This window comes from Chanos chanos, chromosome 2, assembly GCF_902362185.1.
Source record: "Chanos chanos chromosome 2, fChaCha1.1, whole genome shotgun sequence".
NCBI lineage: Eukaryota > Metazoa > Chordata > Actinopteri > Gonorynchiformes > Chanidae > Chanos > Chanos chanos.
The window spans coordinates 59,424,739-59,496,571 of NC_044496.1; the positions used below are offsets into that span (position 1 = coordinate 59,424,739).

A 71,833-nucleotide genomic window follows, 5' to 3' on the forward strand; every position below is an offset into this window, starting at 1 on the left:
TGTCTCACCATATGTTGTATAAAAAAACACTGAAGTGGTTGATAACAAGGTCACACATAAATTTCATTGAAGTTTTAGTATTCAGTTCCAGAACGCTCCATTTTACTGTCATTGAACATCTTGTGTCATTCACACATACTGTAAATAGTTCATATTATATGAGTCAATACACAAACGGCACATTCCAGTGGCTGAACAGACAGGGTTAGGGTTAGGGTTAGGGTCAGGGTCAGGGTCAGGGATGTAACTCATTCACTCCAGCATTTATCAACACAGTTAGTAACACTGGTCAAATGCTGCAAGGCACACGATCAGCGCACTCGGAGTTCAACCTGAGCTTCCCAATGCCTCACAGTAGGGCCAGGCTTAATATCAGTGAAAAATACTGAAAACAGAAAACTCATCAGTCTTCATTCTTTACTTTAAAAAACGGCATCACACAAACAACACTATGGAAATTCAGTGTTTTGTTTTTTCCATTACTAAATTGAATTTAAAAATACAACAAAATGTAGTAGTACAGTAGCATGTGAATAATTGTTAAACATCAAAAGATTAAATAATAGAGATTTGAGTATGATTCTCCACATTAGGCAAGTTGAATCAGATCATATGTAGTCTACTTTTTACGATTACACTGTTTAGACTTTATCTTGTAAGATGCAGTTCAATAAATATTGTATAAATTCATAGTTACAGCCATAGGACACTTCTGTATCAACACATGATCAACAGATAACCCCAGGTCTTCTCCTGTTCATCCATAAAATATTCTGAGTATTTCTGCTATCAGCAATGTTAAATTGACTTCAGTGCACATATTCTGAGACATAAACAATTACATACAAAATTCTAAGACTGATTTCAATGTGCTTATTACTGTTTAGTGATTTAAATATAAAATAAAATGAATTCAACCTGAAAAATTCTAAACATCCATGTCTGAGATGAAGGTATTTAAGATGTCTCACTTCCTCCCGCGTCATGATGATGTCATGATTCTGTGTGACAGTGAACAAGACGGTACATACTGTATGCAGTGACCTGTTCAGACACACAGAACCAGGCTGTATTTGGGATCAAGTCTGAATGAACACAGATGTTTTAAACACCTCCGGAATACTTTCATAACGTTGACCTGAGCACAAGTGAATGCTTATTAGAGAAACTTTATAATAGATATAACATTATACAGTGTTACAGATGACAGCAGGTGTCATGATAAAACTGGACACAGTTTAAATGAACAAATGGCTACTGTTAGAGTAGACCTGTTCACAGACAATGGGATCAAGTGGCCCAGTACAGCAAGCTCAGAGGAGATATAATAGTGTACTGCCATTTCATCAAAATTAAAAATGATCTTGTCAACAATAAATAAATACCCTGCTCAGAGGATTCGATTCAGTGTTTCTTCATGCTGAAGGTCAGGGTTTGGTTCAGTGTTTCTTAATGCTGAAGTTCAGGGTTTGGTTCCGTGTTCCTTTATGATGAAGTCCAGGGTTTGGTTCAGTGTTTCTTAATGCTGAAGTTCAGGGTTTGGTTCTATGTTTCTTAATGCTGAAATTCAGGGTTTGTTTCCGTGTTTATGCTGAAGTTCAGGGTTTGGTTCCATGTTTCTTAATGATGAAGTTCAAGGGTTTGGTTCAGTGTTTCTTTATGCTGAGGTTCAGGGTTTGGTTCTGTGGTTTCTTAATGCTGAAGTTCAGGATTTGGTTCTGTGTTTATGATGAATTTTCTGGGTTGTGAATGATTCCCTGATGTGACACATGATTCGACTGCCAACACAGAGAGCTCTAAACGCCCATCAGTCTCACAGTGCACCACAGACCTCGAAATTCTCCAAATTCTCAATGACAGTTGTAAACTGCAACTAACAGCAGAAATAGCACATTTTTGATCTGAAGCATCCGGTAGTGTGAATGAAACAGTAAAGAAGGGTTTGTGTTAGTCCGTGGTGGATGCAGGGGTAAGAGGAACAGTATTTGATGTTGAAAGTTTTTCCATTCCAGGCAGAGGAGGCTCCATATCCACCCATTTCACAACAGGACAAAGTTTTTTGGACTAAAACAGTGTTTTACGGAAACAATATCCAACAGTGATGTCCATCTAATACATTCCAGTCTTCTTTCTGTCTATTTCTGCTGTTTTTTGACATTATTATGGTGTGCTGACCTGTGGAAGTTTTTTTTTTTTTTTCCATAATGGAGCTTGGCTTCTTTAAAAGAATGGAGTTCATACAGATCGGACTGAATGGAATTCATATGGATCTAACGGAATGGAATTCATATGGATCTGATTGAATGGAATTCATATGGATCTAACTGAATGGAATTCATATGGATCTGATTGAATGTAGTCTTCACATGGAGTGTCCTTCAGTTAAGGAACCCTGGTGGGGAGAGTTTGTGGCAGGGCTGTTTTGGCTTAGAGCTGCTCAGAACAAACAGAGACACAGGAGGAGAACAGAGAGGGGGAGAGGAGGGGTGGACAACAAAGAGAACAGTGTTATTACTGTTCTGTTACAAAACAAATAAAAACAGAAATACAAGAAAGTAAATGAAGTCTGTGTATGTCCCATCTACTCTACGGCAAAACCAATATCAACCGAAATAATTGATATTTTTATGCCAAGAAACTGAGAAGATGCCATGACATCTGGAGGGCAACAATTACCAATGGAACCTCCGATAGCATTTACTGTTCATCTGTCTTCCAGTAGCATTTACCGTCTGTCTGAGCACTGAATGTCAGCATATGCATTCATGTCCAAAGGTGTATTTAGCACAGCAACTGACTGTGCATTAATGAGACTCTGAAACCCTTAGTCTGAAAAGCATGACAGGATCTTCACAGCCAAAAGATGACACTTGTCATTCAGACACATCAACCGTGGCTTGAGAAAAAAGTTTAGCAAACCGACTGGTGTCCATCCTTTAAAGGGCAAAACTTACAAGAGGCCTTTCTAGTAGCAGTTGTCATGGCATCTTGTGGAAAATTTAAGTCTAATAGAACTCTAATAAATATACCTTTATCATTCTCATACCATGTCCATATAAAATGGCCCTCTTTCTCAAGATGATATCTATAAATGAATCTGCAAATTCAAGAAAATACTTCACCGTATGTCAGTGAAGTACAGTGGATTTCAAATATGTGTAAACACGATATCAAAAGCCACTCTTTAATTCTCATTAAACACTCTCTAAAATACAATGTCCATACGCATCACTAATCAGACACAGCACATAAACAGATGGCAATTACAAGTATAAAAACTGTAAAACTGTGAAGAACAGTGTTGTCCTGAATTATTACATGGCAATAGTGTTGTCCTGAATTATTACATGGCAATAGTGTTTTCCTAATTTATAACATGTCAATAAGGTAACATGCACATCTGTCCTGCCTTTTCATTGATGTTTACAAAACGCTGTTTAAAAAACCACAAACACCAATTCACACTACAGGGGTTTTAAAAGTGTTGCCCATCCGCTTAACTATGTAAATTTTAGTCGAAGGCACGCAGATATGTAAGAGCCAGTGTAATTGGTAATGGTGGCTTGTGTGTTTTCTGTGTGTGTTATTTCTGTATTGTGAAGGAAAGTCACAGAGACTGTGCCGGTACTACATTATGACTAAAACACAACTGCAGTTCTATCAGACTCTGTCTTTAAATGGCTTAACAAATATAATAGCAGCATCGACTTATAGTTTTTAAGTGATGCTACAAAATTCCCATGAAGACAGGCAGCAGTTTTCCCACAATTCAGTTAAAACTCTTGGCTTTGGAGTCATCCTCCCACAGATAGTAAAGGGAGGAAGAGGTAACCTTGAATTCTCACGGAGCCTAAACACCAATGATAAGACAGAACTGAGGTGTGAATAATAAAAAGTTGAAATCACCTGGTATCGCTTTGTTCCCTCACCTTTCTGTTTGGTGACTTTACGAACGGTCATGGCAGCTTGTCGTTTCTGATACTCTGAAATTTCAAAACCTGGAATATGGGTTAAAATAAATTCAGATTACAGCGAATATGAAATCACTAGACCATTATCCATGGATTATTTTCCTATCTGTCAAAACACATACTGTGAAATACAGCCCAGGTCAAGCCTGGTTCATCTGCTTTACCTATTTTCTCATCTTCTTGCACCATTTTGCGCTCCTCATGAAAAGCCCTGAGCCAGCGTATCTTCTCCTCCAGTTTCTTAGCCAGGAAGATGTGAATCTCCTCAGTGTCCTTGTTGTGCAGCTTAAAGGCATTTTTAACACTGATGTTAAAGTCATCGTCCCGTCCATCGACGGCATCCAGCACTTCATACCTGTCCATGTCAATGCGACCTTTGTAGTAGAGGATGTCACGCCGGATTAGGTCCTAGCAATTCAGAGAGACAAGCTGTGTCAGCAGACAGGAGCAGTAACCTTCAGCGCTGACAGTCAGCCGCAGGCTGTCTCCCTCCTTTCCTCCTCCAGCTGTGAGACACAATACAGGCTGAAGGGGATCTAGCCCTCAGGCAGCCCGAAAAGACGGAGTCTCTTTGGGAGATTCTCATACAGCTGCAGCCTTAAGCGCTAGTCAGACTCAGCCCTGCCTCTCTCTCTCGGCTGTTCTTACGTAACTCCCTGCATCTGCTCAGGGAGAGAAACTGTGGACTGCTGGAGCAGCCTTTGATGTTCAGAAATGGATTTAAGTATGTGGTGCGATAACAGAGTGTGCTTGATATTTTTCCTTTGATTTATTTAGATAGTGTGAGAAAGCAATTAAAACCTCACCTGTGGCTTTTCTGTTGCTTCTGTAGCTTGTGAGGGAGGCTCACTTAATGAGCAATGCATTTATCTTGTGGCATTCATACCAGCTCCACAACGACAACACGCGTGTGCACTGTCTCATAAATGTGCCTGTACGATGCAGCTCTGGTACTAGCCTGAATATTCATTGCTCTGCATATGTCAGTCCGAACATATGAAAGTGTGAGGTTATTTAACTCTAATTCTGTGATGGGTGTCCAGCAAACAGTCATCTCTGTCAGTGTCACTCATTAAATGATATTCACAAGTCTTTGTGAACCCAAAGACTGCCGAGGCTGTTATTTGTGCTGATTTATCAGGGTTGGCTGTTAAAGGAAACTGAAAGGTATAAAGGTCTGTCCTAATAAAACAATGAATAAGAGAACAAAGCTCATAGACTCTGTGATTAAACATGTCCTTAAGAGAAGCCAAAGACATAGCACTACCTATTAATATTGAGGGGAGACATGCTTTCCTTGAGGAAGAAATATGAATTTACAGAAGAGGCTGTATTTTTGCTGAATGTTTTTTTCTGCCCTGCGTGTGCCCACAAACTAAGGAAGGGAAAGTAATTAGAGCAAGATAACCAGGACATAACCTGTGTTGTCTTCATATGTTATCCTTTTTTGGTTTTCACATTTTTTTGTTGTTGAACAGTGGAAGATTTGGAAGATCAGTCATTACCTTTTTACACAGGACAAGCTGATGGTCAAACAGGAAGAAGACTCTCTGCTGACTGCGGCCGTAAGGCTGGTAAATCCAGGACATCTCTCCCGTGTAGATCAGCTCAGAGCTCCGGTCCAGAATGTCTTCACCCTACACACACAAACTTCCTCTAAGACATCACACTATCAAATTACTCATCTCCTGCCCTTTAAACTGGACAACTCACTTTGACAATGAATCAAATAGAAGAGTTGGTTCCATGTGTCATCTAGCATTTGAACCACAAGTCAATGCATTTAACTGTGTTCTTCAGTTATAAAAGTAACTGTGTCATACTATGGCACTATAGTACTATCTGAATAGTTAGGAAATAAACTCACATGTTAATTATAGAAATAAATAAATAAATAAATAAATAGGACACTGGACATGAGAAGACCATTTGCAAAAAGAATGGTACATTGTTCTTATCTTTACTTCACTACTGTAAATATTTGAATGTTTCTGAAAACCTAGAGGCACTGCATCTAAGTTAAAAACAAAAAGAGAGCTGGATGATGGGTAAATCTTTGCTGTGACAACCACATGACTGTCTTGTGTATACTGATGGGGATGGTTTTGGCTGGGCTGGTACTCTCTGTGAGGTCTGAAGCATTGATCTGGCATGTCGGCACTGTTACTGACTGTGTGTTAATGAGACTCTGAAACGCTGAGTCTGAAAGGCATGACAAGATCTTTACAGCCAAGAGATGACACTTGTAATTCTGACACATCCACCATGGCTTGAGAAAAAAAGTTTAATTACACCAGTGATGTATCCCTCTGATTGGTTAGTATGCAGAGGTAAAAAAAAAAAAGAGAGAGAGAAGGGCCTACACAGTCATCACTCACAACAGTGTGTGACATGTCGCTAGACAAGTGATCAAATGAAATCCATATTCCTGCTACTGCCTATGATGTCACAGAAACTGACTGTAAAACACATTCATCATATTTTACATATAAATATGAATATGATGAAAGTGTTTAAAATAAAAGTTCAAAAGTATGAGGCTATTTTTCTCAATCTGAGTTTGATCCATTGGCACAGCAGGACTGACAGCAGTGGGAGCACCTTTTTTCCTTTATAGATAGCCTATCTATCTGTGTTTTTGCAGTTATCTTGTGAAATGCTACTGCTTTTCCTGGCGTTCTGACCAATCTGAATAATATTTATAACTGCTGGATAACCTAAAATTTATCTAATACTATTCGACAAGAAGTCCTCTCAAATTTCCCTCCCATTTCTTCACTGAAACTGTCACTGTGACTAGGGTTGGAGTTTTATCAATTCTGGTTCTCATTCCAATTCTGCTTACCGATTCCAGCTCTTATCGATTCCCTGTTTTGATTCCAAAATGGTAAAAGGAAGAGGTCAAATGTTTAGATAACAAAAATATCACACAATTAAATTGTAATCAGATGTAAATCAACTCCAGCAAGAAGAACATGAGAGTGCTACAGGCGCTGGCTGATGACACGAGCTCGGAGACCACAGGACATCAATCACTGTACAGTCTTTCAGATCGACCCTGTGCTGTCTTAAACATTGGGTCAAATCTGATGTGTACGATGGAGTATTAAGGCCACATTGAGGGAAAAAAATTGAGAATAAAGCCATAATATTACAAGAATAAAGTTGTATTTTTACAAGAGAAAGTCACAATATTACGAGAAAAAGTCAAAATATTACGAGGATAAAGTTGTAATTTTAGATTACATGTTAACTTCATAAGATGCCCCACAGTCCTCATTTTAATGCAGGTGGTAGGCTGCTCTTCTGATATTTCCCCTAAACTTTATTCTTGTGATATTACACCTATTTCTTGAAATATTATGACTTTATTCTCATTAAATTACAACTTTATTCTCATAATATTATGACTTTTTTCTCAATTACAACTTTATTCTCGTAATATGTCTTTATTCTCGAAATCTCAGAATTATTTTTCCTCAATGTGGCCCTAATACTCTGGCATACTTTAGACCATCTACCGCAGTCCATCTCTCACAGTGTTGTGACGTTACCATACATGCTAGCTTGTATCTAAAGAAATGGACACGCTGTTGCATTGATGTATGATGTAGTCACGTAGACAGCTCCTGGCAGATAGCTGCGCATGTCCTTGTAGATATGTAGCCTTTGTTTGCAATAATAAACGGTTAGCGCATTTAGGTACTGGTAAGCAAGACCGAAATTCAGGTTTTTTTTACGGGTATCCGGTACTTGGCATTTTGGATTTGGTTCTAATTTGGAACCGAGTTTTGGCTCCCAACCCAACTGAGCCCATACTAATCCAATACCTCCAACACCTATTTTTCATTCCAGCACTGAGTCCACTCAAAGGTACCTTCTGGTCCAGAAATGAGACCTCTAATAGCTCTTTTCCACCAGGATAGTGCCGATGCCAGTGCCGGTGCTGGTGTGGAGCCAGTTCTGCCTTGGTGCCTTTTGAGAACCAGCCCACGTTTCAACAGGTTTGAGAACTGAATGTTACGTAGCAAAAGTCTGAGGGGGAAAATCATGGTGGACAGAATACATCGGCTTTGCTCACTTTTTATGAATGTACTTTTATGCTAGGCTTCCACACAGCCAAACAGCAAGCCTGTCTACCATAGTCTGTTTGCCCCGACCGGAGCCACTGAGAGTTTTTCTACCGCTCTGGCCCCAACTATGTTCATGTAACATGTAAACAACTCGTGTTGATGTAGACACAAATGGCTGCCCATAAATCTTTTAATCATATACATGTTTTCAGGCTACATATAGCCTCCGCCATCTTGGTCAGACTTTTTTTGTTACTCCCACCTCTCTAGAGCAGTGTTTCTCAATCCTGCTCCTGGGGGACCCCTGCTCTGAACATTTTCCATCTTTCCCTGCTCTGCCTACCTGACTGAACTCATCAGTGGCACTTTTCATTGGCTGAGCACACCTGATTTAATCAAGAGCACGTTAATCATACTAATCAGATATGTTTGGAGCAAGGATAGATAGAAGATATACAGAGCAAGGGTCTTCCAGGAGCAGGATTGAGAAACACAGCTCTAGAGAATGTCACATACCAAACACATCACACGCTGAACTGATTGGTTCTCATGTGGTTCTCATTTGCATATGTCAGTAGTTCCAACTTTTGGACCAGCAATTTTGGGGAGCTGTATTTTTTCATTGGAAATGCATGGCCCCGGTTCTAGATTAGGCACTGGCACTGTGTTGATGTCCTCCCAAACTCACCTCCCAGTCCAACACTGATGCCTGCCACTGGGCAATCTTGTCTATGTTCTCCAGTCTCCTCTTGCGTTCGTTAATTTGCTGGGTGACGTTCTTCATGACAGCCAGGGCTGCAGCCACGTAGCGGTAGTCACTGAGGAAAAGACAACTCAAAGAATGAGTCAATGACTCTCTCAGGCACAGGCTGTTCAACTCCACCAAACAAGCATGGCATTTTACAAACTGGCCTTTTTTTCCTTTTTACAGTAATGTTACACGTATGTTTAATTTGTGGGAAGTATAATATTCAACCATTCAACTGTGTTGTAAGACAGATGTTCCCTAATGTTCCCTAATCTCTGCAGTGTATGCTCCAGTAAACTAAACAGAGAGGTCTACGTCACCTTGCTAATGACAGCAGTGAAAATCTCAGGAATGAATGAGGATGTACCGTAGTCAGGCACCATGCATCTGCTGCCAAACAATGAGTCAAATCCAGTGAGTCAAACCCAGAGCCAAGATCAGGCCTCAGAGTCAAACCCAGAGCCAAGATCAGGCCTCAGAGTCAAACCCAGAGCCAAGATCAGGCCTCAGTACTTCACTAACTGCTGATTATCTCATTCTTTGGCACTAGCATCTTTTCAGCTCTGAATAGCCTATTTGTAAATAGTCTAGCCCTGGATCAAAAGCTGGACACTGAAACTCTTCGTCAGCCTTTGGCTTTCAGTGATAGCTGCTCCTCTTCAATTCTTCAGCTGTTCAGTGCAGAGACTCTGAGGAGCAGTCACAGGCCAGGTCAGTGGTTCACTGTGTGTCATCACAGTAGCATCAGATCTCTCTGATGGCTTTTACATGACAAATGTGACATAGAAAAACAAATGTTGCAAAGCTGAAGTTGATCTTCATTACATTCTACTTTAAATATATATATTTAAAAAAAAGAACAAAAAAACCTGATGTCATATATTCCAAAATCTGGTACCGTGTAGTATTTTTAGTACTGGTAAAACAACTTCTCACACTAGAGAAACTGATTTTTGATCCCTAAGAGATTGGTGACAATTTACACAATATTTAGTGGCTACTAGTCACGTTAATTTTTTTAGATGTTTAGAAGTTTTAAAATATATTCCTATTACAGGAAATGGTGAGGAAAATTAAACTGGTTATAAATATAGAGTATCTATAAAGTAACAAAAAGTATGGGTATAGGTCAATCAAGGCCACTGGTATAATCTTACCGGCCAGTCACTTAATCTCACCCAAACAAACAATCTGATTTCTGAATCAGTTGTTCTGACAACTCCTCTATGAGCTATACACACAGCAAGGCCAAACCAAAGTGTGTTCATAAATAACTGCTTTTGCAAGTTCATTTGCTACTTCATCACAAAGACCTTAATTTAGCTTTTGATCAGACTTAATACACAGAGCCAGACATAGATTCACTAGAAAGCATTCTTTCTCTGGCACTAGACAAGGCTGACTTCTGCAGGCTCGCCGTATCAGGAATGAAATCAGAGAAAGCAGAGTGAGAACCTTATCACATCTGTGTCAGCCTGTTCCTCTTTCTCAAGGTTTTCTCATTGCTCTGGAAAACAACATATGTAACGACTATATCTCACACGTATAGTTCACAGTCAAAGAGAGGCAGCTGGGATCAGAAGAGGGCCAGGGAAAGAGATAGGAACTGTACCTGTGATCCTGAGCAGTGTACTTGAGGAGTTCAGCTAATTGAAGTGGGTACTTGCAGATCTTCTGCACAGGTGTGAGCAGGAAGCCATCAATAGCAATGTCTATCATTTGCTGCAGGAGACGACAGGCCTCAAAAAAGTGCTGGTAGCGCCCATCCTTCATCAGCTTAGACAACTCCATGCATGCGTCCAAATGATTGTTACAGTACTCTGAGTATATCCAGAAGCCGTCTTGCTGTAGGGCATGTAAAGCAGACAGACAGGTATCAGAGCTGAGCCAAGTGCTGTTGTTGTCATGATCTTTTCTAAATGCAAAACCAGACACATGAATACATGAACTTGACACCACGATGGAGGTTCCAGTAGCTCTTCTAACACTACAGAACCCAAAGCAGGTATGACCACATCTAACTCACTTTCCAACCATCAGCATCAACCCCAGTGGCTTTTACTGACAACCTTCAATGCTTTATTCATGCATATATTCATCTGTGTGTTTCCCTTAAGGTTCTGAACCGGTCAGTATGAATGAATAACTCACATGTTCCAGGAAACACGGGCCTATCTCACTGAGATGAGGCTCTTCTGTGTTGTATTGCTTCTCCAGATCACGCACAAAACCCATGTGAAACCTGTAGATGTCCTCAATGTTCCCAAAGATCACCTTCAGCTGGTCATCGCTGAACATGTCAATTCTCTTCCTGCACTGCCTTAAGTAACCCTGAAAGGTGTAGATCAGAGCGCATGGTGACATACTGAACCCAAGCTCTGAGTCAGATTAAGTTCAGGCATGTTGTTTATAAACAAGTTCAAGCATGTTGTTTATAAACAAGTTCAAGCATGTTGTTTATAAACAAGTTCAAGCATGTTGTTTATAAACAAGTTCAAGCATGTTGTTTGTGAACAGCCATCCTGAGGCTTTATTAGCCTCTCATTCTGGGTAAAAAGGTAAAAGGGTAAACATCAGAGAAAGGTGTTCCATGGAAAACATGATCAACTGTAGAGAAATGCATACATTAGTCCATAACACACAGTAGCTGCCAGTAAAAAGAAAACTATTAATGAAGCTGTAATCAAGGAAAATACAGATACTCAAACACAGAAAGTATCTGTACAGCAGAAGGGATAAAACTCCTTTCTCTGTCCATCTGCAGCCTCTGAATCAGAATGAAGTGGGTGGGTCTGATTGAAGTGGGTGGGTCTGATTGAAGTGGGTGGGTCTGAATGAAGTGGGCAGGTCTGAATGAAGTGGGCGGGTCTGAATGAAGTGGGCGGGTCTGAATGAAGTGGGTGGGCCTGAGCTTTTTTGTGGAAGTTTCTAATCTGAGACTGGGGGATGTCTGTGTGAAAACCTGCAAGGTGGTTGTGATACAATAACATTTCATACTATAGAACACATGAGTCCACATCCAAACTCAGACTCACCAAATTAAAACATAGTAATATCCACAAGCTCTGGGCCTGATGCTGGATTGTGACAGTTATGGCTGATAATGTTTATTCTGAGCCTGTACTACAGACACATGACCCAGAGACAGTGACATTGGCATGGAATTGTGTAAAACACTCTAGGGAATATCCCCACTGAATGGTGATCAGCAAGCCAAAAAAGCATTACAATAGTCAGCATGAGTAATATTGATCCTGCAGCTGAAACCGATAATAAAGTGGGACCCGATTACCCACCTGCATTCAGTCATCTAAAGCTTTTGGTGTGAACCAGACTTAGACACTTTTTTACTTAAGGCAAAGACAAGGATATAAGCAAGTCAGGAAGAACAGCCACCAGAAGGGACTGAGAGAAGAAGGTGACGAAGGCAGGAATGTTCTCACTCCCTTTACATTTGTGGATAAAAAAAAAGAGATTAAAAAATCCTACTGGACTGGATTCACAATGAGAAGAACAAAAGCTACAAGGAGTACACTCGCAACCAAATCTAGAACAACGAAGCTCATTAACAGTGTAGATAGATGACAATATCTTAAATGAGTTTCTGTCACCCTTAGAAGAACAGGGAGTTGAAGGTCTGATGCTCTCCCCTCACTGAGGCCGTATCACTGTTCTGATAAAACTACTGAAACTACTGAAGTCTGTAATCCAGCACTCACTGAAAGCTGTCTCTCGCCACTTATTACAATGCTTTATATTCATTCATTTCAAACTCTGTAATTTGTGTAATTTGATTAACTTTGGAAGAGAGAAAGGCAGAAGAGAATGTGCAAAATGCCTCTTATAAGTAGAAGCAAGGCCAGAGACAGAGCTTTAACTCTGTACTGTCAACATTAAACTGCAATTAGTTCATGAGATCCATAATGAATGTATATGTATGCATGCAACGCATGTGTGTGTGTGTGTGTGTGAATGTGTGTATGTATGCATATGTGTGTGTACATATGTATGTGTGTGTGTGTGTGTGTGTGTGAACATTACCTCACATATGTCCTTCAGATGTTTGATGTAGTGACGCTCTGTACTCATAATCTCATTGATAACATTTGCTCTCATCTGATCTCGGTTCTGAAGTGGCTGGCCAAGGCAAAGGCAGTCACTGGCAGGATCCAGGTGACCATTCTGGACCTCGCTGGTGCCCTCTGCTGGTTCCACTGGCCCATCTTCCTGATTCACCCACAGCTGGGAGGAGCAGAGAGGAGTATGCACATCACACCCCTAACTGAGTGTACAGAGTCAGAGTAACTGAACATCACACCCCTGACTGAGTGTACAGAGTAAGAGTAACTGAACATCACACCCCTGACTGAGTGTACAGACTCAGTCACAGCTCTACTGAAGGAAACGTTTTCATTCTCTCTTTCAGTGGCATCAACAAGCCAAACGAACTGAACTTCTGATTTCGGAGAACAAGCTGAACAGTTTAGCCCAGTTGTTACTCTAATAACACAGACATGAACAGGAGAGCAAAAAGGTTCACAGGCACAGCTGCAACCACAACACAGTAACAAAGAACAGATTTCAATTCCATCACTTGACTAAGGAAAACAAAAACAAAAACAAAAAAAACTCATTTCCCATAGTTCTGCAGTTTTGAGGCTGTACCCCAACAAACTCACACAGCCCACATCCCAAAAAATATGGCCACATACTAAAACAAAACAAACAAATCCAGCTTACGTCCCAACCAACACACACACACACACACACACACAGACTACAACCAAGACGCATATTCACAGCCTGACAGAGAAAGAACATACTGAATCACATTTTACCATTGCATAATGTATTTGGCAGACAACAATAACATCAATATTGTAACAAAGTTCTAATTCTGCTAAAAGGCAAACAGAAAATGAGATGTGGCCTCACCAGACAAGCAAAGAGAGAAAAGTAGAAAAACAATGTGCATCATATGCAGCAGCCTCTACAAATTAAAAAAAAAAAAAAACCTCTTAAAGCATGAGCAGAAAGCCTGCACGTCAGACAGGTAAGCCTTACAATGCACCGCATCAAAAATGACACACACATGACTGAAGAGGCGTTTCCACTCTTTATCTGGATGTGTATGTTTTGAACAGCGTAGTTTAAATGAGGAAAAACTGGACAAGACAAGAGCTGTGATGCAGCGACGCTGATGGACTTGGCAGCGCTGGATGAAGCTGCATGAACCACAGAACGCACCTTCGCCTTTGTGTTTTGGGACCATGGAGTTGCTATAGGGTTGATATAGAAAACCTGCTTTGTTTGGGGCTGAGGAGGGGGGGGGTCCACCTTTGGAAAAAATGACAGAGATACACTATGACTGAAAATCTTCAGAGTCTTTAAAAGGCGGAGATGGATTGGAGGGGTGGATGGGGGGGGGGGGGTGTTTAGCTGCAGTCTTCATCTCGTACAGAACAGAGCGAATATCTGCTCCTCTTCACATTTACAATGAAAACAAGCAACGATATCTCACTGCTAGAGGAGACACCCCTGATGACGGTGTATGCTAGATCAATCACACTGAAGATCAGTCACACTGAAGATCAGTCACACTGAAGATCAATCACACTGAAGATCAGTCACACTGAAAATCAATCACACTGAAGATCAATCACACTGAAGATCAATCACACTGAAGATCAATCACACTGAAGATCAGTCACACTGAAGATCAATCACACTGAAGATCAATCACACTGAAGATCAATCACACTGAAGATCAATCACACTGAAGATCAGTCACATTGAAGATCAGTCACACTGAAGATCAGTCACACTGAAAATCAATCACACTGAAAATCAATCACACTGAAGATCAATCATACTGAAGATCAGTCACACTGAAGATCAATCACACTGAAGATCAATCACACTGAAGATCAGTCACACTGAAAATCAATCACACTGAAGATCAATCACACTGAAGATCAGTCACACTGAAAATCAATCACACTGAAGATCAATCATACTGAAGATCAATCACACTGAAGATCAATCACACTGAAGATCAGTCACACTGAAGATCAATCACACTGAAGATCAATCACACTGAAGATCAATCACACTGAAGGTCAATCACACTGAAGATCAGTCACACTGAAAATCAGTCACACTGAAGATCAATCACACTGAAGATCAATCACACTGAAGGTCAATCACACTGAAGATCAGTCACACTGAAGATCAATCACACTGAAGATCAATCACACTGAAGATCAATCACTTGGGGGATTGTGTCAGTGATGCCGTGGGAACTGACAGACTCACCCTGACAAAGCTGGCGGGAAACCATCCCTCTTCATCATCCATCTGGCCCCACCACCAGTCCTTATTAGAGGCGTCGAGAACTTTGATGACATCACCAGCTTTAAATGCCAGCTCCCGGTCTGCCATGGTCACATGGTCCCACACTGCCTCTGCATTAACTACTGAACCCCCACTAATCAACTGTGGATCAGATGAGTAAAAGATGTCAAATTAAGTCCACATTTATTATCACAATTACAGAACATCTCTCAATATGAAAACAAAGATGTAAGAGTATTGAGGAAATAAAAAACATACTAACTATACAACATAAATTCTGTGTTGTATCTAAATGTATGTATGTATGTATGTATAAATGTATATTATATCTAAATGTATGTATGTATAAATGTATATTATATCTAAATGTATGTATGTATAAATGTATATTATATATAAATGTATGTCACAGCAGAGAGATGCTGTAACCATTACAGGTTTTGCACACGTGCCTTAAAGAGCATCAAAGACTGAAATTCAACACAATGCAGATGACAATGACATCGACAACGACAGTAGCAAAGAACACGTGTGTGTGTGTGTGTGTGTGTGTGTGTGTGTGTGTATGTGCGTGTGTATGTGCGTGCGGGCACGTGTGTGTATGTGTGTGTATCCAAGAACAAAAAGCCATAAAGAAACTAGAAAATAATCTGTAATAAAACTACGGCTGATCACTGCATACAACTCAAAGGACCCAAAGTCATCTGTCTGTGAATGGGAAAGAAAAGGGCTGCTTTTCAGACCTGGCTCGGTGTTAGCATCTAAGTGTTAGCATCTAAGTGTTAGCATCTCACCCCCAGCACAGAACACAAACCACATCAACGGATGAGAAATCAACTGAAACTCAATGAAACAGAGAGGAAAAATAGAGAACTGTTGTTTGACATTCTTTCAGGCAGTAAGGCAATAAATCTCAGCCCATGGTTGTTGGTTAGCAGGCTTAGCAGTCATCCAATCCCAGAGCCATATTTGTATTCTTGGAGGGCAGTCTCTGGAGTAAGAGCTATTCTCATTAAGACTGAGGAGATGGTTTCAGCCAGTGTTTCTCCTCCACAACCAGCTCTATCAAACTGACAAATACCCAATTCACCTTGAAACTCTCTCCAGTAACCTCGGCAGCCAGCAGACTTTGGTATTCTTGACATGGAGCACTTTGGTTTTAATATGAGAAAAGCACGAAAATGCAGTAAAATAACTTCTTGTATTTGTGTCCAGTTGTTGTTTTTTGTCTTAAGCTGTTTATTTTTTAGTCCACTTTACTAGAGCCAAATTATGTGTAAATGTTACGTGTTTTCTCAGTCAGAGGGTGCAGTGCCTCTACAATGGCAAACTTTGATCACTGTGCATCAAACAGTAGAAGCCTGGAATCTGCTAAATGAATAACTGTAGAAGGTAAATATAGAGCACAGTATTACACATGAGAGTACATGATGAAGCCAGACGTGCTTGTGATCAACACCTTCAGAGAGGCATATTTTCCACACTGGTCTGTCACTCTGACATGAAGAGTATTCTCTAACAAACAAAAACATAAAACACAAATACAGACTGCTGGGGAGATGTGAAGGTTGGCTCTACTCCTCCTGTTGTCACATAGTCAGCATGGCTGTGAAACCACTTCAGCCTGAATGAGCTCGCAAGAATAAAGGCAGCTGCACTACTGAGTAAGGGTAAAAGTGAGATGTCCGCGTTCTCCAGCGGTGACAATACTGAATGCAGCTAAGAGCCTCCCATGTCAATCATTGTAAAAAAAAAAAAAAAAAAGAACCTTAACTACAGGCCCACACTCAAGCAGCAGTGAACGGCACCACTAAGACAAGATAACGGTTTTTGCAATGACATATGAAGTCACATCATTTCAAAACCACTGCTCATATATTATGATTTTGTTCATATGTTATTCATAAACTAAACTCACTTAAATCATACAGAGACAATACCACAGAGATACCGCGGTCTCCAGGGGAATCATATCAACAGGGACATAGAGAGCACGTGAGTTATCATCATTATATTACAGACACCACTGACGCTGGCTTCCACTACCACACACCAGGATTTCTCTGAACATGTGTGAATAAATTATTGTTACATAATCAGCACTAGCCTATGCTCTCAAATCTTACAGCCGAGGCAGCTTGAAACGCCTGTCTTTAGCAACACTGTCATAATGTATTTACAACATTCACATCCAGAGAGAGAGGAGGAGGAGAAACAAGAGGAGGAAGAGATAAAGGAGGACAGAGGAGAACAAATCATTTCTTTACCAGACTGACCGCTACTCCTCAGGAGAAGACAACGTAGCCATAAGGAGGAATTATTAAGGGTGGCATTTTCTCATCTCAGAACAATATGAGTTACAATATCACACTTAAACCCAGGCTATGCATATCCTCCCTAGTTCACTGAATCAAGGTTTCAATAATGAAATGCAAGACAAATGCAATGCAGCCTCTGAAAATGCTTGCTCTGTTATAAGTTTTTACAAGGAAGAATCTTACCATACTTGTAGCGTTCACATGCATTGGAGAAAAACAGGCTCAAATATGCATGGTGACTGAAAAAAAATTACAAGAATGAAAATGAGATCCAATCCATCAGCGAGTCTTCAACAGTGAAAAGTGAACACTGTCCATGTGCTTCCTACCACATCGTTCTCTCAGCCTTCCAGAAGCTGACTAAAGCCTCTGTCGATGTCTGGAAAAAGCTATTATGTAACATACTGATGTCCCAAGACCGAGGGCCAATCAAAGTTCTCCGGCTTCAAACAAGACACATAGCCACCTCACACATACAAACACACACACAGAAGGTCAAATTTCACAGAAAAAGCTCAGATTAGGCGATGATGAGAGATTCATGTGATGCTGGTACGAGATCAAAATCATAGCACTTGACCTTTTCCTGTCATACTTTACCAAGCCTTCCACCACAAACACTGCTTATTTTCGCTAAGCCTTCCACCATACAAACACTGCTTATTTTCACCAAGCCTTCCACCATAAACACTGCTTATTTTCACCAAATCTTCCACCATATAAACACTGCTTATTTTCACCAAGCCTTCCACCATACAAACACTGCTTATTTTCACCAAGCCTTCCACCATACAAACACTGCTTATTTTCACCAAGCCTTCCACCATACAAACACTGCTTATTTTCACCAAATCTTCCACCATATAAACACTGCTTATTTTCACCAAGCCTTCCACCATATAAACACTGCTTATTTTCACTAAGCCTTCCACCATATAAACACTGCTTATTTTCACCAAGCCTTCCACCATAAACACTGCTTATTTTCACTAAGCCTTCCACCATACAAACACTGTTTATTTTCACTAAGTCTTCCACCATATAAACACTGCTTATTTTCACTAAGTCTTCCACCATAAACACTGTTTATTTTCACTAAGCCTTCCACCATATAAACACTGCTTATTTTCACCAAGCCTTCCACCATACAAACACTGCTTATTTTCACTAAGCCTTCCACCACAAACACTGTTTATTTTCACTAAGCCTTCCACCATATAAACACTGCTTATTTTCACCAAGCCTTCCACCATAAACACTGCTTATTTTCACTAAGCCTTCCACCATAAACACTGTTTATTTTCACTAAGCCTTCCACCATATAAACACTGTTTATTTTCACCAAGCCTTCCACCATAAACACTGCTTATTTTCACGAAATCTTCCACCATATAAACACTGTTTATTTTCACCAAGCCTTCCACCATAAACACTGCTTATTTTCACTAAGCCTTCCACCACAAACACTGCTTATTTTCACCAAGCCTTCCACCATATAAACACTGCTTATTTTCACCAAGCCTTCCACCATATAAACACTGCTTATTTTCACCAAGCCTTCCACCATATAAACACTATTTATTTTCACCAAGCCTTCCACCACAAACACTGTTTATTGTCACTAAGTCTTCCACCATAAACACTGCTTATTTTCACTAAGCCTTCCACCACAAACACTGTTTATTTTCACTAAGCCTTCCACCATATAAACACTGCTTATTTTCACCAAGCCTTCCACCACAAACACTGTTTATTTTCACTAAGCCTTCCACCCCAAACACTGCTTATTTTCAACTAAGCCTTCCACCATAAACACTGCTTATTTTCACTAAGTCTTCCACCATAAACACTGCTTATTTTCACTAAGCCTTCCACCATACAAACACTGTTTATTTTCACCACGCCTTCCACCATAAACACTGCTTATTTTCACTAAGTCTTCCACCATAAACACTGTTTATTTTCACTAAGCCTTCCACCACAAACAATGTTTATTTTCACTAAGCCTTCCACCATATAAACACTGCTTATTTTCACCAAGCCTTCCACCATAAACACTGCTTATTTTCACCAAGCCTCCCACCATAAACACTGCTTATTTTCACCAAGCCTTCCACCATACAAACACTGCTTATTTTCACTAAGCCTTCCACCATACAAACACTGCTTATTTTCACCAAGCCTTCCACCATAAACACTGCTTATTTTCACCAAATCTTCCACCATATAAACACTGCTTATTTTCACCAAGCCTTCCACCATATAAACACTGTTTATTTTCACCAAGCCTTCCACCATAAACACTGCTTATTTTCACTAAGCCTTCCACCATAAACACTGCTTATTTTCACCAAGCCTTCCACCATACAAACACTGCTTATTTTCACCAAGCCTTCCACCATAAACACTGCTTATTTTCACCAAATCTTCCACCATATAAACACTGCTTATTTTCACCAAATCTTCCACCATACAAACACTGTTTATTTTCACTAAGCCTTCCACCATAAACACTGCTTATTTTCACCAAGCCTTCCACCATATAAACACTGCTTATTTTCACCAAGCCTTCCACCATATAAACACTGCTTATTTTCACTAAGCCTTCCACCATATAAACACTGCTTATTTTCACCAAATCTTCCACCATACAAACACTGTTTATTTTCACTAAGCCTTCCACCATAAACACTGCTTATTTTCACCAAGCCTTCCACCATATAAACACTGCTTATTTTCACCAAGCCTTCCACCATATAAACACTGCTTATTTTCACTAAGCCTTCCACCATATAAACACTGCTTATTTTCACCAAGCCTTCCACCATAAACACTGCTTATTTTCACCAAGCCTTCCACCATATAAACACTGTTTATTTTCACCAAGCCTTCCACCATAAACACTGCTTATTTTCACTAAGCCTTCCACCATAAACACTGCTTATTTTCACCAAGCCTTCCACCATACAAACACTGCTTATTTTCACCAAGCCTTCCACCATAAACACTGCTTATTTTCACCAAATCTTCCACCATATAAACACTGCTTATTTTCACCAAATCTTCCACCATACAAACACTGTTTATTTTCACTAAGCCTTCCACCATAAACACTGCTTATTTTCACCAAGCCTTCCACCATATAAACACTGCTTATTTTCACCAAGCCTTCCACCATATAAACACTGCTTATTTTCACTAAGCCTTCCACCATATAAACACTGCTTATTTTCACCAAATCTTCCACCATACAAACACTGTTTATTTTCACTAAGCCTTCCACCATAAACACTGCTTATTTTCATCAAGCCTTCCACCATACCAACACTGCTTATTTTCACCAAGCCTTCCACCATACAAACACTGCTTATTTTCACCAAATCTTCCACCATAAACACTGCTTATTTTCACGAAATCTTCCACCATATAAACACTGCTTATTTTCACCAAGCCTTCCACCATATAAACACTGCTTATTTTCACTAAGCCTTCCACCATATAAACACTGCTTATTTTCACTAAGCCTTCCACCATAAACACTGCTTATTTTCACCAAGCCTTCCACCATAAAAACACTGTTTATTTTCATCAAGCCTTCCACCATAAACACTGCTTATTTTCACCAAACCTTCCACCATAAACACTGTTTATTTCCACCATAAACACTGCTTATTTTCACCAAGCCTACACGTATTCAAACTGAGCTTCTGTTCACAGTGTGTGACCTGCTGTAAACACTGGCACATGCCTAACTGAATGTGAGAGCCTGTCTGTGATTTACTCCACAGCATCAGCACAGTAGAAAATGTAGAATCTCTTTCACCAAACCACAAACCAGACACATCTGGCTTCACTAAGAATTCCTTTGGCTGTCAACTCTCAGATCTTTCCCCCTGAATCTTTTTCTTTAACACAAGACTGAAAGACAGAGACTAACATTACTCTTATGTCCTTTCAGAATACAGTTCATCTAGACAGAAACTGCTTATTGTAAATATCTGATTTCTCTGCAGGTGCCCCTAACGTTCTGAGTCACAGTAATCTATTGTTAACATCATTATCACATGTGTCCGTGGCAGCGCACTGTGGACAGTGGGTGAACAATTTCACTCATGTGTGTTGCACTCTTCTGCCTCTGTTAAAATGAACATGACAGGTTAAGATAGCACAGGAGACTTATCAACAGGTTACATGTATAATGACTGTAATAACTGCATTTCTCATGCCATTGCTGGCATTTCGCACTGGCCTACTTAGGAAAATGCCTGGATATACATGACTAAGTGGATGGAACTGAGGGTTGAGGAGAATTTAGTCACAGCAGACTACACCATTATTTGCCTTCCAGGTGATATAGATTCTCTTCTTTTGTATCGTAAATGCAACGAACTATAAATTTCTTAGAAATCTTGATTTTAAAAATTGTAGGCTTAGGAGAAGGAGATGGAGAGCGCGGACCAGTTCGGCGAGAGCACAAAACGTCGTCAAATACAAAACAATCAACAAGCACAACTATAATCTCCACAGACAGCGAGTTCGAGTACACGTTTATTTTGGAGAGAAGATACGATAAATGTATTTAGGGAGCTGTATAATGTAGCACCGTGATTTATGTCTGTGCTGCCGTGCTGTAGCGGGCTTCCCCTGATCAGAATGTAGCTTATGCACAGTTGCGCCCTCACTTCCTCTGAAACTGTCCGGTGTATCAGCATGCGAGCAAGGAAACGTTGGCACGTAAAAAAAAATCTATTGATGACAACCCAAGAAAAACACTAAAATAACATTCACAATCAACAGTACAGCCATCACAATAAATACCACCACTGGTCGTACGTCCAAGGGCATGGTGCAATGCAGAAGGCTGTATAACTGAGGATGTTGAGCTGTAATGTTCTCTAATAACCCGTTCTCTGTGACATTGTCCATGCATCCACCATTACACTTTAACACGAGGAAAAAAAAAACAAAACAAGGATAGCATTTCTTATTAGTGTCTCCTCGTCTTATTTTAGCTTATGTTAAAAGGCAGGCGAACAGGAGAATCATCCTCACCATCATCATCTTCATCATCATCTGTCACTGGGCTACCGTTAATCTTCGTCGAGTAAACACCCGCCGGTGTTCACTAGTGTGCTGCTTCAATAGCCGAGTGATTCATTTCAATTAGAAACGACAAATGTGCTAGTCTAGATGAGAAGCGAGGCGCGGCGGTTGCTGCGCACCCTCGAAATGTACGGAGTACAGAGGAGCGGTCGAGACGGTTCCCTGCATGCTAATAACCGTTTATCAGTAAGACGGTGAGGACCACTGACGAGGGACTGTCATGATAAGGGGGGCTGTCAGTGGCTTCCAGCTAACAGACAATAAAGACTACTCAGCAGCGCATGATATATGAAAAAACGAAATGCCCGTCAGTACGCGCCTAACATGACATAAAAAAAAAAATATATATATATATATGGGATTTAAGCTAAATTTTAAAGCCAAGACGACGGAATTTTGCACTAATTTGTTTCTTTTTAAAAGTTTCACCTGCACTCTCATTCCTTTCCATCTAAAGACATGGTGTAGGCATGCGCTCAAGGGGTTCCAGTAATTCAGCTGACGTTCGATTTCACGCCTTTATTTCAGATCAGCAACGAGGCATAAACTGGTTATGTGTACACAGACAGACAGGACAGATTTGACAGGAAACGTAAACTTCTGCATTTTCACTACCGAAACACGGCACACTGTCTGTAGCTATAAAGTTTGAGCGGATAATCCATGAAATGGCAGTTTCTCTAAAGTGTTTTAGCATATCAGTTCAAATATGGCACACCTATATTTTTTCCCAAAACAAAAACAATGACTAATGAAATGTATAGTATCAGAGATATATTCGAATTCTAGTCTGGATCACTATTCTAGCTCAAGCATCTCAGTGATATATGGCAGCAGATGTTCCACACGAATCGAAGTTGTAATCCCAAAGGAATGGGGAGGGAAACCAGATATTTTCTAAAGGCTCTTCGGATTCAAAATTAAACTCAGAGTAAAATCTTCCAATATAATATGAGCTCTACTTAATAAACTAGTTCCCGAAAATAAACATTAAATTCACCTGACCCGGACATATAAAGCAGACGGTCTGAAACGACGTCTTGACGCTAGACAGCTGTTCCGTAACCATCACGTTATGCTCTCCGCTCTGCGACCCCACCTCCCTTCTGACATTTAGACAACAAAGGTCACATCTGAAATTATAAATTTACAAAGACCAACAAATGAAATCCTCTGTGCACACACCACCTCAGATGACTCTGTTGTAGTGTCTTAAAGCATGAAGAAAAAAAATCAGTAAAATTTGGGTTTCTGTCCTTTACTACCCCCCCCCCCCCCCCCCCCCCCCAACACACACACACCACCCCCGTGTCGGAACTATGTGTCAGCCACAGATCCCATATAGCAGACTGGAACTATTGCCAAACTTTATTAAATTCTAAGGCAAAGTGAGGGCTGAAATTAATTAGATGAATTCAGTTTTACTGGAGATAATTATGGAATATATATGTTGTGAGCTGGTATATGTAGGTTGGTGTATGTGAGCTGGTGTATATGGGTTGGTATAAGTGGGTTGGTGTATGTGAGCTGGTGTATATGGGTTGGTATAAGTGGGTTGGTGTATGTGAGCTGGTGTATATGGGTTGGTATAAGTGGGTTGGTGTATGTGAGCTGGTGTATATGGGTTGGTATAAGTGGGTCAGTGTATGTCAGCTGGTGTATATGGGTTGGTATAAGTGGGTCAGTGTATGTGAGCTGGTGTATATGGGTTGGTACAAGTGGGTTGGTGTATGTGAGCTGGTGTATATGGGTTGGTATAAGTGGGTTGGTGTATGTGAGCTGGTGTATATGGGTTGGTGTATGTGAGCTGGAGTATATGGGCTGGTATAAGTGGGTTGGTGTATGTGAGCTGGTGTATATGGGTTGGTGTATGTGAGCTGGAGTATATGGGCTGGTATAAGTGGGTTGGTGTATGTGAGCTGGTGTATATGGGTTGGTATAAGTGGGTTGGTGTATGTGAGCTGGTGTATATGGGTTGGTATAAGTGGGTTGGTGTGTGTGAGCTGGTGTATATGGGTTGGTATAAGTGGGTTGGTGTATGTGAGCTGGTGTATATGGGTTGGTATAAGTGGGTTGGTGTATGTGAGCTGGTGTATATGGGTTGGTATAAGTGGGTTGGTGTATGTGAGCTGGTGTATATGGGTTGGTATAAGTGGGTCAGTGTATGTGAGCTGGTGTATATGGGTTGGTATAAGTGGGTCAGTGTATGTGAGCTGGTGTATATGGGCTGACATAAGTGGGTCAGTGTATGTGAGCTGGTGTATATGGGTTGGTATAAGTGGGTTGGTGTATGTGAGCTGGTGTATATGGGTTGGTATAAGTGGGTTGATGTATGTGAGCTGGTGTATATGGGTTGGTATAAGTGGGTTGGTGTATGTGAGCTGGTGTATATGGGTTGGTATAAGTGGGTTAGTATAAGTGGGTTGGTGTATATGGGTTGGTATAAGTGGGTTGGTGTATGTGAGCTGGTGTATATGGGTTGGTATAAGTGGGTTGGTGTATGTGAGCTGGTGTATATGGGTTGGTATAAGTGGGTTGGTGTATGTGAGCTGGTGTATATGGGTTGGTATAAGTGGGTTGGTGTATGTGAGCTGGTGTATATGGGTTGGTATAAGTGGGTTGGTGTATGTGAGCTGGTGTATATGGGTTTGTATAAGTGGGTTGGTGTATGTGAGCTGGTGTATATGGGTTGGTATAAGTGGGTTGGTGTATGTGAGCTGGTGTATATGGGTTGGTATAAGTGGGTTGGTGTATGTGAGCTGGTGTATATGGGTTGGTATAAGTGGGTTGGTGTATGTGAGCTGGTGTATATGGGTTGGTATAAGTGGGTTGGTGTATGTGAGCTGGTGTATATGGGTTGGTATAAGTGGGTTGGTGTATGTGAGCTGGAGTATATGGGTTGGTATAAGTGGGTTGGTGTATGTGAGCTGGTGTATATGGGTTGGTATAAGTGGGTCGGTGTATGTGAGCTGGTGTACATGGGTTGGTATAAGTGGGTTGGTGTATGTGAGCTGGTGTATATGGGTTGGCATAAGTGGGTTGGTATAAGTGGGTCGGTGTATGTGAGCTGGTGTACATGGGTTGGTATAAGTGGGTTGGTGTATATGGGCTGGTATAAGTGGGTTGGTGTATGTGAGCTGGTGTATATGGGTTGGTATAAGTGGGTTGGTGTATGTGAGCTGGTGTATATGGGTTGGTATAAGTGGGTTGGTGTATGTGAGCTGGTGTATATGGGTTGGTATAAGTGGGTTGGTGTATGTGAGCTGGTGTATATGGGTTGGTATAAGTGGGTTGGTGTATGTGAGCTGGTGTATATGGGTTGGTATAAGTGGGTTGATGTATGTCAGCTGGAGTATATGGGTTGGTATAAGTGGGTCAGTGTATGTGAGCTGGTGTATATGGGTTGGTATAAGTGGGTTGGTGTATGTGAGCTGGTGTATATGGGTTGGTATAAGTGGGTTGGTGTATGTGAGCTGGAGTATATGGGCTGGTATAAGTGGGTTGGTGTATGTGAGCTGGAGTATATGGGTTGGTATAAGTGGGTTGGTGTATGTGAGCTGGAGTATATGGGTTGGTATAAGTGGGTCAGTGTATGTGAGCTGGTGTATATGGGTTGGTATAAGTGGGTTGGTGTATGTGAGCTGGTGTATATGGGTTGGTGTATGTGAGCTGGTGTATATGGGTTGGTATAAGTGGGTTGGTGTATATGGGTTGGTATAAGTGGGTTGGTATAAGTGGGTCAGTGTATGTGAGCTGGTGTATATGGGTTGGTATAAGTGGGTTGGTGTATGTGAGCTGGTGTATATGGGTTGGTATAAGTGGGTTGGTGTGTGTGAGCTGGTGTATATGGGTTGGTATAAGTGGGTTGGTGTATGTGAGCTGGTGTATATGGGTTGGTATAAGTGGGTTGGTGTATGTGAGCTGGTGTATATGGGTTGGTATAAGTGGGTTGGTGTATGTGAGCTGGTGTATATGGGTTGGTATAAGTGGGTTGGTGTATGTGAGCTGGTGTATATGGGTTGGTATAAGTGGGTTGGTGTGTGTGAGCTGGTGTATATGGGTTGGTATAAGTGGGTCAGTGTATGTGAGCTGGTGTATATGGGTTGGTATAAGTGGGTTGGTGTATGTCAGCTGGAGTATATGGGTTGGTATAAGTGGGTTGGTGTATGTGAGCTGGTGTATATGGGTTGGTGTATGTGAGCTGGAGTATATGGGCTGGTATAAGTGGGTTGGTGTATGTGAGCTGGTGTATATGGGTTGGTGTATGTGAGCTGGTGTATATGGGTTGGTATAAGTGGGTTGGTATAAGTGGGTCAGTGTATGTGAGCTGGTGTATATGGGTTGGTATAAGTGGGTTGGTGTGTGTGAGCTGGTGTATATGGGTTGGTATAAGTGGGTTGGTGTATGTGAGCTGGTGTATATGGGTTGGTATAAGTGGGTTGGTGTATGTGAGCTGGTGTATATGGGTTGGTATAAGTGGGTTGGTGTATGTGAGCTGGTGTATATGGGTTGGTATAAGTGGGTTGGTGTATGTGAGCTGGTGTATATGGGTTGGTATAAGTGGGTCAGTGTATGTGAGCTGGTGTATATGGGCTGACATAAGTGGGTCAGTGTATGTGAGCTGGTGTATATGGGTTGGTATAAGTGGGTTGGTGTATGTGAGCTGGTGTATATGGGTTGGTATAAGTGGGTTGATGTATGTGAGCTGGTGTATATGGGTTGGTATAAGTGGGTTGGTGTATGTGAGCTGGTGTATATGGGTTTGTATAAGTGAGCTGGTGTATGTGAGCTGGTGTATATGGGTTGGTATAAGTGGGTTGGTGTATGTGAGCTGGTGTATATGGGTTGGTATAAGTGGGTTGGTGTGTGTGAGCTGGTGTATATGGGTTGGTATAAGTGGGTGTGGAAGGTGATGTCTGTGATACCTGTTTGTAACTTGCTTTAATATCAAATCAGACTGTAAAGAGCCTCCTCTGTTCAACACATAGTGAGATGAGAGAGATCAAACTTTCAATAATATTGGTATGCTCTTCAAAGTAGTTTACAGACAGCTTTTAGCCAAAGTACAGTTTTCTCTCATGCTCATAAAACTTTAAGTTCTTCAGTTATAATTTCAACCCTTTTAACCCCTTCTTTATCCCAAACTGTTCTAGATTCTGTGCCTTTACGGGGAATTCTTTAGACTGCTTTGGATTTTTGCCACCGACTAATTGCTGCATCTCTTGAGGTTTCCTCACAGAAATGATTATACCGATTTTTTTCCCATTAGCAAATGACTCTATTTGTAGCACATGATTTAATGCAACGGAAGGGCTACCCCACCCATTTCCCCTCCACTCAGTCCACCTCTTTTGTTCTACTTCTGTCCCCAAGACAACCATGCTGACTTCCTGCTTCCTGTGAGGAGGCCTTAGCACCAGACTAAAAGAGGCCAAAAATATACTGAGGCCTCATGTCAGCACTGTTGGGACATCAGCTGTTTGATCAGTTTTTGAAGATCATGAGTAATTCAGTCAGATGAATGACCAGAGTGTATTTGCTTTTTCATTAAATAATTGACAACCAATGTAATGCTTTGCTTATGCAGATATGAAAGAATAAACAAGTACAGTGAGGTATGTGGGCATTAATAAACTCCATGTAACTTCATGTTGATAATAGAACTCTTTTCTTTTCATTCTTACGACACAGGAAATGATAATGTAGACAATATATACAGCCCACATAACTTTCCTCTGCTGTTGAGGAAATCTTCTCTTTATAACAATGTGAATTGGTTATTACAAATTACTCTTAGATTTTGTAGACTGCCTTGTTCTTCTGGAGCACACCAGTAGTTCTTGACATTTTTTCAGAACATGAAAATTGCTTTATGAAAGAATGAAATGAAGGAGAGAATGATTCCTATGGGATGACTGGAATTACACTAGTAACCAAAAACTGGGAGAATGCTCTCTATACTGGTTAGGTTTCCAAACAGACTAAATGGTACTGTTTACAGATCTAGAAATCATTGCAACTTCTGGCTCTGATCATGAAGTGTTCACAGAAAGTACAACTTCTCAGTGATTCTTATGATTATGTTGACTGAGCCAGTTATTTTTATATAGAAAAACAAAACAAAACAAAACAAACAAAAGAAAAAAAAACAGAAAATTAAGAAAAAAATGAGGTTATGCAGCAAAGCTTTGGGAATGTTGCTGATGCAGTGGTAATCCTCTGGGCCAAGAGGAGAGGTAGACTGTTACTGCACAGTCAGCAAAATGCTATCTCATATATCACATCTCATACACTATTACAGACATTCACATCTCATACAGACACTCACATCTCATATATCATTACAGACACTCACATCTCATACACTATCACAGACATTCACATCTCATACACTATTACAGACACTCACATCTCATACAGACACTCACATCTCATACACTATCACAGACATTCACATCTCATACACTATTACAGACACTCACATCTCATACAGACACTCACATCTCATACACTATCACAGACATTCACATCTCATACACTATCACAGACATTCACATCTCATACACTATTACAGACACTCACATCTCATACAGATACTCACATCTCATATATCATTACAGACACTCACATCTCATATATCATTACAGACACTCTCATCTCATACACTATCACAGACATTCACATCTCATACACTATTACAGACACTCACATCTCATACACTATCACAGACACTCACATCTCATACACTATTACAGACACTCACATCTCATACACTATTACAGACATTCACATCTCATACAGACACTCACATCTCATATATCATTACAGACACTCACATCTCATACACTATCACAGACATTCACATCTCATACACTATTACAGACACTCACATCTCATACAGACACTCACATCTCATACACTATCACAGACATTCACATCTCATACACTATTACAGACACTCACATCTCATACAGACACTCACATCTCATACACTATCACAGACATTCACATCTCATACACTATCACAGACATTCACATCTCATACACTATTACAGACACTCACATCTCATACAGATACTCACATCTCATATATCATTACAGACACTCACATCTCATATATCATTACAGACACTCTCATCTCATACACTATCACAGACATTCACATCTCATACACTATTACAGACACTCACATCTCATACACTATCACAGACACTCACATCTCATACACTATTACAGACACTCACATCTCATACACTATTACAGACATTCACATCTCATACAGACACTCACATCTCATATATCATTACAGACACTCACATCTCATACACTATCACAGACATTCACATCTCATACACTATTACAGACACTCACATCTCATACACTATCACAGACACTCACATGTCAGGCACACACATCAGTCTCAGAGACATCAGAGTCAGTCACATGGAGCTTACACCACACAGCTGGCATGGACTTCCACAACAAACTTGTAAAGGCTCTGGTGGGAAATGACAGCATTATGTGACATCTGACTGATGTTCAAGTGGATACAGGACTCACAGCTGACTGCTGTTACACTCTCTGTATGGTGAGGAACTTTACAGGACTCACAGCTGACTGCTGAAACTGAAGCCTAGTGGACTGTTACATAACTGAGATGTGTTTCAATAAAGACAGCCATAGTGGATGGCCAAACACCTCAGGGTGGGTGAAGTGTGATTAATCTCATTAGACAGAACAGAGAACTAACCCTTTCACTTCCAATACGTCAAGCTGCCTACTCTTCACTGTTTTATCTTGACTTATGCAATGATACAAAAGCCTTCATCAAATAAAATGAAAATGTCTTATTATATACAGTATACGTGTCACTGAGTAGGGTCTGAGTCCAGATTTATCTGTTTGGTCAAGGCTGGAACTGAGGTAAATGCTGTGCTGTGGATCAGTAGTTATAAATGTGACCAAGAGGAAAAACCCTTTCTGTTCATCAGCACTTCTATATGAAAAAAGCACACACAAACACACACTGTGGTGTTTTAACTTTAAGTGCATGTAATTATAATGCCAGAGATTCTGGATTATGGAGAATCTTTCAAAACAAAAGTGAGTCGGAGCAGAAAGAAAATTCACCGTATAAATGGCATGAGCATAAAGGACGGCGTCACAGTTAAAGAAGGTGAACCACATGCCGTTCTATAAATACATCGTTATAAATGCAGAAAGAGGATGAAACAGCCCTACAGATGCTTTGACTACTCTATTTAGAGGTGCCCTGAAATAGAGCATGTACTGCACGCTCATTCCCAGCTGCCTCTTCACATCCCTGGAAATCTGAATTGTGTGGAGGACTCCTGTTTTGCTGGAGGGAAGCAACTCAGCATCTGGGCTACGTGTGATTAGTCCAGCATCCATGAGAAAGGGGCCTGTATGTCTGTATCACTAATCCCAGCACACGGCCTGACTGACTCATATGTTAATAAGGCGGGTTGCATAATGAGATTAGACACAACTTTCATAGTTGCCAGAAGTTGCTCAGGGGGTGAAATGTTGTTTTGTTGCCACAAAACACCAAAAGGTAGCAGGAGGGGTAGAAACTGCGTTAACTGAGTGACTGTGTTCATATCAGACTCTTCTAACAACTCAGTGCTTCTCTGTTCTCATCACACTCCACAGACCCATGGAGAGTATTGGCAGGAGCCTGGCCTGTTTTCCTTTCCAGAGTAGAAGTTCAAATTTCACATTATGATGTCTTCACACTTACATCCAAAGCTCAGACACACAAACACACAAACATGCACACAAACAAACACACACACACACACACGCAAACACATTCCTGCACAAACAGAGCCCCCCCCCCCCCCCCCCCCCCCCCCCCCAACAACACACACGCGCACACATACACACACAGACATGCACACAAACATGTACACAAACACATTCCTGCACAGAGCCCCCCCCTCCAACAACACACACACACACACACACACACACACCAACATGCACACACAAACATGTACACAAACACATTCCTGCGCAAACAGAGCCCCCCCCCCTCCAACAACACACGCACACACACATACACACACATACACACACACACACACACACACACACACACACACACACACACACACACATACATATCACCCAATCATACATTTCTGCTTCTTCTTCTTCTTCTTCTTCTTCTCTCTCTCTCTCTCTCTCTCTCACAGACAGATTAAGACTCACAGATATATAAAGGATCTCTCCAAAGACAGAATCATGGAAAAAGCGAACCATCAAGACAACAGGGAGAGCTTTCTGATGAGAAGGGAACCACTGGCTTCACAAAGGAAGCTTGTCTGAGAAGCAGGTGTTGAGATGATCATTAGGAGTAATGAACTGAGGGATGAACAGGAGTGTCAGAATAAGGCAGTGAGTTTTATACTTCACACAGCTTACTCTGTTCTCACCGAATCAACGTTCAAAGTCAGGGATCCTTTTTTTTAATCCAACAGGTCTATATGGCCAAAAACTTCTATATCTTGAAGTTCTGTAGAACCAAACAACTGTAAATGTACAGCACTTAACGTATTACCCTCTCTTAGATAGTTCTGCATGACTGAACTTTCTCTACATATAGGAAATATATTGCTTAAACAAGAGGAAAGTATAAACTCACCCAGAGTAACAACAGCACTTTGCTAAAATGACTCGCTCATTTCATTCTCATAATATCAGTGTCTCATGATTTGGTAACACTTTGAGTGAAAAGGCAGCACTTGCCAGCTTGGTAAAAAATGAAAGACAGCAGGCAGCTCACGGCTCAGAGCCAGTGATACAGTGACAGACAACGACGATGATGATGATGATGATGATGATGATGATTGTGAATGAAGAGGAGGATCACTCACAATATTCACTTGGAGGGGTTCGGATCCAGGTCTGAGCGGTCTCCTCCCACTGGAATCTGTGCTCTTGTTGCGCATTCTGACACTTCCTGTCTGTGCTCTGAGAGCTTAGAACACACAGTCACAGAGAATGCACTTCAGCTCAACACAGGTTATTATCATGGCAAATCTCTGACACTGTGTATGCCCTGCTCTGACTCACTGTGCATGCCCTGCACTGACTCACTGTGCATGCCCTACACTGACTCACTGTGCATGCCCTACACTGACTCACTCTGTATGCCCTGCTCTGACTCACTGTGCATGCCCTGCTCTGACTCACTGTGCATGCCCTGCTCTGACTCACTGTGCATGCCCTGCTCTGACTCACTGTGTATGCCCTACACTGACTCACTGTGCATGCCCTACACTGACTCACTGTGCATGCCCTACACTGACTCACTCTGTATGCCCTGCTCTGACTCACTGTGCATGCCCTGCTCTGACTCACTGTGCATGCCCTGCTCTGACTCACTGTGTATGCCCTACACTGACTCACTGTGCATGCCCTACACTGACTCACTGTGCATGCCCTACACTGACTCACTCTGTATGCCCTGCTCTGACTCACTGTGCATGCCCTGCTCTGACTCACTGTGCATGCCCTACACTGACTCACTGTGTATGCCCTGCTCTGACTCACTGTGCATGCCCTACACTGACTCACTGTGCATGCCCTACACTGACTCACTGTGTATGCCCTGCTCTGACTCACTGTGCATGCCCTGCTCTGACTCACTGTGCATGCCCTGCTCTGACTCACTGTGCATGCCCTACACTGACTCACTGTGCATGCCCTGCTCTGACTCACTGTGCATGCCCTACACTGACTCACTGTGCATGCCCTACTCTGACTCACTGTGCATGCCCTGCTCTGACTCACTGTGCATGCCCTACACTGACTCACTGTGCATGCCCTGCTCTGACTCACTGTGCATGCCCTACACTGACTCACTGTGCATGCCCTGCTCTGACTCACTGTGCATGCCCTGCTCTGACTCACTGTGCATGCCCTGCTCTGACTCACTCTGTATGCCCTGCTCTGACTCACTGTGCATGCCCTGCTCTGACTCACTGTGCATGCCCTACACTGACTCACTGTGCATGCCCTGCTCTGACTCACTGTGCATGCCCTGCTCTGACTCACTGTGCATGCCCTGCTCTGACTCACTGTGCATGCCCTACACTGACTCACTGTGTATGCCCTGCTCTGACTCACTGTGCATGCCCTGCTCTGACTCACTGTGCATGCCCTACACTGACTCACTGTGCATGCCCTGCTCTGACTCACTGTGCATGCCCTGCTCTGACTCACTGTGCATGCCCTGCTCTGACTTACAGGATACATATGTAATCATTATTTGCTACAGTAATTGTTAACTCCTTATTCTCATTCATTTTAGCCTGTGTGGTAAAAATGCTTGTATAAATAAATGTGTGTGTGTGTGTGTGTGTGTGTGAGTGCTGCTTTATGTAGCTAAAATCATTCATATGGTTACATGAAGGGTAGTTTTCATGTGATTACATTAAGGGGAATGTTGTTACCTGTTCCAGATGAGTGTGTAAAGTCTGATGACTCCTGTCTGCAGAGCAGAGTCTGGGGCAGAGGCAGAGAGCAACAGCGCTGGAGAACTATTTTAATAGGGGGGTCAGGAGGGGACATTCCAGGAGGACGAACAAGGGCCTGAAATTCACTGAATGAAGTTAGGACTCATTCACAGGAGACCAGAGAAATCACCACTCATCCTTTCAGAATGGCTGTAGACATGTGATTATCATTCCAAATGAATTGTGTATCATGCTGTGAAACTGGATAGCTGATGAATCAAAAGCATGAATGACAGAAAGGATGTGGAGGTGCTGAGATGAATCAGCACATGAAAAGCACAGCAGCATCTAAAAACACAACCTGTCTTAACACACGGTCAGTGACTGGGCTATGCTCAGAGAGTGTCTAAATGCTAGGGTGTGATGACCTCCCATTAGACATGGCCTGTACACGGCTGATACGTCACCGAGCTAGAATGGTATCGTTTATATGTGAATAGATGAAGTCTCTCCGCAGTCACAGGTTGTGTGAGACCTGACACCACCATCTCAACGACAGTGAAGCTTTAGAATGTAAAACCAATTATGATTTATCTGCACCTTCACCTTTGGAGAAAATATAGCTAAAAATACAATCCCCTTGGAAGATCTTGTGTCAGATCTGAATATTACACCTGTCTGTTCTCATGTTAAAAGCTGCAGTAAGTGGATGCAAGGATTACTCACTGAGCTAAAAATGTATCTGTGCTCTTATAATGAAGAGATGAATATCTCATCATGACAGTGGCAGAGAGGGCAACACATGAGACCGAACACCCTTTTCTAACTTTTTGTGCACCACACAGCACTTTTTAAAGGTATTTGTTCATTTCAGAAGAAGTATTTTCAAAGACAAATTAGATATGATTGTTGTATAAAGAGAAAGACCTGGCAGACTGGCCATGGCGCTGAGTGACAGAAGACAGTGGGTTTGTCAGGGTTGGTGCTTTCATATGAAAGAGTCGCTCGTCTGCTGACAACTCCAGCGTCTTTTTCCTCTGTCATATATTACTATATATATATATATTACTATTTATATTACTATATATATTACTATTTATATATATATATATATATATATATATATATATATATATATATATATATATGTATTACTATTTATATTACTATATATATTATTATATATTTATTATTATATTATTATATAGCATTTGTCATGTCTTACTGGCTGAGCTTGTGCCGCTGCGGAGAGGATGGGCACGTGTCCCTCTGTTACAGAGAGCGGCCGTTTGTGGGAATGGAACCGTTTGTGCTGATGCATGCTGGGATAGCCCCTCCACCTCCACAAGTGAGAGCGCAGATGCTCATCGGTAGACTCTGTTCCTTCCTGTATGGTGGAAAACTGTAAATCGGGCATGGTTACACAGACCCACACATGCTGCTGATTCAACCAGTTAGGAGAAGAAACATTCACTGATCTAGTGCTAACGCATCCTGGAGTCCCCCAGCTTACACACATGCCATCTGTGGGTGCATGTTTTCAATCACATCATTACTGCACAGACACAAAATGACATGAATATGGGTGGACATTCAACTGTTGCTACTACACACTTTGTTTCATTCACTGAATACTGCTTCAACATTTCATTTTAAAAGTCAGAATTCTTTCAATAAAGCAATCAGTTGTGAGCTTCAAAAAGAAAATCCAGTTCGGTTCATACACCCAGACGCTACTAACAGTTCTCCTTCACAGCTGGCACCACTCATCTCTAGCAGCCAAAGGAACTCAGCACTGCTATAGACTGACAGAGAAATACTTCTCTTATGTAGATTTGTTATTTGTACTTGGAGGGATACATGGTGCTTCAGGTCCAGGCTTTTTTTAGATGTTGGCATCCTTATGGTTTTATCCTTCTCATTTCATGCCTTAGTCAAGCCTTCTCTCTTGTGTCCAACTAATGGATCAAAAGAATTTGCACATACTTTCCAAAGGTCAGAGCCAATTGATAATTGTAAGATGTCATTGGAAATAATCACTGAAAAAACAATATAAAGTTATTCTATTTGCATGAAAGGTTAATGATGGAACGGCAAGCTCTGATCACATGATCAGTGTAGCAATGTTAATGCAGTAATGACCACTGAAAGGAGAGCTGAGTTATTTAGGAGAGTGACCACAACAGTGCAACACTGTTACATTCTTAAAACAACAGCTTACCTTAAATACACCTTCTGCACACTCTGACATGACCTCTCTATCTGTGCAAACCCCTTTCTGTCCAACATTTGATTGGCTGCCAGGATCTTGCATTTGGTCAAGGGTGGACGGCACATCCACAGATCCAAATTCCTGTGTGCCACCCTCTGTAGTGATGATCTCACACTGCGGCTCAGGCTCCCACAGAGAGACCCTCTCTGGGCCCTCCGCTCTCTGGTGATTCTCTATGGTGGCCAGAGATGTGTGAATGGAGGTGAACTGTGAATCTGTTCCATCTGAGATGCTGCTCTGGAGTCCATTAGCACCAGGAGAGTCTGGACAAACCCTCCAGGACTTCAGCACAACCCGTGGAGATCTGCCTACAGTTGCAACAGGTGAAGTTGCTTTATACAAAGTAGAGTCAGGGGATGGCCCTGGAGGTGCACTAGCCCTGCTCTCACTCCGCAGTGTTAGAGACATGCTGTGCATCAGCTCCCCAATTCTCTGGGCTTTTGGGGAGCCCAAAGGTGATTGCTCCCCTTCAGGAGGAGAGAAAGACCTGGACGAGTTCCTCCATTTCCGCGCAGTCTCAGCCACACTGTTAAAGAAGCGAAGCAGACCTCCGAAATGACCGCTTTTACTGCCTGAGCCATTTGATTTGGGTGTAGGGTTCAAATCTTTGATACATTCAAAGTCAACAGAACCATAATCAGAATCGACTGTTTTATCTAAAGTGTGCAAGGAGTCAAAACTCTTTTCTGACAGTGTTGAAGTTCCTTTACCTATGAAGGAAATTCTTCTAAAGTAACTCCACACATCACCTCCCTTTGACCGTTTCCCTCCTGCAGGGAGCCTGGGGCTCTCTTTCAAACAGCTCTGTTCATTAAGAGGCACAGATGAGTTGTTACAGTTTGATAAGCTGGAGTGCACCCTCTTTGCATACATCCCTCTCTCCAGTGACTGGCATCCATTCTGATTGGTCAGTGTATTCTTGTGTAACTGTGGGTCACCTGAGAGGTCATCAAAGGAGCAGTCAAACAGTGTGCTATGGCCTGCATAAGAGTGCCTCTTGCCTTTGTTCCTGAGCAGGTCTTTTTGTGAATACAACAACGAGGGGAAATCCCTGCAGATAAACTCATCATCCATCTCTTCTTTTGCAGTGCTACTGAGTTTAGCACTGGAGAGTTTCCCAGTTTTCCCTTTAAAGACTGAGGGAGACTTTAGCTTCTTAAAGGACCTCACTTTGTCTGCAAAGGAAAGTTTGGGAATGGAAGCCTCACCAGGCAGGATCATGGAGTGGGGGCGGCTATCCAGCTCTCCTGCAGCTCTCCGGCGGTTTAGAATCTTCCAGATTCCAGTCTGTTTGGGCCTCCTACAGTGGTCTGGCCTCTCCCTTATGGAAGGCTGGTTGGAGGGTGGAGGTTCAGGAGGTCTGGGCTCATGAATCTGCACAATCCCTGTCTCATTCTCCATGTCGAGGGACACGTTGAAGACTTTATTAACAAAGCCATTGGGCTTCCCAGGCTGAGAGGTAGGGCTGCTTGTATTGTCCATCTTTTCACATTGTCACCAGAAGTGTCAGCTATCAACTCTGGGGCTCCTCATCTTTCACACTCAACACAACACCTGCAGTAAAAGCAAAATGTGTAAAGTCACAGACCAGATTAGAGTAGTCATTATAGAAAAGGGCGACGGCAGCTGGACTTTGATATAGAAGTTTTCAAATTAGAGTTGCCATAGCACAGACACAAAGACAGTATACAAAGACTAAAAAATGGTGATAGCAGAAGTACTTTGGTTTTAAAGTGTAAAAGTGAAAAACTATCTATAGTCACACTCAGACACACCGGGAAAATGGCTGTCTCCATGTAAAAATTTCATGGCTGCCTCAAGTCGTTCCAAAAAGAATCCTGCTCTAGTTGCCTTCTCTCATGGTGTGTGTGTGTGTGTGTGTGTGTGAGCGAGCGAGCATCAAATTATAGGAGTCATGAGAAGCTGAGATAAGGCTAAACCGCCAAGTGGCCGTCGGTTTCAGTTTAAATTAAGTACCGGTAGAAATGTTTCTCAGTGCCCACCTGACGAGACAATATAACATATGCGTCACTACATGTTCTATTACCTATCGATAAAATTTGTTAGAACTAGAGTGAATTTTTTTTTCCTGTTCCGGTATAAAAAACATTCGGTAAAGTTCGCTTTAGAAGAGAATTTAAAGGCGTCATTTGTCGGGGATACGATGAATAATTGTTGAGCGTATTGCTCTCTCGGTTACAGAATTTTTAAAATCTCAGAAATTACCTCAGATTATTCTGGCAAATTCCCTCCTCCAGATCCCACAAAGGGAGTCTCAGTTCAAAAAATTCTATCAGCAAGAAGCCATCACATCTGTCGTCGCATAAAAAATGATTAAGACATTTCACTTCGAATCCTCAGGTATCCTTCAAACGCACATTTGTTTTTGAACCAGTTCACAAAACGTCTTTGTCCACAATGCCCGAACAAAGTCTGAAGTGGTTTTGTTGCAAGGTTAAACCGTTCAACTTTTGACTCAAAGACGCTGAGCGGACGCCCCACACGGAGATAAGCACTACAAGCTCTCTCTCTCTCTCTCTCTCTCTCTCTCTCTCTTTCTCCACACACACACACACACACTCACATACACACACATACAACTACAATCAACACATAACCTATTAATATAAAATTTAAACGCACACACACACACACACTACATATATGCACACACATAACAGGATAAGGTGTTGTCTCAAGTTTAAAATTAGAGGTCAATAAACCGGCTCTTCTAAGAAGTCAAAAGTTTTTTAGACAGATTTTATGATTTTCCATGAATATTTGTCTCACAAAGAAACAAAGAGTGAAAAGCATTCAGGAAACTAGCATAATCCAAAAGAAAAAAAAAACATTTTACAAACCATGGGCACTCAGAAAGACAAGATGTAGATGGCCTAAATTTAAACATTTCCTTTTTCTTCTGTTTTGGTGCTATTGTAATCACATGCCAGGAAGGAGTGGATCTTACATCAATGGGTGAAAATATGCTCTCAGTCAGACAAAGACAGGAAGCCTGTCTAAGCGTATGTATATGTCTCCCAGTATGCACGCTCTCCCCTGTCTGTGTGCAAACACCAAGCCACTTGTGTTTTTCTCCCTCTGTGAGTCACTGGGAGTCTATCATACGTGGCAGTGTTAAGATGTTATAAGTTTACAATAGTCATTTGATGGGTGAAATTTTAGAGGAGCACTGACGTGGTCACATTATAAGTCATATACTGGAATATAAAAATACTTTACTGAGTATTTAGTATTTACTGAGTGTTCACTACTGAAGAGATATGAAGGCGTGATTAAGATATTTATGGATAGCTGCCAGCAAGTACTGCATAATATACCAGGAATAAGAGTCTTAAGTCTTTTGACTGATATTGTACCTTCAGTGTATGCTGGTGTCTACTGACTGAGTAATTTCTCTCTGTATCTGAAAGCAGGAGTAATAATTTCTCTCTCTCCCTTAAAGCAGGAGTAATAATTTCTCTCTGTCTCTTAAAGCAGGAGTAATAATTTCTCTCTGTATCTGAAAGCAGGAGTAGTAATTTCTCTCTGTATGTGAAAGCAGGAGTAATAATTTCTCTCTCTCTCTTAAAGCAGGAGCAATAATTTCTCTCTCTCTCTTAAAGCAGGAGTAGTAATTTCTCTCTGTATGTGAAAGCAGGAGTAATAATTTCTCTCTCTCTCTCTTAAAACAGGAGTAATAATTTCTCTCTCTCTCTTAAAGCAGGAGTAATAATTTCTCTCTCTCTCTTAAAACAGGAGTAATAATTTCTCTCTCTCTCTTAAAGCAGGAGTAATAATTTCTCTCTGTATCTGAAAGCAGGAGTAGTAATTTCTCTCTGTATGTGAAAGCAGGAGTAGTAATTTCTCTCTGTATGTGAAAGCAGGAGTAGTAATTTCTCTCTGTATCTGAAAGCAGGAGTAGTAATTTCTCTCTCTCTCTCTCTTAAAGCAGGAGTGGTGCAGTGACAGGCCTGTTTCCCTAGCCTCACACACTTCCTCCATGGAACTAGGCAGCTTTTCCTGCTATCCACTCTTGTCACAATGTACATCCTGAACAATGAAGGACCCTGGAAATCCAACACTTCTAATGGGGGGGGGTGGGGGGGGGTTGGGGTCTGTTTAAGGGAGTCCAGAACGGCAAGAGAAATGAAGTGATAAGTCAAAATTTATCCACGTTCTCTCCATCAGTTCAGAAGAGAACAGAATTATACCGCTATAAAAGCTTTCCAAAAACCTGACTGTCACAACACCACCTGTGTACTGTGCTCTGTAATCTGATCTGGCTCTCCTGTAGCCTGCCTCACCATCACTCTGACTTTATCCTAACTTTTTCTTGAGAACTTTGTGAAACTATTTGTCAAATATGATGTCATCACTTTTTCATTTTTGAGAACAATTGGTCTCTTCCTTCATTTCCCCTGAGCCAGGGCCAGCTGTGCAGCTTTACAGGGAGGTTTAGAACAAAGGAGCGCTCTCTCAATTTGACTCTCATTTCTTCACTAATTATAAACGACACGAAAAAAGATTTAAAAATCTACAAATCAGAGTGAGACAGGCGATTCACCATCAGACCTCAGAAATGTTTCAATTAGTTGTGCTCTGACATGGAATGTTGTTTACATAATGCAGCTGTGATAACGGCTGAGTGGGAGCCATGACACGCTGCACAGAGTGTGTTGCATTTCCAATATGATGCTTATACAGAAGAGCCAGGTATGACAGTGCAAGTGGTCTACACACACAGTGGTCTACACACAGTGGTCTACACACACACAGTGGTCTACACACACAGTAGTCTACACACACACAGTGGTCTACACACACACAGTGGTCTATACACACACAGTGGTCTACACACGCAGTGGTCTATACACACAGTGGTCTACACACGCAGTGGTCTACACACACAGTGGTCTATACACACAGTGGTCTACACACGCAGTGGTCTACACACACAGTGGTCTACACACGCAGTGGTCTACACACACAGAGTGGTCTATACACACGCAGTGGTCTATACACACAGTGGTCTATACACACAGTGGTCTACACACGCAGTGGTCTATACACACACAGTGGTCTATACACACACAGTGGTCTATACACACAGTGGTCTACACACACAGTGGTCTACACACGCAGTGGTCTATACACACACAGTGGTCTACACACACAGTGGTCTACACACACAGTGGTCTATACACACAGTGGTCTATACACACAATGGTCTACACACACACAGTGGTCTACACACACAGTGGTCTACACACGCAGTGGTCTATACACACACAGTGGTCTATACACACACAGAGTGGTCTACTCACGCAGTGGTCTATACACACACAGTGGTCTACACACACGCAGTGGTCTACACACACAGTAGTCTACACACACACAGTGGTCTACACACACAGTAGTCTACACACACACAGTGGTCTACACACAGTGGTCTACACACACAGTGGTCTACACACGCAGTGGTCTATACACACACAGTGGTCTATACACACACAGTGGTCTACACACACAGTGGTCTATACACACAGTGGTCTACACACACAGTGGTCTACACACACAGTGGTCTATACACACAGTGGTCTATACACACACAGTGGTCTACACACACACAGTGGTCTACACACGCAGTGGTCTATACACACACAGTGGTCTACACACACACAGTGGTCTACACACACAGTGGTCTACACACGCAGTGGTCTATACACACACAGTGGTCTATACACACACAGTGGTCTACACACACAGTGGTCTATACACACAGTGGTCTATACACACAGTGGTCTACACACACGCAGTGGTCTACACACACAGTGGTCTACACACACAGTGGTCTATACACACAGTGGTCTATACACACAGTGGTCTATACACACACAGTGGTCTACACACACACAGTGGTCTACACACGCAGTGGTCTATACACACACAGTGGTCTACACACACGCAGTGGTCTACACACACAGTAGTCTACACACACACAGTGGTCTACACACACAGTAGTCTACACACACACAGTGGTCTACACACACACAGTGGTCTATACACACAGTGGTCTATACACACAGTGGTCTACACACACACAGTGGTCTATACACACACAGTGGTCTATACACACACAGTGGTCTACACACACAGTGGTCTACACACACAGTGGTCTACACACAGACATGCAGGGGGTGGCAGGCAGCGGGTCTGTGCTACAGATGAAATTACATTGTCATTCCTGAGATTCTCTCTGCTGTGATGTGCATCCTGTTCATGGTCATCTTCTAGTCATACCATCACAAACCACAATCACTTCTACTGCCCACAATCACAGAAAGAGAATTAAAGGAAGAATTGCACTGGGAGAAGTTTTCTAATGTCTTTGTCAGTGGGAAAACTGTCCTGCGTCTTTACACAGGGAATACTTCAGCAGTGCTGTATCAGGACAAATCTGAAAACAGGAAAACAAGCTACAGCAAACATGATCAGCGGAAAGTGAACATAGTTATACTTCCTCTTTCTGAACCATGTAGGAAGTCAGATATTTTTTAGGAATTCTGATCAAGAGGGAAAAGCAGTACATCTCTCTAGGAGACAAACAACGTATTGCAGTGTCTGTGCTGCTAAGTGTCTTTATCTTCTATTACTGCTCTGAGATGCTCATTTCTGCTTTAAATGTGTCTTTAAAAGTACTTTGAGGTTGTGTGGTTGTACTGTGAGGTTGTGTAGCTGTACTGTGAGGTTGTGTAGCTGTACTGTGAGGTTGTGTAGCTGTACTGTGAGGTTGTGTGGCTGTACTGTGAGGTTGTGTGGTTGTACTGTGAGGTTGTGTAGCTGTACTGTGAGGTTGTGTAGCTGTACTGTGAGGTTGTGTGGCTGTACTGTGAGGTTGTGTGGTTGTACTGTGAGGTTGTGTAGCTGTACTGTGAGGTTGTGTGGCTGTACTGTGAGGTTGTGTAGCTGTACTGTGAGGTTGTGTGGCTGTACTGTGAGGTTGTGTAGCTGTACTGTGAGGTTGTGTAGCTGTACTGTGAGGTTGTGTGGTTGTACTGTGAGGTTGTGTAGCTGTACTGTGAGGTTGTGTGGTTGTACTGTGAGGTTGTGTAGCTGTACTGTGAGGTTGTGTGGCTGTACTGTGAGGTTGTCAGGTTGTACTGTGAGGTTGTGTAGCTGTACTGTGAGGTTGTGTAGCTGTACTGTGAGGTTGTGTGGCTGTACTGTGAGGTTGTCAGGTTGTACTGTGAGGTTGTGTAGCTGTACTGTGAGGTTGTGTGGCTGTACTGTGAGGTTGTGTGGCTGTACTGTGAGAGTCTCTTGAAGACTCACCTCTTCCAAGAGGACCTCCTCTCCTAACAACGAACACCTCTAAACCCTAACACCCTAACATGCCTTACTCACACCTGCTGTGTTCTTCTCTACCGAACCTCCTGCTCTTTGTCTTGAAAGAAAACTCTCATCCTGCTTGCACTTTTCCCCTGTTGTACAGATGCAGTACTCAGAACTTACTCATAGGTCTCTCACAATACTGGAGCTTTAATTGTTTCACCACTTGTAAGTTGCTTTGGATAAAAGTGTCGGCTAAATAAATGTATTGTAATGTAATGAAGTTATTTGTCTTTGCCAGGGTTACATTACACAATACCCATGTTCACCTTTTTATATTCTGGCCTGAATTCAAACAGGCTAATTCCAAGGGGGAGCACCCTGCATGTGTTTTTCTTGTGAAGTGAGTTTACATTTTATGCATCATTTTCAGGCTACAACCTCTGATGATGTCATTGGATGTGTATTTTATCATTATTTTGTCAAACAGCAGGACCTGAGTGAAGGTCTTTGAGGCAATCTCCAGGCTTATGCCAGCGCAGTTTTACTGGAGTGTTTGGGGAAGTGATACCGATGTTTATCATGGTGTGTCACACTTATCTGTTCTAGTTCCCTCACACACACACACACACACGCACACGCGCACACGCACACACACACACACACACACACACACACACACACACATTTTTAAGATCATATCATTGAGCTTTGAGCCTTAGGCAGAGGGTTTGTAGGTCAACATGGCTGCAGTCACGGTCTGTAAGAATGGGTGCCCTCCCCCCCCCCCCCCCCCCCCCCCCCCTCCTCCCCAAGTCTGTGTGGCTTCAGCCAGTACCTCTCACACACACACCACTCACTGGGAATGTTGACCAGGAACTATCTAGGTTTTGATTTTCATATCAAAAGCCAGTTATGCCTTAAAATTCTCCACTCATTAAAAGGTGGCTCCTTCATAAACTGCATCATAAAGCATTGTGTAAAAAAGCTGACTGGGCAGATTGTCGTAAACTGATCTGAGACCGGCTCCTCATTTTCAGTAATACAGTCCGGTAATCAGACATGTGGGCTTTAAGCAAGTGCTCCAGTCTCCAAAAGATCCTGTTTATTATTCAAAGGGGCGTAGGCACTGAGCTGTTATGCCTAACAATTTAACACCCAAGAAACCTAAACAAATACAACCACAAGCATGCATCCACACACACACACACACATGCGTACACACACGCGCATACACACACACACACACACACACACACACACACCATGAACAGAACCACAAAGATAAACAACTCTCTCTCTCTCTCTCTCTCTCTCTCTCTCTCTCTCTCTCTCTTTGGGCCTCCATTTGTGAAAAACAGTTGAAATCAGTTCACACAGTCAATCCTGAGAAAGCCACTCTCCTGCAGAAAGAACATGACACAATCCAGACCTCTGGATGACATGCGGAGAGTCAACAAATTAACATATAACCTATATGCTATTTTCTTTCTTTCTTTCTTTCTTTCTTTCTTTCTTTCTTTCTTTCTTTCTTTCTTTTTTAATTGTTTCCACTTAGGGCACTCTTTCCTCCAGCTGAGTGTTAGATAAGACGCTGGATGTTATGTGGGTTAGACAAGTGGGGGTAGTCAGTGCGGTGACATGACACAAAAATAATCTCATTCCACTGAGACCTGAGAATTTTTACATAACCAATGATTATCTAAGTCTCTCTCAAGCTCTGTCTCATGAGCAGACTCCCAAAGGCCTTGGGCTCCCGGTATCACCGTGCGAATGAACGTTCAAAATGTTTTCACCTACCTCTGAAAAATTCTCCATGCAGCATGTGCTTAACACAGCTCCTCAGACAAAGTCCTGAGAGGGTCTAATTAGGAGAGAAGTACTGTGGTCAAAACAAAACATGTCTTCACCTGAACAAGCCACCAATAAACACCTGCTGAGGAATTCGAATCAATGCATTCCTTATTCGAGAAGAATTTATTTTACAACAACAACAACAATAACAAATCAATTTAATTTATAAAAGCAGAACATAGACATGACAATGCCTGTGGCCTGGATATCTGACCAAACTTACTTTAATCACAAACTCTAAATAAGCAAATGTTCACTGTCCAGTATTCACTGGATTAGTTCACCAGGTTTTCCTGTCTCAGACAGATGGATTACTTCATTGGGTTTTTCTGCCTCAGACAGGTGGATTAGTTTATCAGGTTTTCCTACCTCAGACAGGTGGATTAGTTTATCAGGTCTGTCTACCTCAGACAGGTGGATTAGTTTATCAGGTCTGTCTACCTCAGACAGGTGGATTAGTTTATCAGGTCTGTCTACCTCAGACAGGTGGATTAGTTTATCAGGTCTGTCTACCTCAGACAGGTGGATTAGTTTATCAGGTTTTCCTACCTCAGACAGGTGGATTAGTTTATCAGGTCTGTCTACCTCAGATAGGTGGATTAGTTTATCAGGTTTTCCTACCTCAGATAGGTGGATTAGTTTATCAGGTCTGTCTACCTCAGACAGGTGGATTAGTTTATCAGGTCTGTCTACCTCAGACAGACGGATTAGTTTATCAGGTTTTCCTACCTCAGACAGGTGGATTAGTTTATCAGGTTTTCCTACCTCAGACAGGTGGATTAGTTTATCAGGTTTTCCTACCTCAGACAGGTGGATTAGTTTATCAGGTCTGTCTACCTCAGACAGGTGGATTAGTTTATCAGGTCTGTCTACCTCAGACAGGTGGATTAGTTTATCAGGTTTTCCTACCTCAGACAGGTGGATTAGTTTATCAGGTCTGTCTACCTCAGACAGGTGGATTAGTTTATCAGGTTTTCCTACCTCAGATAGGTGGATTAGTTTATCAGGTCTGTCTACCTCAGACAGGTGGATTAGTTTATCAGGTCTGTCTACCTCAGACAGACGGATTAGTTTATCAGGTTTTCCTACCTCAGACAGGTGGATTAGTTTATCAGGTTTTCCTACCTCAGACAGGTGGATTAGTTTATCAGGTCTGTCTACCTCAGACAGGTGGATTAGTTTATCAGGTTTTCCTACCTCAGATAGGTGGATTAGTTTATCAGGTCTGTCTACCTCAGACAGGTGGATTAGTTTATCAGGTCTGTCTACCTCAGACAGACGGATTAGTTTATCAGGTTTTCCTACCTCAGACAGGTGGATTAGTTTATCAGGTCTGTCTACCTCAGACAGGTGGATTAGTTTATCAGGTTTCCCTACCTCAGACAGGTGGATTAGTTTATCAGGTCTGTCTACCTCAGACAGGTGGATTAGTTTATCAGGTCTGTCTACCTCAGACAGATGGATTAGTTTATCAGGTTTGTCTACCTCAGACAGGTGGATTAGTTTATCAGGTCTGTCTACCTCAGACAGACGGATTAGTTTATCAGGTCTGTCTACCTCAGACAGGTGGATTAGTTTATCAGGTTTGTCTACCTCAGACAGGTGGATTAGTTTATCAGGTCTGTCTACCTCAGACAGGTGGATTAGTTTATCAGGTTTTCCTACCTCAGACAGGTGGATTAGTTTATCAGGTCTGTCTACCTCAGACAGGTGGATTAGTTTATCAGGTCTGTCTACCTCAGACAGGTGGATTAGTTTATCAGGTCTGTCTACCTCAGACAGGTGGATTAGTTTATCAGGTTTGTCTACCTCAGATAGGTGGATTAGTTTATCAGGTTTGTCTACCTCAGACAGGTGGATTAGTTCATTTGTTCAGACTAAAGTCAAGGGGACTGGGATTTCTGTGACAGTTTTTTTTCTTTATACGGTAAAACATATAAAATCAGTAATCGTGGTCATACAGTTTAGTCCTTTATTAATGCAAAATGTTTTTATGTTTACATAATTCATCCACATACAGACTGAAAATGAGAATGGAGTTATTAAACGTAATTTGTTTTGATTCATATATGACCTTAATACTCCAATACTGAGTCACTTGTCATGGATCTACCCCAGCTGTTTTCTCTTGTTTTTTGTCTCTTGTCTTCCTTATAGGATTTTTTTTTTAATTATTTATATATTGTCTTTTATTCATACTCGTCTGGTAACGGAGGATCAGCAAAGTAAGAATCTCATTGTCCAATGTAACTGCCTGTTTTGCTGTGCACATGACAATGAAACTCTTGAATCTTCAATCTTCACTGTTTTTAATTTCATTTAAATATTCATGAGATCGCGCACACATACAAACACACACATACACACACATACACACACATAGTAAACACACGCATGCATGCACATACACGCACACACACATATACACACACACATACAGTCACTCACTCATACACATAGACATCATTCATGATATTACAGAATTACAGTACATGTTTTCAAATGATTATCCATCTATAATGCAGTTCATAAATCTATTATTAAATGAACAAACAAGAAACAGAAGAAATAATGTTTTTAATCTTAATTTCTGTTCCCTGCTAAAAGCACCTCCATGTGGCTTACTGTAAAATAATAAAAAACTACACTATGCAATAACTGTTCACGTCACTGGGGGGCGATATATCATCAATAACGTTTCAAATGAGGCCTGGGAAACACAGTGTAACTTGCTATTCATGTTTCAAATACACAGTGAAAATATTTCAAAAGGCTAAGCCAATAGGCTAAGTAGATCATTTCTGAAGAATCTTCTTACTACCATTTATTATTAATCATTTTAATTTTTGTCAACAATCTTGAATAAAACTTGATGTAGTAAGGGATCAGTTAGAAAAGAACAGACACTGATAAACACTCAAAAAGACTGATTTCACACTTCACTCTGAGGCGTAACTCAGCTGATGTGTTTCAGGTAATTCTTCAGTGTTTGAGGAATGTCCAGGCTGTCCAACGCACGCATCCTGTTCGCCATGGAAACGTATTTCCGAATTGCTAGTCGGGTCTGAGACATCAACGTTTTCGGACAAACTGCAAATAAACAAGATACCGGCAGCACTGAAAATTGTGACCAACAAACAGTATTTCATATGATTAAGTAATGGATGAATCATGACTGAGTGTTTCTCAATACAGATCATAGAGACAGACATAGAGATAATCAGGGTAATTTCTAGATAAAGAGATAAAGATTAGAGCTATCAGATTCAGACATGGATTAGAGATAGAATGTGTTGTCTTTTGGGTCTCTGTGTGCCAGTGTCCTACACTCTTTCTTTTTACCACTTTTCTATTTGGCTCTGACCAAATAAAAGCCTTGAAACTGTGAATTGTATGTGGTTGGAGTCTGCTTGGTGTCTATGCTCTTTATGCATATGGTGTTTTATAGGTCTCTGTGTCACTTCCTTCTCTCTATACATTCACTTCCCTTTCAGTTGGGGTCGCGGCAATAAGAGGAAAATTACGCATCCTCAAATGAAATAATGAGAACAGAAAACATAATTGTGTACCAAAGTGTGTGAATTTCGGCTTTGCGTAACACGGGGAGCATATCTGACGTCGTTAAGTTTACCTCTTTCCTTCAGCAGCAGTACGACAGCCTCGTTCTGTTTCGTTGTCTTGTCTATAATTAGTGTGGGGAGATAGACATTTGCTCCAAAGTCTATGAGCAGCTGAATGTACTCTGTCCCACAGCCGTACCGCAAACACATCTCCAGCACTGTCTTGGGTTGTTTTATTCTGGCCAGCATCTTCTCCTCTGTGCAGTTATAGTCTGGATTAGCCCCGTGGAGGAGCAGCAGTTTAAAACAGTCCAGGTGCCCGTAAACGGCAGAGATATACAGAGGCCCTCGGCAGGCTGTGGCGTTGGAGGCCCAGTCAGGCACTTTAGGTCTGACATCAACCTCAGCTCCATGTTGTAGGAGCTCCCTCAGAATGTCCACATCACCCTCCCTGGCTGCAGTCAGCACAGGAGAGCAGTTATTATACTGGCTTCCGTTAGGATCTGCTCCGGCCCTGAGTAGGGCGACCACACATTCGAGGTGTTTGGCACTGACTGCAGTGAAAAGTGGGGTCTGTGCTTTGACATCCAGGCTATCCACCTCTGCACCCTGAGCCAACAGCACCTCTAGGCATCTGAGGTGGCCCTGAGCAGCTGCCATCCGCAGGGGGGTGCCCGGGACACCCCAGCCGCTACGGCTGTTAATGCACCTCCTGTATCTTTCCTGAGAAAGCAACTCGGCCAGGAGTTTGTCGTCGTCATTAGAGACGGCTTGGTTCAGCTGCTGGCAGTCACTCGTGTGCTCCTCCTCCTCCTCTTTGGGTTGGAGGAGAGAAAAAATCTTGGAAATGTCCATCAGACTCATGCTGGCAGTTTGACACAGAACCATTATCTGAAAATATCTTTTAAAATTCCATTTCGGGTAGAGGAGGTTATTTCTGCTTCTGGCTTCTAATCTGAACGCTAAAGCAAAGGAGGAATAATTTCAATGTCACTTCAAATAATAACCCAAAATAAAAGATAAAATCTTTCACTGAATTTCAGCCTCTGTGGATTTCAAATGAAATTTGTGCTGATGTTTCTCAGGCAAAAGTTACAAGTCACATAGGAGAAAAAGCATGCAGGAGACATCTTACCTCACCAGGTACAGGCAGTGATACCATCCGAATTCCACTACCTGAATCAGAGAGAGTTTAGTGTGACAGTCGTGTTTTATCCGGAGGGACAAACAAAAGGAAGTTGAAGTGGTGCGCCTCGCTCTGACAGAGCCCTTCTCTCTAAAGGGGCTAATTTTAGGCCACAGATGGATCTGCCTTAACTTCCATTCTTGGAGGGCTGGGTCTGGGGTGTTATAATTAGACAGGCCGTAAGCCTGGGACTCCCCTGTGAGGGGGTGATTGGTGTGTGCTGGGTTTTGATATTATTAAATATCTATTGTTACTATGCACAAATCATTCTATAGCAAGAAACAACTACACATTTTGATGATTAATAACAATTTCAATTGTAATGTATGAATAAAAAAGAAAAGGTAAAAAAAAAGTTTAATGATTTGCAGTGGTATTTATTTATTTATTTATATTTATTTGTTTATATTTATTTGTTTATATTTTGAATATCCTATCCTTTTATATATTAAATAAAGTGTTCTATCGTGTGCTCTTTGCTTGACATCAGAGCAGCCATGTTATAACAGCCAGCAGCTGTTCAAAGTGTCAATAACTAAAGCTAACGCTCTGGGGTTACTCCCCTGCATGGAGGAGAGAGGGAGGAGTCATGACTTATTACTCCTGCCCAGAGAGGAAAAGAGGAGTCTGGCCTAAACTGTTGGGATTTCGCTTAAGACGTCTTTGTATATCCACGATTGTTAAGGAACATAACTTATCATGGTGAAAGCAAGGCATCCAGACTACAGACTCAAACTGGAAAAGCTATTTTCTGCTTCAGCTAGGACACAACATGTGTGGCTTCAGTGGACAGAGAGCAAGAGGCACAATTTCCTACTTATGGCTTTATATGGTCTGAGGAAGAAAAAACGTACTTCATTTTCAGCGTAATTTTGAATCAATGAAGAAATGAGTGAATGAATGATTTTTTTCTGAAAACCATATCAGAATCATAGCATGAAAATGTATTCTTTAAGTGAAACCCACTGAAGTCATCGAGGTGCACCAGCAGTACGGCAAAAAGCACAACTGTCTAACTCAGACTGCTTATCACTTATTTCACTAACAAAACACAAAAATTACTTGTCCTTGTTTATTCTAATATCATAGAGCCTGTCTAGCAGCATATTCAGAGAACAAAGAGCCACAGCCTCTGTCTAAAGATTATACAAACATTTAGAAACCTTAATCTGCCCTCTTTTTCAAATTTGAAATTTAGAGTTGAAGTTTGCGGTAGGATCATGGTTAGAGAGTTCACTCTCTCCATATGATTCTCTAAACCTGCAGTCACAGTGAACTCATTTTCGCTGGGAGTCCTGCAGCGCTGGGGAAAGGGGATCTGGGCCAGGCAACAATCCAACTACCGCTTGGTTTAGCAGTGATATCAATTTCTGATCAGTAGGTGGCAGTAAAGCGTTTAATGTTTCAAACGAATGTTGCCGAGGAAGGAACAGTACATATAAGAAAGAATGAGTGCAGTTGAAAGAAGTAATCCAGTTTACGTCAGTATGTGTCTGGTGTCTTCCTTATTGAGAAGGACGTGGCTCTTATGTTAACTGTTACTTTATGTAGGTGAACCGAGAACTGAAAACATTCGCTCGAGAAATGGCGACGTTCGCTCAACAACCTCAGGGAGCTAGTCAGCCAGCTAGCAACAACTGCAGCTAGCAACAAGCTCTTTCCCCACTGCAGCAATTCAGACCCTAAGGAGATGTTGACGGAGAACAACCCACACCCTACGTTTGTTTCGCATTTAAAGCGTTGAAGAAAAGTAAGCCTCAGGGACGATTAAACTTTCTTGTGAGCGAAATAATATGTGTAATGGAACGAGCATCTGATATCCCGTTATGCTGGAAAGGTAGCATGGCTCAGCAGAAAGAAGAGAGAATGGCTACGAGGGCGTTCTGCCAAAAGAAAATCAATCAGCTTCAGCGAAGCCAAGCCGATCTGTCAGTGCGTAGAGAGAAACACACACACAACAGGCCGCCTGTCATCAAACCAGCGCAAACACTCGCTGGCCTTCAGGTTCCCCCACAGTTGATATGCTTACAGAAGCTTAAGACTTTTAATGAGGAAATGAAGAAGGTAAGATTTCCAGTTATCAAACCTGCCTACGAAACAGCCTACATCACCAAACAATTGGCATCAGAACTCACTGATCTTTGAAAGACAAGGTATCTTATTATTACTGTACACAGTTTCAGTTGAAAAGCAGACTGCTCTTGCCCCCTGGCCTAATGGATCTCATATATCCTGTTATTTAAGAATGCAAAGAAGCTAATGATGTTTATTGATTCTCCCAACTCACACCGCTCTGTTTGCCAGGCCATAGGTGTTCTGCACTCAGGTTAAGCTTACACCAGATTGGCCGAAGGAGAGTGTTCTTTGGTATTAGATGTGAGTTTCAATGTTAGATGGAGCCAGATTAGGGTGGAAACTGAGAATGAATGTGGAATTATGCAAATGAATGATACTGAATGGATGAGGGTGGACTCCCTCTTCTGCAGACTCTGTGACATCATTTGAACTGATGTGTGTTATGGGTACAGGCGGCAGTAGAGGAGTTCCATGAAGCCAGTGGCTGTGGAGCCTGCCTGCATAACCAGGCCACACTGGCCCTGCACAGCTTCATCAGCAGGAAGAAGAGTCAAGTTTGTGCTCAAGCACTGGAGGAAAAAATGCAGTCACACCTTTACAATAAGGTCTGGCTCTCCGCTTAACATATAAACGAAACATTACACAGAGAAGCACATCTGAAATATTCTTTATTAAAGTCAACACTGACTGCTTTGGGTTTGCCTAATGACTTTCTTTGTGTGTTACAGGATTCAATTTACTTGCTGGGGCAGATATTACGAGAAGTCCCCAGACCTGAAGACGACCCTTGCATAGTTTGGAAAGCAATGATGGAGCGATGGACATCAGACTAAAGAAAGGATGACACTCAAAACTGTAGAGACTTTAGTATTTACTCAAGCAAGTCAAACAACACTCACATATCGTCAGTCACCGACAGCATGGTCCAGTGAAAAAACACAGAAAACAAATACCAATACATAGAAACAAATACTGTCATATAGAAAGCTACTCAGTCAGCTGTCAAATCTCTACTGACACCAAAAATTCTCTCAACAACATACTCATCTAGAAATGTAAACACTGATTACATTATGCAGGAAGAGTTTTCCTCCTCAAGTTTACTTCAACCAACAAGAAATATTCTCCTAAATTAACTAATACAAAATTCATTTGACAGTCAGTTCGTGTAATATTTTATACATAAAGCATGCATTGACAAACACTAGTAAGATGTCTGTGGTTTTATGAAAGATGGAAGTTTGTTCTTATAAGCTCAGCTGCTTCTTTTGAAAAGTTCAGAAGCCTGTTGAGTTGGTGATTAAGGATCAGGTTGAAGGTTTGATGGACTGTGACCAATGGGCTTCTCGACACAGACATTTCACTGGGTCTTAAATATCCATATACTTACGGTATAATCATTCAAAAAGAGCAAGTTCGATTTTTCAATTACATAAGGTTAAAGAGGAACATGTTTTAGGGTTAACACACTGAAAAGGCTATGGCACTGTGGTCCTGTCCCACATTTATAACCAGTACACAGTGACCAATCAGAAGACAAAAACCTTGCACAATTTTGCTTACGTGAAATGTATACAGGTTGAAAGAACAGTCCTCTGTGAATCTATTCATCTGGTTTCCTTTTGGGTTTCTTGGGGTTTCGGGATCGGCTCTTGGCTTTGCACAGGGGACATATTGGTGCATTGCGATGAATTTGCTGGTGACAGGACAGACACGCCTGAAAGGGAAGATGAGGAACACGTACAGAACTGCATTTGCACTTTGCAAACTCTACATGTGCTAATGAAAACAAACGGTGTGAATGCAGCTGCCCGGGCCAGAGTTTGTGATGATGTGGCTGAAAGAAGACGTCTCAGTGAGGCCTTGCACCAAAATGACTATGCAATTAAAAAGCTGCTGTGTTTACAGCTTTCCTGTTCTTACAAACAAAACAAAACAAAAGTTCTCACAAACAGGAGATGTGTTATTTGAGTGGCACTGCTAACCTTCATGGGTGGGGGCTGCTGTCTGAAGGTTGCTGGTTGCCGCGCGTCTTGTTTCCGGGAGACCTGAAGTTGCTGGGCAGCGGCTGCAGCTGCTGCCAGAGACTCGGGAATGATTGGCTCATGGGTCTCTTTCTGCCACTCCGCTTTCTGTTTTTCAAAGTAACTAGACAAGAGAGAGCCAAACAGACATTATCAGTGCACTGAAAAACCACCTGCTCACAGGATTAGGGGGAAACTCTACCTAAAAGTACCTGTACCACAGAATGAGAAAATTACACATATAGAACCCATACCACAGAATGAGAAAATTATGCATCTAGAACCCATACCACAGAATGAGAAAATTACAAATCTAGAACCTGTAACACAGAATGAGAAAATTACAAATCTAGAACCCGTACCACGAAATGAGAAAACTGCACATCTAGAAATGAGTAATGGATATGTTTTGTGAACCTGACATTGTGAGAGAGTACCCTCAAAAGGAAAAAGAATCTGTGTCGTTTTGAGGATTGTTCCTATTCAAATCTCAAGAGCCTTTGCTGGGAAGGAGACTTGGAAGAAGACCAATGATGAACTGGGTGTGGGGAATGCAGTGATGCTAGAGGAGACAGCTCCTTATTGTCTTAACTGTTCTTTCAGGTGTCACATTAAGAACTGTTTTAATGTGTTGTTGTAAGAAGCGAGCGAATGAAAGGCATTGAAAATTGACGTGACTAACAATTTTTCTTCACTGAGAATTGTTAGTTTCCTGTGTGACTCACTCGAGCGAGAGTCTCTCCTCTTCTTCACTCAGATTGGGCAGTCGGTGGAGGCCCAGAGTCTTCCTCAGTGCATCCACATGCTCTTTGAGGGGTTTGTACTCATCATGAAGACGGCGCGTGGTCTCAAGCAGTTTGTTCAGATCATTCTCGGACTGCTTGATTGTACTTTCCATCTAATAAAGATGATTCATTCAACATTGATGACTGTCAGAAAAGCCTATGTGTAAGGATGACTCCACGCATTCTCACATAATGTGATATTCATTAAAGTGGACATCAGACACAGTGTGAATTTACTGCAGTAACACTGGTTTAAATACTCCCTCAGCTGCCAGGAGCAGACACAGTATCACGATGCACTGGTAGAGTCCCAGCCTTCTTTTCACAAGGACAGAGAGCTGGTTAATGTGAGTAACAAAACTGGTGCCAGGTTCCACTGCCTGAGCAGCGTATCTGTGTACTGCAGGTTCACAGCCAGTGATGCTACAGAAACACTGGCAGTAGACTGTGTTAGAAGAACTAAACAATGGCATGCATTTACATCTATGAACACAGACCACATTGATGTCAGCATGAATCAGTCGCAGCTCCTCCACATGGGCCATCTTCTCCTGCAGAAGCAAGTCCATCTCCTGTTTGTACTCTCTCAGATGCTTCTCCTCAGACTCAAGGGCTTCAAACTCTGATTTCAGACGAGATTTGATCTTCTGCATCTGAAGAGTCTTGTTTCTACAATGTGTAACAGAATACAGTAACTTATACCAACCTCTGTAAGTGCAAAGTGAACACCACAACTGTACAGCTGTACCAAATGTCTGTGCTCTCTGTTTTATAGGTATTATAATGAGTAATGAGTGTTCTCAATAGCACGCACCGTATTTTCTAAAATGTAATTTGCAGAGCTGCGACATACAGCTAGCCTAACAGTCTGTCTTTTGTCTAATAAAAACCACGATTCACTAAATTCAACCCAGTAACATGAAGCAGTTCTAACAACCTATTTTTCTATGTTGAAACGGACTTTTTGACAGGTCTGTAGCTATAATCGGCATATTCGGTTTCGCTCCTCTGGGAGCTAGCGCATCTTGGGTCCTCCTTTGTTCCGCACTGAGGATTCCTTGCAGCTGCACACATTGTGGCAGGAACGGATACTTTGCCGTCTAGTTAGGTAAACAGCAAGCTAACAATTACTAGCTTCCTAAAGGCCTGTTTTCCATTTATGTTTGGTCAAATCGCCAGAATCAGCTACAAGTTCAATAAATATTTAATGTTCAACATTTCCAATAAATAATTTACAGTGATCCGTTTGCATCGACGAGATGGGCTATTGTAAGTACTGCAAGGATCTAAGCTAACTTTGCATGAAAAGCCCATAAACCGGCTACACAAGCTAGCATCCAAACTACTCCTTTGGCTAGCTAGCTAATCTAGCAGGTTAAGGTGGCCAACAGTCTACCTCTCTAAAGGAATCTCTCTTCACCGATAAAAATGTACCTTATTTCCAGTATGTTTTCTAATTTGCACATTATCTCCTGCTCATCTGCCATAGTCTCAACTTCGATTCAATGCAGATCCCACGAAATTATAAAAATTCCCCTCTTTCAATGATAAACAAATAGATGAGACCCGTCACATGCATCGGCTGTGTTCTCACTGTGCGCACGCGCTATTTGGCTGTGTGGTCTACATGGTGCCAACGTGTCCCCTGCAATGTTAGAGTAACTGAAAATTAGAGTAATGGTAAAATAACAGGACATGTCAAACTAGCATTATTTTAAATCACCGATAGTTAATGAACTAGTCGGTTCAGTTATATATTTTATATTGAAATTGCCTAATTCATCTTTGCCTCCCTTTCCCCAAGTTCTCTGGTACATACTGTGTCAGAGTGCAGTGCAGTACAGTTGCAGCTAATCAGAGTTAAAATTCCTGAGCTGCCATTGGATTAGAAGAAACAAAAATCCATTTAACGGCACAGTGGGTCGGTTTAATTATGGGTAATCCTAACAAATATTGCAAGTCCTTTCATATGACTGTGTGGAGAGCAGAAGGACAAGTGTAGCATTAAAAATAAGCACAAAAATATCATCAAACATCTGCAAAATGTCTGTAAGTAAATTCATCTGATACTTTGACCACTGTTGTTGTTGCTGATATAATTATTGTTATTGTTGTTGGTGATGTTTTATATATTTATATATATACATGTGTGTGTGTGTGTGTGTATAGATAGATAGATAGATAGATATATTACTGGTTTTACAATTAATATGTATTTGGTATAAGTTACAATGCATACTGACAGGTGCCTGTGTGTTTCTCTTTATCAGTTTTTTTTTTTTTTTTTTTTCCTAAAAACACTTTCAGTGCTGCTTAGGTTTAGGACTTTGAGTGTTTAATAGATGTGGGATCCTGTTAGAGCCATTATGTTGCTGGGGTGTAGATAAACTATTGTATGTGTTTATTGTTCATAAGTGCACTGCAAGATGCAATATCTTCCAGTTTATCTACATTTTGTAATCATTACTTGTATAAGTGTATATGTGTATAAGCATGCTAATGTTTTCATCAGCGCTTGTGCTCTGTGCATTTCCATTACACGGTATTGTTATTGGTTTTAATTGTCAAGTTTTAATGTTGATCTAAGTGTCCTCCAGGCACATGAGCACTCTTTCTTACTCTGTAAGTGAGAAACAATCTCTCCGTGTATGAGGGTGAGGAGAGGGCAGAGTCATGTGATAGCTCGTAGCCTTGTGCAGATTCTCCTCATTAGATAATCATCTCTGCACTTATGCATCTTACAGAAAACCAGAGGCCCAGAGAGGCGGCTGCTGTGCATTCTGAAGATGTACACATATCTATTTATCTAAATTTGAATTCATGAAGTAGTGAATGTTTGATTGATGTTTATCTACATGCAATATGTTTGGAGGTGTTTATGCTTTTAAATGCTATCCAAATAACCAATTAATTACAAGTCATGTAATGTTTTGGTTTTTTTGGGGGGGGGGGGGGGTGGTTCTTATGGTCTAGAGTAAATAAGCCAATCAGAGGGAAAGCTACAGGTCTCAGTAATCTCTTGGTGTTCCTTGCAGCATAAGCACATCGGATTCTGGTGAAACCATGTGACTGTTGAACAGGCTGAACAGTGCACTCCCTCATTTATGCTTCACTGTCATTCATTGCTTTGCATCAACAGATAAATGTGCGAGTCACCACAATGGATGCTGAGCTGGAGTTTGCCATCCAGCCCAGCACAACAGGAAAACAGCTTTTTGACCAAGTATGTATTTTAAGCTATAAAAATACTTGGACATCAGATGTTTGTTAACTGTAACTGCACTATGTCCCAAATAAGATGCTGAAGTGTCTACAGTTGGAGATGAATGTTGTCATCGTGATGACATCACAAATTCAGTGGTTGTGTTTGCCTTGCAGGTTGTGAGGACAATCGGTCTTCGGGAGACATGGTTCTTTGGACTTCAATATCACGACAGCAAAGGGTTTTCAACATGGCTGAAACTTAATAAGCGAGTCAGTACTGACTCATACACAGCTATGCTTACCACATTTAACCTTATTCTGATCTGACTGCTGATGAAAACTGAAATGAAGAATGGATTTGTAATTATGCTGTAGGTCACAGCTCAGGACGTGAAGAAGGACAACCCTCTGCTCATCAAATTCCGTGCAAAGTTCTACCCTGAGGATGTGGCTGAGGAGCTGATCCAGGAGGCTACCCAGCGATTGTTCTTCCTCCAGGTGAAAGAGGGGATTCTCAATGACGACATCTACTGCCCTCCTGAGGCTGCTGTGCTGCTGGCCTCTTACGCTGTGCAGACCAAATATGGAGACTACAATAAAGACTATCATGTTCCTGGATATCTCTGCAGGGACAAACTGCTTCCCCAGAGGTAGGACTAGACATAAGCATCTGCATAGATGACTTTCAGAGTTTGTGATATAATCACATTCTCTCATAGTAATGTATGATATAAACACATTCTCTTGTGGTAATGTATGATATTATCACATCCTTACATAGTAATGTATGATGTAATTGCATTCTCTTGTGGTAATGTATGATGTAATCACATTCTCTTATGGTAATGTATGATACCATGACATTCTCTCATAGTTATATATGATACCATCACATTCTCTTGTGGTAATGTATGATACCATCACATTCTCTTGTGGTAATGTATGATATTATCACATCCTTACATAGTAATGTATGATGTAATTGCATTCTCTTATGGTAATGTATGATGTAATCACATTCTCTTATGGTAATGTATGATACCATGACATTCTCTCATAGTTATATATGATACCATCACATTCTCTTATGGTAATATATGATACCATCACATTCTCTAGTTGTAATGTATGATATTATCACATTGTGGTAATGTATGGTCATCTGTGTCTGCATTCAGAGTTCTTGAGCAGCATAAACTTACTAAAGAGCAATGGGAAGAACGGATTCAAATTTGGCACGAGCAGCACAAAGGCATGCTAAGGTACTAGAGACCAATTCATCTGTTTCTCCTCAAATATGTTTCTGAACAATTCACAGAAAAGTCATCATCTGTTATCAATGATAAAAAATACACTGCATCCAAAAGCAGGAACTGATAATATGTGTGCCACATGTGAAGCTCAGCATGTCTGTACAGAAACCAAATGACTGATCCTCCACAGGGAGGAGGCTATGATAGAATATCTGAAGATTGCACAGGACCTGGAGATGTACGGTGTTAACTACTTCAGCATCAAGAATAAAAAAGGCTCAGAGCTGTGGCTAGGTGTCGACGCTTTAGGACTCAACATTTATGAACGTTCAGATAAGTATGTGCTCACTGTTCACCAGTGCAAGACACAGTCTGTCATGTCAACATGGCAGTCCCACCGTTTTCACTGATACGTTCATAGGCGGGATTAAGAGAGTGTACTGACTGCCTAGGCTTTTGAATAAGGGAATGAAAGTCCATTGCCATAGAAACCTACTGAGCATTCTGAGTATGTTAAGTTGGAATCAGTGGCGGTGTGTCATTCTGTTTATGTTCTGTTAAGTTGGAATCAGTGGTGGTGTGTCATTCTGTTTATGTCCTGTTAAGATGGAATCAGTGGCGGCGTGTCATTCTGTTTATGTTCTGTTAAGATGGAATCAGTGGCGGTGTGTCATTCTGTTTATGTTCTGTTAAGTTGGAATCAGTGGCGGTGTGTCATTCTGTTTATGTTCTGTTAAGATGGAATCAGTGGGGGTGTGTCATTCTGTTTATGTTCTGTTAAGATGGAATCAGTGGGGGTGTGTCATTCTGTTTATGTTCTGTTAAGATGGAATCAGTGGGGGTGTGTCATTCTGTTTATGTTCTGTTAAGATGGAATCAGTGGCGGTGTGTCATTCTGTTTATGTTCTGTTAAGATGGAATCAGTGGGGGTGTGTCATTCTGTTTATGTTCTGTTAAGATGGAATCAGTGGCGGTGTGTCATTCTGTTTATGTTCTGTTAAGATGGAATCAGTGGCGGTGTGTCATTCTGTTTATGTTCTGTTAAGATGGAATCAGTGGCGGTGTGTCATTCTGTTTATGTTCTGTTAAGATGGAATCAGTGGCGGTGTGTCATTCTGTTTATGTTCTGTTAAGATGGAATCAGTGGCGGTGTGTCATTCTGTTTATGTTCTGTTAAGATGGAATCAGTGAGCGTGTGTCATTTGTTCCACTGACTTTGCAGTCTCACAGACTGTGCACATGCATGCTGTAGTTACTCTGAAATGATTGGAAAAACACTAATTTGTGTCAGTCAACACATCATCCCAGACTGTTATTATGAGAATGTTCTCTCTCATCCTCTCTCTTCTCAACAGACTGACTCCCAAAATAGGATTCCCATGGAGTGAGATAAGGAACATTTCTTTCAATGACAAGAAATTTGTCATCAAGCCAATTGATAAAAAATCTCCAGTGCGTATATGCTCTCTCACTAATACATTCAACTCACTACACTTTTATGTGCAACTGATGTGTGAGTGTTTTTCGTATTGCTAGCAACACATACCAATGAAAGGAAGGATTTGTGGGCAATAATATAATACTAGCTGATATCACTTTTTCAAATTACTTTATAAGTGTCAACATTTCAGTGATAACTGTGCTTCTAATCACAGGACTTTGTCTTCTACGCCCCTCGTCTTCGCATTAACAAACGCATTCTGGCTCTCTGCATGGGAAATCACGACCTTTACATGCGCCGGCGAAAGCCAGATACCATTGAAGTGCAGCAGATGAAAGCCCAGGCCAGGGAGGAGAGGAACAAGAGACAGCAGGAGAGGTGACACAGCGAGCAACCAGAATCGATTTGAATTATGGAAAATATACTGGAAAATATAACAGACATTTTCAGTGCTTCCAATATGTGCATAATTGCTTATTGATTATATATGACTGTTTGTGTAAATGCTTATCTATACTCACATGCACACAAACACACAGAACATGTAAGGCACTGCGTAATGCCATGGCACAGTGATGGCATACAACCTCATCACTGCAGTGGTAGATTACCAGTCAAACTGGTTCAAACCATTGTTTTCATGTAACCAGATCAGTGTACTGTGGGTAATATTAACCCTCTGGTTATTTCAAATAAAAAAACTTGTCATGCCAAGAGCAAGACAGTGATATTTACAGTACTGCCTATGTTTTAGGGCACTTCTGGAGACAGTGATATTTACAGTACTGCCTATGTTTTAGGGCACTTCTAGAGACAGTGATATTCACAGTACTGCCTATGTTTTAGGGCACTTCTGGAGACAGTGATATTTACAGTACTGCCTATGTTTTAGGGCACTTCTGGAGACAGTGATATGTACTGTACTGCCTATGTTTTAGGGCACTTCTGGAGACAGTGATATTTACAGTACTGCCTATGTTTTAGGGCACTTCTGGAGACAGTGATATTTACAGTACTGCCTATGTTTTAGGGCACTTCTAGAGACAGTGATATTTACAGTACTGCCTATGTTTTAGGGCACTTCTGGAGACAGTGGTATTTACAGTACTGCATATGTTTTAGGGCACTTCTGGAGACAGTGATATTTACAGTACTGCCTATGTTTTAGGGCACTTCTAGAGACAGTGATATTCACAGTACTGCCTATGTTTTAGGGCACTTCTGGAGACAGTGATATTCACAGTACTGCCTATGTTTTAGGGCACTTCTGGAGACAGTGATATTTACAGTACTGCCTATGTTTTAGGGCACTTCTGGAGACAGTGATATTTACAGTACTGCCTATGTTTTAGGGCACTTCTAGAGACAGTTATATGTACAGTACTGCCTATGTTTTAGGGCACTTCTGGAGACAGTGATATTTACAGTACTGCCTATGTTTTAGGGCACTTCTGGAGACAGTGATATTTACAGTACTGCCTATGTTTTAGGGCACTTCTAGAGACAGTGATATTTACTGTACTGCCTATGTTTTAGGGCACTTCTGGAGACAGTGATATTTACAGTACTGCCTATGTTTTAGGGCACTTCTAGAGACAGTGATATTTACAGTACTGCCTATGTTTTAGGGCACTTCTAGAGACAGTGATATTTACTGTACTGCCTATGTTTTAGGGCACTTCTAGAGACAGTGATATTTACAGTACTGCCTATGTTTTAGGGCACTTCTGGAGACAGTGGTATTTACAGTACTGCCTATGTTTTAGGGCACTTCTGGAGACAGTGATATTTACAGTACTGCCTATGTTTTAGGGCACTTCTAGAGACAGTGATATTCACAGTACTGCCTATGTTTTAGGGCACTTCTGGAGACAGTGATATTCACAGTACTGCCTATGTTTTAGGGCACTTCTGGAGACAGTGATATTTACAGTACTGCCTATGTTTTAGGGCACTTCTGGAGACAGTGATATTTACAGTACTGCCTATGTTTTAGGGCACTTCTAGAGACAGTTATATGTACAGTACTGCCTATGTTTTAGGGCACTTCTGGAGACAGTGATATTTACAGTACTGCCTATGTTTTAGGGCACTTCTGGAGACAGTGATATTTACAGTACTGCCTATGTTTTAGGGCACTTCTAGAGACAGTGATATTTACTGTACTGCCTATGTTTTAGGGCACTTCTGGAGACAGTGATATTTACAGTACTGCCTATGTTTTAGGGCACTTCTAGAGACAGTGATATTTACAGTACTGCCTATGTTTTAGGGCACTTCTAGAGACAGTGATATTTACTGTACTGCCTATGTTTTAGGGCACTTCTAGAGACAGTGATATTCACAGTACTGCCTATGTTTTAGGGCACTTCTAGAGACAGTGATATTTACAGTACTGCCTATGTTTTAGGGCACTTCTGGAGACAGTGATATTTACAGTACTGCCTATGTTTTAGGGCACTTCTAGAGACAGTGATATTTACAGTACTGCCTATGTTTTAGGGCACTTCTAGAGACAGTTATATGTACAGTACTGCCTATGTTTTAGGGCACTTCTGGAGACAGTGATATTTACAGTACTGCCTATGTTTTAGGGCACTTCTAGAGACAGTGATATTTACTGTACTGCCTATGTTTTAGGGCACTTCTGGAGACAGTGATATTTACAGTACTGCCTATGTTTTAGGGCACTTCTGGAGACAGTGATATTTACAGTACTGCCTATGTTTTAGGGCACTTCTAGAGACAGTTATATGTACAGTACTGCCTATGTTTTAGGGCACTTCTGGAGACAGTGATATTTACAGTACTGCCTATGTTTTAGGGCACTTCTAGAGACAGTGATATTCACAGTACTGCCTATGTTTTAGGGCACTTCTGGAGACAGTGATATTCACAGTACTGCCTATGTTTTAGGGCACTTCTAGAGACAGTGATATTTACAGTACTGCCTATGTTTTAGGGCACTTCTAGAGACAGTGATATTTACAGTACTGCCTATGTTTTAGGGCACTTCTAGAGACAGTGATATTTACTGTACTGCCTATGTTTTAGGGCACTTCTAGAGACAGTGATATTCACAGTACTGCCTATGTTTTAGGGCACTTCTGGAGACAGTGATATTCACAGTACTGCCTATGTTTTAGGGCACTTCTAGAGACAGTGATATTTACAGTACTGCCTATGTTTTAGGGCACTTCTGGAGACAGTGATATTTACAGTACTGCCTATGTTTTAGGGCACTTCTGGAGACAGTGATATTTACAGTACTGCCTATGTTTTAGGGCACTTCTGGAGACAGTGATATTTACTGTACTGCCTATGTTTTAGGGCACTTCTAGAGACAGTGATATTTACAGTACTGCCTATGTTTTAGGGCACTTCAAGAGACAGTGACATTCACAGTACTGCCTATGTTTTAGGGCACTTCTGGAGACAGTGATATTTACAGTACTGCCTATATTTTAGGGCATTTCTGGAGACAGTGATATTTACAGTACTGCCTATGTTTTAGGGCACTTCTGGAGACAGTGATATTTACAGTACTGCCTATGTTTTAGGGCACTTCTAGAGACAGTGATATTCACAGTACTGCCTATGTTTTAGGGCACTTCTGGAGACAGTGATATTCACAGTACTGCCTATGTTTTAGGGCACTTCTAGAGACAGTGATATTTACAGTACTGCCTATGTTTTAGGGCACTTCTGGAGACAGTGGTATTTACAGTACTGCCTATGTTTTAGGGCACTTCTGGAGACAGTGATATTTACAGTACTGCCTATGTTTTAGGGCACTTCTGGAGACAGTGATATTTACTGTACTGCCTATGTTTTAGGGCACTTCTAGAGACAGTGATATTTACTGTACTGCCTATGTTTTAGGGCACTTCAAGAGACAGTGATATTCACAGTACTGCCTATGTTTTAGGGCACTTCTGGAGACAGTGATATTTACAGTACTGCCTATATTTTAGGGCATTTCTGGAGACAGTGATATTTACAGTACTGCCTATGTTTTAGGGCACTTCTGGAGACAGTGATATTTACAGTACTGCCTATGTTTTAGGGCACTTCTAGAGACAGTGATATTCACAGTACTGCCTATGTTTTAGGGCACTTCTGGAGACAGTGATATTCACAGTACTGCCTATGTTTTAGGGCACTTCTGGAGAGCGAGAAAAAGAAGAGGGAAAATGCTGAGAAAGAGACTGAGAAAATTGCCAGGGAAACGATGGAGCTTATGGAGAGACTACGGCAAATAGAGGAGCAGACCAAAAAAGCTCAAGAGGGTTGGGAATCAGAACATTAGATGTTTCCACAGTTAATTAGTGGTTTAAATGATACAATTCCTGAATTTTAGTGTAAGAAAGCAGTTTAATTTGCTATTCCAATACTGTCATTTCAGTATGGAATTTTTCTTAATGGCTTTTGTGTGTGTGCAAAACAGAACTCGAGGAACAAACTAAACGGGCTTTAGAACTGGAGAAGGAGAGAAAGTTTGCTCAGGAGGAGGCGGAGAGGTTGGAGAAAGACCGCAGGCTGGCAGAGGAGGCAAAAACAGCTTTGCTGCAGCAGTCAGAAAACCAGATGAAGAACCAAGAGAACCTGGTAGAGGACATTTTCTCACAAAACCTTACATTTGAGTGTAGAGGCCCTTGGCCAGTACAACATACCACCACCAGTGCCATCTGGTCTGTAATTACAGCTGTCTCCATATTGTACTGAATGATGTATGCATTTCTGTCACTGAATCAACCTTTTGTTACCCATCTCGATTTACCATCTGCGCAAAGGCAACCGAACTGGCCGAGCTGACATCTAAGATATCTCTGCTAGAGGACGCCAAGAAGAAGAAGGAAGACGAGGCCAGAAAGTGGCAGAAAAGGGTGAGAGTATCTGAAAATCAGCCTTTTCACATGAAAGTTATAAACAATCAGACCATGACCTCACACACTTTACAGTCTGCTGAGAAACACACCAACACAAGGTAGCGTGGTAACGATAGTTCACTGGACTGTCTCTGTATGAGTATGTCGACAGGCTATTATGGTTGAAGTTGACCTGGAGAGGACAAAAGAGGAGTTGAAGAGTAAGTTAATCGGGGTCCAAATTCAGGCACCGTCTCAGACGGAGAATGATCATGATGAAAACGATGAGAGCAGCGCAGAGGCCAGTGCTGAGCTCACCTCCACGGGAACATACCGAGACCGCAGCGAGGAGCAACGCGTGACTGAGACCGAGAAGAACGAACGTCTTCAGAAACGCCTGCAGGTCAGACACCATCGGCTCAGAGCCAAAACACAGGGAGTCAAGGCAGCAGGGCTTTGTGACTGGTGTCTGGCTAAGTGCATAGCTGAATGGGACCCATAAGTCATTCTCATTAGTCAATGTGTCGTCAGTAGTCCTGTGAACTGCATTTGGCCCTGTTACCCTGTGTAGGTCAGAGATAGGTCTCCCTCAGTTTGCTTGCAGAGCTATGAGTAGAACTGAGAGAACAGTGCTTTCCTCCAAAGGTGTTTGATATGACTTGATGATATTCTGTAGTTTTTAATGGAAAAATATGGCAAGTGACCTAACAAATACTGAGGAAAAGCTGTGCCTGTCTGCACACTGCCACACTGACTTGGCAGTCACCAGCTGAGTTGGAGATAAGGGTAACTGGCCACTCCTAAGTTGGAGAGAATGGAGGAAAATAAACTGTATAATTTCTGATAATTCTACGCTGTAATTATGCCTTTCCAGCATTCAAAATACTAATTCCTATCTTATAACTTGTTTATAGGCCCTCAGCTCTGAACTGGCCTATGCGCGTGATGAAACCAAGAAAACTGACAATGACCTGATCCATGCTGAAAATGTGCGTCTGGGGCGGGACAAGTACAAGACCTTACGTCAAATACGACAGGGCAACACCAAACAGCGCATCGACGAATTTGAGTCTATGTAACTGGAGCCAGCAGAACTAGCCTGTCAGTTTCAGCCACTTACCTAACAAACTACTGTAAATGTAATCATTCTTAGTCATTTAAATTGCAGGGACATTTCTGTCCACCCAGTCCCCATGTTTCATTGCTAAAATGTTGAGTGTAATTGTGGTGAGCCGATGCCCTCTCACAGGCATTGTTATTTGAACTGATATTTCTGTGCATATTTTCCTGTCTCACAACACTGACAGAGGAGGCAAACTCACAGTTAGTATTGATTACATTTTTTGATTTGTAACACAGGTAAATGAATTTGAAATGCTACCAGTTTTTTTTTTTTTAACTGATGTTTAATGATTGCATTTAAGTGCTTCTGTGTAGAATGATGCAATTTCTATAGATAACCTGTGCTCTGTGATTAAAAATATGAAAGAAAAAAACATTAGGTAACCTGTTCTCCAGTTTGTGAGCACAAAGACTGTCACTGGATTTTGGTATTGTCTACATGGTTCATATTTTAATTTATTTGCAACACATTATTTTACCGTGCTGTTGACCACTTCCTGTGACGTCCAAGCCCAAGCGTCCAGAACTGTACTTGAGGACTGCTGGAAAAGAAGAAAGGTGGAAAGTAATGGGAATAATCGTTGTCTCTTTTAAAGCAGTTTACTTTCCTGGATTATACTCTATTTATGGAGTAGCTTCTTAGCAGAGCATTTCACATCAGATTTTAGGGTAGAGTCGTAGGCTCAATAGTCCTGACATTAGCCATCTGTTCCAAAATAAAAAGGGTTAAATGCACAAATCCACAACTCGCACTAGCTGGTGCTAACTATTTTTAGAGGCCGTATCACGGCAGCCTAACACAGTTCCCCTTGAGGAGGGACACCTCTGGGAGCAGTGCCAGTTACCCGGCAGTAAAGGGTTAGGTCACAGCAATGGGACTCTTCGCTAATTTACCATATAGGCGAAAACAACAGCGGCTCCAGTTTATTTGACGGGAAACCACAGTGTCGACCTGCAACCGGCAACATTAGTCTATGTACTATCCTACCATTTTAACAATACATAACTGCATCTCTAAAATGAAATCGGCTTCTCATGTACTGGATTATACAGAGAAGATAAAACGCGGAGCGGACGCACGGCTAGCGGACAATATCACGAATCTCACCAGCAGCCTCATTTCTGAAACAGCTAAAGAACTGCGTGAAGCAGTTTTGGTCTCGCTTGGTTTTAATTCAGACCAATATGAAATGCACCATGGACAACCGATTAATGTGTCTACAGGGGGAGTTCGAAGTCACGAAGAACATTTTGCCGAAGCAAAAGAGACGCCCGAGTTACCTGCAGGTGGATCAGGCATACCGCCATCAGACGTGACATGCCCCAGAGACGATAGGTTATCAATAAAGAATGAGGAACTCGATGGCGTGTTTGTGGTAAACCAAGAACATGATGGCACAGCACAGAGACGAATGCAGGAGTTGATCATACTTCCAAATGAAACGAAAGAGCACTGGCAATCAAAGCAACGTCTGGTGACGACCTCGTCATTTCACGAAGACTCAGTTAAGTTCTTTGAGATGGATTGTGCACACTCGAATGAAGTTGACGAAATACGGTTTACCTGCTCTAAAGTCGAGAACGAAGTCAAAGGTAACTTTGATGACTGGCGCACGAATAACGTAACCCCGCACAGTGCCAGCTTGAAAACAGAGTGTATGGAATTTAATATGCGCAGGATCCGAAGAAACTGGGACAGCGAAAGCTACAGAATGTCCAGGCACTGCGCTTTCTCACATGAGAATTCACACGAGTGTCCTCCGTACGACGATAACCCCCATGAGAGGTCCAGCGGGCCCGTATCACGGCATCCATATTCTTCAGAGTGTTCCCTAGGCACAGTGTCGAGGATAACGAACTTCCAGACTCTGTCCAGACAGACGAAAGGAACCCACCAGCTTCACTTAATCAGTTCTGGACTCAGGTAAATGAATTGTTAAACATACATCAGAGGCTGAATATATTAATTTATATGTATATTCATTCATATATATTACCTATAACTGGACCAACCCGAATAAATGATTGTGTGCGAAATTATCAAAGAGAAATAAATATCAAATACCAAACCTAAGACATACTGAAAGTAAAGAGAATTAAGTCATTTTATAATTCGTTTTATTGAAATGGGCTTCTGAACATTATGTCCCCCCCGCTGACTTCAGGGCAACGACGTTCTTTAGGGATATGTTTAGACTAAAGACGCAGGTAATGATTTGCCATGGAAATTATAGTACATTCCTACAGCACTAGTAGTAGTCACTAAGTAACGCGGCACTTCACACAGCAAAAAATGCATATGGGCAAAAGGAAAACTCATTTCAGTAAATGCCACAAAGCACTGTGCACAAATGCACTGTAGAGTTCTGTAAGGGCCATGTGAATGTTCAGTGTGATGTGCACATCCACTGTAGAGTTCTGTAAGGGCCATGTGAGTGTTCAGTGTGATGTGCACATGCACTGTAGAGTTCTGTAAGGGCCTTGTGAGTGTTCAGTGTGATGTGCACATGCACTGTAGAGTTCTGTAAGGGCCATGTGAGTGTTCAGTGTGATGTGCACATGCACTGTAGAGTTCTGTAAGGGCCTTGTGAGTGTTCAGTGTGATGTGCACATGCACTGTAGAGTTCTGTAAGGGCCATGTGAATGTTCAGTGTGATGTGCACATGCACTGTAGAGTTCTGTAAGGGCCATGTGAGTGTTCAGTGTGATGTGCACAAATGCACTGTAGAGTTCTGTAAGGGCCATGTGAATGTTCAGTGTGATGTGCACATGCACTGTAGAGTTCTGTAAGGGCCATGTGAGTGTTCAGTGTGATGTGCTCATGCACTGTAGAGTTCTGTAAGGGCCATGTGAGTGTTCAGTGTGATGTGCACAAATGCACTGTAGAGTTCTGTAAGGGCCATGTGAGTGTTCAGTGTGATGTGCACAAATGCACTGTAGAGTTCTGTAAGGGCCATGTGAGTGTTCAGTGTGATGTGCACAAATGCACTGTAGAGTTCTGTAAGGGCCATGTGAGTGTTCAGTGTGATGTGCACATGAACTGTAGAGTTCTGTAAGGGCCATGTGAGTGTTCAGTGTGATGTGCACATGAACTGTAGAGTTCTGTAAGGGCCATGTGAGTGTTCAGTGTGATGTGCACATGCACTGTAGAGTTCTGTAAGGGCCATGTGAGTGTTCAGTGTGATGTGCACATCCACTGTAGAGTTCTGTAAGGGCCATGTGAGTGTTCAGTGTGATGTGCACAAATGCACTGTAGAGTTCTGTAAGGGCCATGTGAGTGTTCAGTGTGATGTGCACAAATGCACTGTAGAGTTCTGTAAGGGCCATGTGAGTGTTCAGTGTGATGTGCACAAATGCACTGTAGAGTTCTGTAAGGGCCATGTGAGTGTTCAGTGTGATGTGCACATGAACTGTAGAGTTCTGTAAGGGCCATGTGAGTGTTCAGTGTGATGTGCACATGAACTGTAGAGTTCTGTAAGGGCCATGTGAGTGTTCAGTGTGATGTGCACATGAACTGTAGAGTTCTGTAAGGGCCATGTGAGTGTTCAGTGTGATGTGCACATGCACTGTAGAGTTCTGTAAGGGCCATGTGAGTGTTCAGTGTGATGTGCACATGCACTGTAGAGTTCTGTAAGGGCCATGTGAGTGTTCAGTGTGATGTGCACATGCACTGTAGAGTTCTGTAAGGGCCATGTGAGTGTTCAGTGTGATGTGCACATGCACTGTAGAGTTCTGTAAGGGCCATGTGAATGTTCAGTGTGATGTGCACATGCACTGTTAAGGCGGTGATGGATATGATCTCGGAGGAGGCAGGACTGGTGTGTCCGTGGAGATAAGTAAAGTGCTAAGGGGGGTGGGGCAGTGTGTAGGCATATGTATGCTATAGAAGATTTAGATATAAACTATAGAAGATTTAGATATAAACTATAGAAGATTTAAATATTAACTATAGAAGATTTAGATATAAACTATAGAAGATTTAGATATAAACTATAGAAGATTTAAATATTAACTATAGAAGATTTAGATATAAACTATAGAAGATTTAGATATAAACTGTAGAAGATTTTGATTACAAGATTAAAGTCCTTCAGATGTACTTCTGAGCCTTATGCATGAAATTACCTGAAAACTGGTCTAAATTACCAAAAAAAAGAAAAATGTTGTAAACTGGGAATGAAATTGGAAGGAAATGGTCTTAACTGGGACTGAACTGAGAATGAAAAAAGTTCAAAAGAAATAAGAACCCAAGGATGGGCTTAATTGGGAATGTATTCAGACTGAATTCAAATATATTACATTTATCCAGTAGGCTGCATTTTCCCGTTTGATTACTGTTTGAACTGAACAGCTGACTGCTTTCAGTTTTCAGTGGTGGAAAATGTAATACATTTAAGAGGTACGATTTAGAGGAGGTAGAGCATTGTGGTGGAGTTTCTCAGCATGAATTAAGTGTATTAGACGTGTAAGAGGCTAACAGCTGGTGCCCTTCAGTGGAACAGGATTAACGAATGCCTACCATCCTAGAAGTAGCACACACAACAATAGTTTGATGTTTGGATGAATTTAGAGATTATCTTTTTGGTCACTGTAGTTAGATGTTGGTCCTACAGCTCATGGGCACATAACATTATCAGTGATTATTTTCCACAAATGAAAAAATGTCAGGAGAGTGTTTCTTGTTTGCCTGTGTCTGTACCAGTGTGGTATGTGCGGTGTGAGTTGTACTGAGACACATGTGAACAGCACATGCCTCTCAGTTCACTCTAGACCTTGCCCACAGTAGTCACTGTGCACTGGCTTTGTTTC

At 41.6% G+C, this 71,833-nt stretch overlaps 6 protein-coding genes across 8 annotated transcripts in view; 3 read left to right on the top strand and 3 right to left on the bottom strand.

Annotated features, from left to right (window-relative positions):
• Nucleotides 1-2,362: 2,362 nt before the first annotated feature.
• On the bottom strand, nt 2,363-34,082 carry arhgef9b (Cdc42 guanine nucleotide exchange factor (GEF) 9b). Its single transcript, XM_030765612.1, has 11 exons — nt 34,048-34,082; nt 32,467-32,570; nt 15,108-15,287; nt 12,834-13,034; nt 10,944-11,123; nt 10,405-10,637; nt 8,733-8,862; nt 5,477-5,608; nt 4,136-4,379; nt 3,930-3,998; nt 2,363-2,433 (listed from the first exon to the last, which is right to left on the bottom strand). Exons 2-11 carry the CDS (start codon nt 32,539-32,541, stop codon nt 2,363-2,365), a joined length of 1,515 nt encoding a protein of 504 aa, XP_030621472.1. The 5' UTR covers nt 32,542-32,570; nt 34,048-34,082.
• A 14,379-nt stretch (nt 34,083-48,461) lies between these two features.
• On the bottom strand, nt 48,462-49,953 carry asb12b (ankyrin repeat and SOCS box-containing 12b). The gene is made up of 2 exons (XM_030764730.1): nt 49,137-49,953; nt 48,462-48,595 (listed from the first exon to the last, which is right to left on the bottom strand). The coding sequence occupies exons 1-2, from the start codon at nt 49,951-49,953 to the stop codon at nt 48,462-48,464; spliced, it is 951 nt and encodes a 316-aa protein (XP_030620590.1).
• A 1,742-nt stretch (nt 49,954-51,695) lies between these two features.
• LOC115804347 (uncharacterized protein C8orf48-like) lies at nt 51,696-53,200 on the top strand. The gene is made up of 3 exons (XM_030764733.1): nt 51,696-52,315; nt 52,780-52,932; nt 53,056-53,200. The coding sequence occupies exons 1-3, from the start codon at nt 52,052-52,054 to the stop codon at nt 53,158-53,160; spliced, it is 522 nt and encodes a 173-aa protein (XP_030620593.1). The 5' UTR covers nt 51,696-52,051; the 3' UTR covers nt 53,161-53,200.
• Nucleotides 53,201-53,631: 431 nt separating this feature from the next.
• LOC115804346 (zinc finger C4H2 domain-containing protein-like) lies at nt 53,632-56,710 on the bottom strand. Of its 2 annotated transcripts, XM_030764731.1 has the most exons (5): nt 56,571-56,710; nt 55,634-55,805; nt 55,077-55,249; nt 54,313-54,475; nt 53,833-54,044 (listed from the first exon to the last, which is right to left on the bottom strand). In XM_030764731.1, exons 1-5 carry the CDS (start codon nt 56,621-56,623, stop codon nt 53,931-53,933), a joined length of 675 nt encoding a protein of 224 aa, XP_030620591.1. In that variant the 5' UTR covers nt 56,624-56,710; the 3' UTR covers nt 53,833-53,930. The 2 variants fall into 2 exon arrangements, with proteins under 2 accessions (XP_030620592.1, XP_030620591.1); XM_030764732.1 differs by lacking the exon at nt 54,313-54,475 and having other exon boundaries at nt 53,632-54,044.
• Nucleotides 56,711-58,269: 1,559 nt separating this feature from the next.
• Nucleotides 58,270-66,981, top strand: msnb (moesin b). Of its 2 annotated transcripts, XM_030764728.1 has the most exons (12): nt 58,270-58,359; nt 58,515-58,610; nt 58,716-58,990; nt 59,519-59,602; nt 59,784-59,930; nt 60,949-61,045; nt 61,249-61,412; nt 65,193-65,323; nt 65,482-65,642; nt 65,828-65,920; nt 66,075-66,305; nt 66,817-66,981. In XM_030764728.1, exons 1-12 carry the CDS (start codon nt 58,297-58,299, stop codon nt 66,979-66,981), a joined length of 1,707 nt encoding a protein of 568 aa, XP_030620588.1. In that variant the 5' UTR covers nt 58,270-58,296. The 2 variants fall into 2 exon arrangements, with proteins under 2 accessions (XP_030620588.1, XP_030620587.1); XM_030764727.1 differs by lacking the exons at nt 58,515-58,610; nt 58,716-58,990 and having other exon boundaries at nt 58,301-58,359.
• A 1,062-nt stretch (nt 66,982-68,043) lies between these two features.
• The window catches only part of LOC115805132 (androgen receptor-like), a 19,472-nt gene continuing 15,682 nt past the window's right edge, over nt 68,044-71,833 (top strand). Inside the window, exon 1 of the mRNA XM_030765613.1 lies at nt 68,044-68,948. Coding sequence (XP_030621473.1) covers nt 68,044-68,948 — 905 coding nt within the window. The remainder of the gene's footprint in view (nt 68,949-71,833) is intronic.

Coding starts and splice junctions, on each gene's coding strand:
- arhgef9b (XM_030765612.1), bottom strand. CDS start 32,541: ATGCGCAACAAGAGCACAGATTCCAGTGGGAGGAGACCGCTCAGACCT. Junction 15,288..32,466: donor AACCCCTCCAAGTGAATATT/GTGAGTGATCCT, acceptor TCTGATCCACAG/TTGATTAGTGGGGGTTCAGT. Junction 13,035..15,107: donor TTCCCGCCAGCTTTGTCAGG/GTGAGTCTGTCA, acceptor TGCTCCTCCCAG/CTGTGGGTGAATCAGGAAGA.
- asb12b (XM_030764730.1), bottom strand. CDS start 49,953: ATGGTTCTGTGTCAAACTGCCAGCATGAGTCTGATGGACATTTCCAAG. Junction 48,596..49,136: donor ACTGCTGCTGAAGGAAAGAG/GTAAACTTAACG, acceptor GTTTATTTGCAG/TTTGTCCGAAAACGTTGATG.
- LOC115804347 (XM_030764733.1), top strand. CDS start 52,052: ATGGAACGAGCATCTGATATCCCGTTATGCTGGAAAGGTAGCATGGCT. Junction 52,316..52,779: donor TTAATGAGGAAATGAAGAAG/GTAAGATTTCCA, acceptor TTATGGGTACAG/GCGGCAGTAGAGGAGTTCCA. Junction 52,933..53,055: donor AGTCACACCTTTACAATAAG/GTCTGGCTCTCC, acceptor TGTGTGTTACAG/GATTCAATTTACTTGCTGGG.
- LOC115804346 (XM_030764731.1), bottom strand. CDS start 56,623: ATGGCAGATGAGCAGGAGATAATGTGCAAATTAGAAAACATACTGGAA. Junction 55,806..56,570: donor GAAAACATACTGGAAATAAG/GTACATTTTTAT, acceptor TACACATTGTAG/AAACAAGACTCTTCAGATGC. Junction 55,250..55,633: donor TTCATGCTGACATCAATGTG/GTCTGTGTTCAT, acceptor CATCTTTATTAG/ATGGAAAGTACAATCAAGCA.
- msnb (XM_030764728.1), top strand. CDS start 58,297: ATGGATGCTGAGCTGGAGTTTGCCATCCAGCCCAGCACAACAGGAAAA. Junction 58,991..59,518: donor GACAAACTGCTTCCCCAGAG/GTAGGACTAGAC, acceptor GTCTGCATTCAG/AGTTCTTGAGCAGCATAAAC. Junction 66,306..66,816: donor GTCTTCAGAAACGCCTGCAG/GTCAGACACCAT, acceptor ACTTGTTTATAG/GCCCTCAGCTCTGAACTGGC.